Below are 72,089 nucleotides of genomic sequence, written 5' to 3' on the forward strand. Positions count from 1 at the left end.
GATTTTCTAGATGTCCTCCATTTGTCTTTGGAAGTCTGATCTATGAGGGCTTGCTGCTTCCAAAAACTCTCTTTTCTCTTAAATCCACACAAATTATCCTTTGGCACCCACTACCGCACTGAAACCAGTCTTAGCAAGGAAATCTATGAATTTCTCCTTGGTACATCTAAGGATTATTTCTCCAATCTCACTGTATTTGGCTTATCGGAAGATTTTGACATAAACATTCACACTTTCCTTGAAATGCCTAATTATTTGACTTCCAGGATATCATGTTGTTGCAGGGAATTTGACATGAAAAGACAAAGGTGGCTGTAATTCTTTATCACAGAAAATAATTTTCATGTGGACAATTTCAGCACACAAAGCAAACTTTGTTTAAGATATTAAAGATGGAATCTTCATGCTCAGCATCAGTCGGGGAGCTGCAGAAGAGAACAGAACCTTGATGGTGCAAGAGGTGTCTTTTAAGCACAATTTGGGTGAGCAGAATAATGGCTAACAATCAACAAGGGGCAAGGACAAAGCCCATAAGAAGGCCACAACCGTCATCCTGTATAGCTTGTTCTTGATTGAATGGAGAGCCACTTAAAGGGTGTTACTGGTAAATTCTTCCCATTTTTTATAAACTAAAGCATCAGAGGGGTGAGATGGCAACTTCTTCAGGGCAGAGTAAGTATTTTATAAATTTGTAGAAACTCCTTTTCTCATTCTGAGATGACCCCGACTTCCCAGTATTACATCTGTCTCAGTGTTTGTCTTGCTTTCCTTTCACTTTTTTGGGTACTTCACCATATTCTGTCTCTCTCCAATCTCTGGAATGTGTATCTTTTTTCTTTCTGTTGATGCATTTCTTCTAATTAATGGTCTTATAGTGCTGCGGGGCTTGAAATGCCATGGATATACTAATGATATTCCATATTTTATTTTTGTCTGCTATCTAGCTGTTTCCTCTTCAATACCAAATACATCCAAATATTCCATATATGCAAATTGATATTTGGTTTTCCACTTGCCACCTAGTATCATCACACACTTAACATTTTCCAAACAGATTTACCAATTTTCTCTGACCTCCAAAATGTGCTTTTATCACTGTCTTCCATATCATCATTAATAGAAAATTCATCTAGCCATTTGTTCCAGAAAACATCTTGGTGTTATTACTGACCCTTTGCATTCTCCAACATTCTGTATCTGATTAATTACATTTTTGACTAATTATACCTTCAAAATATATCCAAAATTTATCTCATTGTGAGTCACTTGACTGGATTTGTGTAATAGATGCCTAACTGAACTTTCTGCTTCTCATCTTAGCCCTTTGACAATTTTCACTCGATTAGAGATGTTGCAAAATATAACTTTTTTTTCATGTCATTCTCTGCCAGTATATCTCTCTGTCTCCTGGAACGTCCCTAAATTATTGTTCCTATTCTCTTTTTCTGATTTCACTTCCATACAGTATTTATATCATTATCATTCACTCCACTCTGACCACCCTGGTTTTTTTTCTTATTGCTTCAGACACGCAATCATTATTCCACCTTCGGCCCTTTGCAGATTGCCATTTGTTTGTGTGAAAAGTGCTTCTCAGAGACATTCATGAAGCCAGTTCCCCTGCTTCAGTCAGGTTTGTATTCATCTTTTCATTGAAGCCTTGCATATAACCACATCATCTAAATTCAGCCCCTTGTCTCTATCCTAATACTGCTTTCCCTTTTTACTTAATGTATATGTTTTGGAGTAGCTAATGTTCTAAAAAAATTCTTAATTGCTTTGTCTACTGTTTGTCTTCCCTACTAGAGTATAAATTCTATAAAAGTAGGAATATTAGTCTGTTTGATCTTCTGCTATGTATTCTCAGAATTTTGACCCATTTGTAGAAGTTGTTTAAACTGAGAACAAATGATTGAAAATATGAGTTGATATGGATACATTCTGGAATCTGTGAAGCAAATAAAAATAGTAATGCTGTAGATTTTACTTTTATCACATAGATGCAAGTATATTTTCCAAGAAGGCATGAGAAAGCATCCTATGTAAATATAGGTATCATTGTTTGGAGTGTAAGATTATCTGAAGTAAATAAATGTTTTAGTTCAGTAAATAATGGGAAAATAGATTATTATAAAGTAAAGACAGACCATTCTAGGTGTGTTGGAACATTTAAACCAAGTGACAGAGGGAGGAGGAGAATTTGTGAATAAATTGTTTGGACTTGCTTGGCAATAATACATCATGCCGTACATTGACAAGGTCCAGGAATCAGACCTGCAGGTGCTTGGAACAGAAATGAGGCTAGATTTTTTATTTTTCAAATGGAGATATTGGTATCTGTTACATCTTGACTTCCTTAGTGAGTGACTGTAATTCTCACATGATATGAATATAGAAATGTACTCCAGCTTCAGGAATGTTACCAAAATGTAAAGATTTATTTTAGGGCATCATCATTAAGAAATGATTCAGTAGAGATGATGAAGCTGTCAACTGTCAGGAGAAAAAAAATGCAATTTATGTAGAAGCCTATTGTTATGTCTTAGGGAGAATGTGGTTTAACAAACATTTTTTTTATGGATTATTGTGGTCTGTGGTAAGCAAGAGTTTAAGGATACTGGTTTGAAATCTAATGGAAATTCAGTGTGTGGTCTGGAGCCTGCTTACAGTAACTCTTTGGGTCTATATTGTGATCTGAAGTTGGGGAGGTACTGAGGTATAAAGTGGGTTTCAGGAATCTTTGTGCAAAGTAAACAGCATTTGGCCAGTGACTTTGTTGCCCATGAATTCATGAGAAATGTCTTGGTGATGTGATAAATATGAAAGATGAAACATAGTAGAGTAACACACAGCAAAACAAAAGTTTACAGGCTTTGAGGTTGAGTAGATCTTTGTTTTTCCCAGTAAGAGTCGGAGAGCATGGTAAAACTAAAGAAAATATGCCTAATCTTAATGTTTGTGTTAGGCCACTCCAGGATCTCACTGCTTTTGCAGCTACCAAGTTTTTCCTTATTTTGAAACTCTTGCAGCTATTTAAGTCTGTCTCCTCTTTTATAGTGGTCATAAAATTATTCAGCTTCCTTTTAAAATACAGTTACTGCATTTGACTCTCTGATCTCCTGCAGCACTGAATTCCACTGTGTGCAGAAGTATTTTATTTTATTGGTTTTAAAATTTTCTTGCTGCGCCATTCATATGAGTACTTATTCTCATATTGTGCAATGGCATTTTAAGCTTGGAATTGATAACTTTGTTCCCCCTGTACTTTTCCTAATCTTAAATAGCACAATTAAGTTTCTTTCTAACTATGCTCATTGTCAGGCTGGGGAAACCAGGTTTTTATAATCTTTCATTGCATGTCAGTCCTGCCAGACACTTCACCTCCCTCATACACCTAATCTGGACTTTGCACTAAGCACACTGCTTCCTACCCTATAATCATCACCAGGCAGCAATTGTGAGATACTTTGAAAATGGTGAGGTCATTACCTGACAAAATCTTACATTTAGGTAATTCTTTTATCCCCAGAAATACTCATTGCAGTTTGGCTACAATCTCGACTCCCCAGACAGCATTTGCCTTATGAGGTGAAATGTGCATGTCAGTGTGAAACAGCATGCAGATCCTCTAGAGGGGTTTGCCCATCTCTATGGTCCCCACAAGGCCGAATGTATGAGGATTGATGGGAAGATCTCACCAGTTCCATGGAAAGGAGTGGTGTTTACTGTCGCTGCAGGCTAGTCATTTGGGGTGGCCAGCCAAAAGCCAAATAATAAAGCTAAATGAAATAAAACAGAACATTGAGCTGTTGCTGGAGGCAACGAAAAGTATCAGTCTAGCCTTTTGTTATGGTGCTGCTTTCAGCATCAGTGCATGTCAGAAGCCCCGGACTGGCGCTAGGATGATGCTGTGTCATTTGAAACAGGCAAACTAGAGATGCTGATTCTTGTTAAGTATCTGCAGGTTTTGGTAGCTTGACACACCTTCCTTTTAAAAAGAAGAAAAATCTCTCCAAAAGGTTTCACAGTTTTTAGTATTCACTGACTCATAACTCTTTGATATGTCTGTATGGCTCCTATCTCAGGAAGGTTTGACAACTATTGTGAACCTGTCTTATGAAGGTGAGGAAATAGATTTTTGAGGACAACAACAAGAATACTTTGACGTCATTTAGTGCCAGCTCTTCCACAATCCCGCATGGCACAGGTTTTCTCTATTATCATCCAACATTGAGAAGCAAATGAGCATCAACTGGTGTTGCATTTCAGATGGTCTGAGGAAGATCTAGGCTGCAAAGGAGCTTGACAAAGTACCACTAACAGCTAGCATTAGATTCTGACATGCAGGCAAGGGCTAGGATGAGCCCCAAGAGGGTATTTTCTCATATACTTCAATCTCAAGTGCCAAATTTAAGAAGGTACTAATGCACTCAGCACTCAAAATAAATAATATTTAAATGCAACATTAAAAAATAATCGGGACAAAATTCCATAAAAAAAGAAAAGTTAAATAAAGGGAACATTGATTTATCTTTTCCCTTTTTGCCTTAGGCTCAAGCATGATTTGGATAGGTATTCAGCAATGATGCAGACCTTTAAATCTTCCCATCTACTGGTAAATTCTAGCATCTAACTCTCTCTGCTGTGTGGAGTTTACTCCTTGCCTGCCTCTTAGGAATATCTAAGGTTTGGAATGTATGCTAACAAGCAGATAAACAAACACATTCATTCTTACCCTGAGATGTTCTTTGTTGCCTTACTAATCTGCCAGTAAGAACACCATCACCAGGAGTTAAAACCAAGTTTGAATGGTAAGCTTCCAAACCCATAGGCTTCAATAAACTTTTTCCCTTTATAAAATGAAACAAGCAAAACATAAAACCAGAAAGAGTTAGACCCTTGCTTTCTTGGGAATCCCGTTCCTTTTGACATCATTGAAGACATTACTCCATGGATTGAAAATTGTGCTATTATGTGGTACTCAGTTTTAACAACAGAAAATTAATATAACAGTGATGCTTTTGTGTGTTATTTTACACAGTGAATGCCTGCATATCCAGGGCTGAGCCAGACTGCACCCAAGCAGCTCAATTGGAGTCTTCCACATGGGTGTTAGAGAACCAAGTATTCGAGTTAACACCTGCTTCCTCTCAAGGGATGCAGCTGGGACTCAAGGCAGGCTGATAGGAGATTCAGCATCCCAAGTCCTGCCTTAATTGCCCATCCACTGATATATATTTCCAAATCACAGACCCATAGAAGGAAAAGAAAATAATCAACATAAGATTTCCACAGAATTTTATACAAACTCATAATTATTTAAAGTGTATGAATATATGTAAATTGAGAATTTGGGGTATGGTCATTTATGGACGCTACCAGACAGTTTGAACATCAGTATTGTTGTGACTCCATTGTTTACTACTCTCTTCATCAAGATGCTTATAAAAGGCAATGAGACAGAAGGCCAATACGGCTTTGCGGTTATTTCCTTATTTTATCTCAAGGGTAGAATTGGGCTTTTTTTCTTTTCTGAGGCCGTAATTAATCTTCATCTTTTTTTTTTCCCTCAGTTTCTTGAATTACAGAAGCCTAAGTTGACTACCTAAGGTGTGTGAGGTTTGTCTAATTTTTTCTTTCTTTTTTTCAGGGGGACAAAGGAATGAGCTATCAATCAATAGATCTTGTGCCAGCTGCTTCTGATGAATAAAGGTAACTAACTCAAGGTAGGTTCTTTCTGGACTTGGTTACTAAAAGGAAAAGACTAAAAATCCAGGCCATTGGAAATATTTTCTGGAGAAGATAGATGTATTTTTAGAAAAATTGAAAAACCATGCTGGTTTTCCTAAACTAGTACCCTGTTCTTATTTGACATCACCATCCAAATATGGAATTGTCAACATTTTCAAGGATTTTGAATATCAGTGCATTTCAGAAAAGATTAGGTTATCTCTGTGAGGTAAAAGCAAAACAGTGGTGTAGGAAAGATGTAAATACAACTATCTTTGGGTAAAAATCTAGAGATAGTCACTCCAGGACTAATATGGTGCTAGCGCTCAGATTTCTCCTGGCTAGTCATTGTTTGTATCTTCCATTTTTAAGATCAAATTATTGTATATGCTGGTTAGCTCGGCTTTTGTTGTCTCATCAGCATTCCAGAAGCATTAAGGAAGAAATGAAAAAGGAATGAAAGAATAGTGCCAGTTGCCTGTTACTTAAATGGTTTAGAAACTAATTCACGGCTAATGCGTATCTGCCATTAGTCCTCTGATCACACTTAGCCATAGAGGAAGCTGTAAGAATCGAAATATTGTGAGTATCCAGGTACCCAGCAAAAAATTGGAAGAAGAAAGGCAACAGAAGAGACTGGGAGCTGGAGGCATGCAACTAGCAGTCTCGCACGAGAACAAGGTTGACTTAAGAACTTTGGAAAACATTTCAGGCACTTGCAGTGTCAGCTCACAAGTCTTCGTTTTGTGATGGAGACTGACTCATCTCATTTGAAGGGCTGCATTTTTAAGAGCGGTAGCCCAATTATTCAATTATTAGCTAGCTGAAATTTTAAATTATTGATTTTTGTGTCTTGCCCTTTATCATTGTAGGCATGCTTCTATTACCTGATCACTTTATCAGCACATAAATATGCTGCAATTCTTGCTTCATTTATATGTATCTGTAATTGTTAAAATAATTTAAACTATCTGAATGTAAATTTAAGTGTGGTTTGACTAAGTACTATAATCTAGTTTATTGTAACTGATCATTCCCTTCTCTCCTGAGTTTTATAATAGATTAAACTTATCAATCTTCACCTTGCAGATTATTTTTAAAATATTTCAGAACAATGCACAGAGAAATATTATGGATCTATATACACTCATATTATACATGAAGAGTTACACTTAGAGTTTCAATTCAGTGAAAATCGTTAAACTGTACTGAAAACATACTACTAAAAATGTTTACCATAATATTGCTTTAAAATTGAAAGTTGATTTGCTCCCACCAAGAATAGAGAATGTTAAGTTTAGGAAGTGTTTCAATAGTTGGCATTAGTAAATTTAATGTTTATGGTTCTTTCTGTTAAGTTTATTTATTTTTACTTGAACTCTAGGATATAGCATTAGGACATATCAATATGAGCTAGAGTTATGTGACAGTATGGGTTGATAATAAGGTAAGTTCAGTTTGCGGGTGAAGAAACCTAGCAGCTGCATTGCCTCTGCTTCTCATGAACAAAATTCAGTAATTCAACAGGTTTTAAGATTCTAAAATTTTGAGACAGTATCCACCGAGAATACCCAAAGCACATTATTGTATTAACAATATGAAAGTAAAATGACTAGATGAAATTATTTTCCTTATAATTTAAAAATAGGAACATCAGTTTTGTTGGAAGGTACATGATATTTGTGAATGTCTAACTCTGCTAAAAATACAGACCATCTGTTTACTCAGGTGAGCACATCGTAAATTTAACAGTCTTAGAAGGAACAATATTAAGACATGATATAAATACTATTCATATTTGAGATTGTAATGGCTCAATAGTTAATAACATTAACATTAATGATGGCCATTATTGAATCCATTGCAGCAAATTACTCTCTTTGATCCTTGGTTTAACTGATTTTTTTCCCTCACAGTTTGCTAGTGTCTATTCTGTTCAGTTTACTCCTGCATAATTAATGACAGCTAGCAAATTGGTAGGAGATTGGACAGTCAAAGAGAATTAGTTAATATGGGTCAGATAAGCCTGTCACAAGCAGTATTCTGCTTGCTTCCCTCTGCTGTACTCCCATTTTCAAGAGCTCCAAAACCTCTGTCCTTTGTCACTTCATATTTTCTGGATGACAGTCATAAATCTCTTCAAAACCTTGGATCCCAAAACATAAGGGGCCATTTAAAAAAATTGGGTTCTCTTTGAAAAAGCTGGAGTCCGTACTTAGGAAAGTTCTACCTATAGCAGTAAATTGTGTCAGTGCATTCTGTATTAATGAGGTAGGGTCAGGGAGTTTTGGTCCTTCATAAATAAAAAGCAGTTTCAAAGTCAGTTTTTAAGGATAGGGCAGGGAACTTAAATAAACTCCTTACATCTTGTGGATCTTATTAATGTTTGCCCTGGATAATCACTGCTATGTGTGCTGAATTTATCTACCAAAGAGTAAGAATTAAATCAGTACAAGTGTCCATAATAAAGTATATGATGCCCTTAACTGTATAACTCATTGCCCAAGTTGATGATAAGTAAGTAAATAAAACTGAACTACAGCTAACATCACCATGTACTAGGAAGCAAGGAAAAAATTTTGAAAGCCGAACGATGTCAGAAAAAGTTGATGCTACATAGCTTGTTACTTGGATTAGTACTAAACTTGTATTGCTGTCAAAGGACTCGGAAGTTGTGTAACATTTACATTTCCATAGTATTAGTTTTGTGTCTAGTTTTGAACCTGCAGATCTCTTATTTCTCTTTGAGTCAATATTTATAATCCTTTCTAATCACTGCAAAATAAGATTTGTTTTGAGTATTATTGAATAAAGTTAATTTCCGACTTTCTCTTATATTTTTACTTTGCTGACATTTTATTATTGGCAAAAATAAGAAACTTGTATAAGTGCTAGTGGAGTACCATGAATTTCTGTTTTCTTTGAGTAAGAACGCCCAGATAATTTGAGATTGCTTCAAGCACTGTTTCTGTTAAGTCCTTGATACAAGAGGTGTAACAACATCTTCAATGAGAGTCTTTCTTAAAACACCGTAAATATGCAGAGTTGAAAATTTTATTTTTACCTGCTTCAAAATTCAAAAATAAGTCTTTCTGTGCAAACCCTTCTCTGTTGCTTATGGGAATATATGGGGAAGCTTCAGTATTTTTGGACTTACAGAGAGTTCCCTGCTCAAAAGCATCTTGTCCTGGGGGAATGTTTGGAGACCCATGACTGTATCATATAAAGAACTGCTGTGCAGTGGAAATATGATCACTCATCAGCTGGCCATGCTGGAAGAATTCCAAGACATGAACATTCCTCTTTTATTTGACTTAATATGTCTTTGCTAATGGACTAATGAGCAGACACATGTTTAAGCTGCATCCCAAGGACTCTTAAATACACACATAGGCATGCACATGTGAACCAATCTTCACATGCAAAGCTAATTGACAATATGATCATGGTACTAAGTATAATTCGTGATCCTTTCCTAGTGTCTGTTAGTGGTCACTTTGCTAGAGGCTATCATTTTTATTGCCAGTGGGAGTCAGTGATAGACATAGAATTATTACCTGATAATGACACCATTACTGTATGTCACTCCTGTATTTAGACTTGGGGCTGTTTGTAACTTCCTTGATTCCTGGTGCAGAGCAGGAACTGAACAGGCTATTGTAAATGTGCACATTTGTTATCCAGATACCATAGATCAGGGTCAGCTGAGAAGCACCAGACAGTACATTCAGGGCTGTTGTAAACTCATGTTGAGTTATGTCTGTGCACCCAACCCAACACCACTCACTCTGGGCATTTTCAGATAGCACCAGCTTCTGTACTGGTAATTTGTGCATATTTGTGATTGAAAGTAAGTCCAGTAAGGGTAGCCATATGGTTTGCCGTTCAAGTCTGATGCATTTGTATAGTAACAGATGCAAAATTGAGCACACCTGGAATTCAGAGGCAAAAGGCCTGACAGAGCAATCTGTTCTGGAACACTGTATATGCTTGAGGATTTGTGGGAAGCAAGTCCCTGCAGAAATAACCTGCCTTGATATAACCCACATCTTAATACATAACCTACACTGACTGATGGGCATTTATTTTTCATGGCTGGCTACATTTATGCTCTCATTAGTTTTCTCTGATGATTAAATAAATATGGTAGCACAGGGTTTATCTGAGGAAATAAAAAGAATAGGATGTATAATTTGAAAATGTAGATAGTGACTTAGCTATATGGTTTGCAATGTTACATTGCAGTTTTTATGGTGATCTAGTGCATTTGCCCATGGTAGGTTGTACCTGCAGGCATTGTTGAGTTGTGCAGCTGATGGGTGGCTTCCTTTGTATTAATTTGGTGTTTTGCTAGCAGTGAGATCCAACCCTTCTAGGTTAGGGCTGAGTGGTATTGCAGAATATCATGTGAATTATACATCTGGATTATTTATGTAAAATATCATTGTATACAGCTGGGTTCAATGGGATATGCAGTCAAGACACGATCTAATACTAACACATTTAGCAGTTAAAAAAATTCTTCCTGTAACTCTATTGCATGGCAGTGTAGTATTCCTGAATGATTGATAGTTGGGGGTTAGCATTTGGAAATAGAGACATAGATGTTTTATGATCTAAGATTTATGGAAAAACCTCCTTTGATTTGGGTAATCTGGTCACGATCTGAGTTGCCATGTGAGAGATTAAGGATGCATCTTGGAAGTAACTTCCAAATTTTTTGTACATGACAAAAAGAACAAATAAAATAAAGATATCTGCTGTGGTTAAACTGTGTATTCAGTGTCCAGTGACTATACTGGAAGTTTCTGTGTCACAGAGAATATCGCTGTGTAGAGATAAAGAAGAAACTGCAAAGGTTGAAATTTCACATTAGAATTTTTAAAAACCATGAAATTATTGTCAACTAGCAGTATAACTTAGTAGTAATTATAAAGGGCGAAAAAAATCAGCCAAGTATTTTTAAAGATAAAATTCAAAAATAGGATTTATTTTAATGAGGGGATAAAATTCTAAAAACTCTTAAACAGAGATCTGTTGAAGAAGAAATATAGGTCATACAATGAAGTTGTTGGATACAGCTTAGCAATAGGGTGCTGGACTGTCTGCCAGTGTCTGTACCAGCAATGTCAGGATACACTTAAATAGCAGAATCATGAACTTAGGACTGTTCATGAAGATCTATACTATTGTAATAAAATGGGGAAATCAGTTGGGGGAGGGAATTTGGGGATAGGAAAAGGAAATCCCAACACCTATTGAATTGTGTAATAAAATTGTAATAAAATTAAAAATAAAATAAAAGGGAAAAAAGTAATATGGGTCAGAGAGATGTATCTGTAGGTCTTTAAGATCTTGAAAATTAGGAGACTAAGATTCAACAGAATGACTGGATGATGGGGTTATTTGCATTTGGTTGGCCTAAGTGTGAAAGCAGTCAATAATGAGAAATACTAGGACTAAATGGAGTTCCAGTTCTCAAAGTCCCACTCAACTTTGGCAATAGCATCTTACATTATGATAATTGAACAGTTAGGAACAAGTATACAGATTTGTAGAAGAAAGTAAACATTCATTATATTCCTTTTGGAGAAAGTCTGGGAGGGGAGAACTTGGGAGAGTTTTATTTCACAAAAAATACAATCAAATGGAAAGATTATTACTCTCACATAAATATATAAATAAGGTTGTGCACAAGAGGACTTCCAGGGCAATCAATCCATTGCAGCTCATATTTTCTAGGAAAGATTCAGAGGAATCTGTTACTTGTTTCTTGAATTTCTCCTTAATCCTTTTGCCATTGCACCCATCCAAACACTTGCAGCTCCATGTAACTTAGTTCAAGTTCTTTGTTTATATTGTATTATGGGTTTTGGATATAGTTATTCAAACATGTATTTTGCCAAGTAAAATCAGTATTTCAAAACTAGACATTTAATACAGTTTGTATATCAGGCATTTATGTAATATGTTCAAGGCACTGTCCTGAATACTTATCAATATTGGTGTATTTTTATAGATAGTATGAGATGGAGAATTCCTGGTGGATGGTGATTTTGGATTGAATCATTCAGATTATTATTTTAATGTGGTTTATGTTTGGAGAGGAAGAAACCAGTGTTTCTTTTTTAAAATATAATCTTTTTGATGGTGTTTACATAGTTGATCAGGGTGGGGAGGATTGAGGGTCAGGGGAAAGTGAGAGCATTGTTTCCAAAATTTCTTTTTCTTTTCAAATCTGGGGGAAGGAGGAGACAAGTTGTAGAAGCCGCAGACATCCTCCCAACCACACCATATCTCGAGATGGGGAATGGCCACCCAATATCAACCTGGGGTTCCCCATGTGGAGCATGCTCTGAAAGATCTGCTTCAATGGCTTTTATGTTTCTGAGATGCTGTGGATCTTGCCAATCCAATGGCTAGGAAATCTTTCCAAGGTCTGTTGGCTGACGTAGTCAACCTTAAAGTCTCCAATCATCTAGATATTTGCTGTCATCACATAGGGTAATGTCTCAAAATGTTAACATGGAGAAGTCAGACCTAAAGTCCACATTCACTCATAATATTCCATATATTTTGTGTTTCTCAAAGGAGATCCAAGCAAGTTTCAGGGGTCAGTGTTTATGAATGTGCCTAATTAAAAAAAATTTATCTGAAAGACTAACAGAGCAAATGAGAGAGAGAGAGAGGATAGAGCGAAGGAGGGAAGAAGAGATCAAGAGTGAAAACAAGAGAGAATCTTTCATTCACTGATTTACTACCAAGTGGAGGGACAGTAACATCCAGGGGTGCGCCAGACTGAAACCAAGAGCCTGGAATTTGGTAGAGGTCTCCCACATGTGTGACAGTGTTCAAATGCTTGGGTCATACTGCTTAGCTTCTAACACCATCTTCTCATTTAAAGTTCACTTTTAGATAAAGAAGAAAACTAAAAATATTTACTTACAAAATTAACACAGAATTCAAATTGATGATTCTGGTATAGAAGGATTCTAGTGAAAGTTCCTCTTTTAAAATGCATCAAAAATATGATAGCAAAAACAAACAAACAAACAAACAAAAAATAACAACAAAAAATCAGAGGTAAAAATTTTTTTAAATGCTGTGCAGTACAATGAAGACAGAGAAATAACTCTAAACTGCTAAATACACTAAGGTAAATATTAAGCCTTCATCTCAAATTCTTGATGCTTAGCTTGAGACAAGATCATGTGCTGGGATTTGAAAAAAAGCTTTCTGCAATCTGTAACAAAAATCTTCAGATTTTCTTAGAAGTGTCACAGTTCTGAGAGAAGGATTCTAATGCAGGACTTAAGGTGCTGGTTGAAACACCAATATCCGACATCAGAGTACCAGAGTTCGAGTCTGGGCTTCAATACAATCCCATTTTTCGATTGATGTACAGTTTTTTGAGACGAGATAATGGCTCAAATAGTTGGATTTGTGCCACGTATGTGGGAGAATCAGCATAAGTTCTGGACTCCTAGGTTCAGGCTGACTCAGAGCCTGCTGTTGTGAGTCTGTGAGGATGACTAGGGAGTAGAATTCATTCTTCCTTCATTCTCTTTCTTTCTTCACCTCCCACCTCGCATTTCAATATATAAATACATTTATGCAAACATATTTATGTAAATATAGAAATATAAATATATATTAACGAAATGATGTCACAGTTCTAAATAGAAATGAGTAAGTTATTCCTTCTCCCACGGAATTTACATGATAGTGAGCAAAGATATAATGCCTGCCAAGGGCAATTCCGATTGTGACAAAAGCTATGGGAAAAATGACATGGTGACTCATTGAGTATTTGAGGGTCTGGAATTACAGAAGCCTCTTTGAGGGAGTGACATTTGAACTGAGACCTAGAGCACAAGAAAATGCTGGCTTGGTAAATATTTGGATCAGCGTGTACCAGGAAATGAGAGAAATCAATCAATAGTATTTAAAACTGGAATGATCTTTGCATGGCTAAGGAATAACATGAGGGTGATTATGGCTGGCCTGAGCCACTGGGAGCTGTGGTAGGGAAATGCAAATGTTATAAACCATGGTGAAGTAATTGAACGTAATTTTGAAAAATCAGGATTGGAAAGAATTATAAAGGAACTAATTTCATTATCTTTTATATCAGAACATCAATATGTATTTTTTGAAGATTTATTTATTTTTATTGGAAAAGGAGATGTATAGAGAATAGGAGAGAGAGGAAGATCTTTCATCAGATGGTTCACTCCCCAAGTGGCTGCAATGGCTGGAGCTGAGCCAGTCTGAAGCCAGGAACCCAGAGCTTCTTCTGGGTCTCCCACGTGGGTGCAAATTCTAAAGGTTTTGGGCTGTCTTGACTGCTTTCGCAGGCCACAATCAGGGAGCTGGATGGGAGACAGAACCACCAGGATTAAAACTGGTGCTCATATGGGATCCTAGTACATGCAAGGCAAGGACTTTAGCCACTAGGCCATTGTGCCAGGCCCAATATATACTTCAAAAGTTAACATGTGTTGTTAAATTATACAATGATTCCAACCTTTCAGACATTTAGAGCTAACTAATTAATATTTAAAATACCGGTAAGAATTTCATAAAAATTCAGCATATGATTTGCATTTTTTCTATCCTATAGCAAGTAAAAACTATTTTTTTTGGTAAAAGTAATAGTGATATGACTTCATTTTATAAATGTGTATTGCCCAGACCCGGCGGCATGACCTAGTGGCTAAAGTCCTCGCCTTGAACGCGCCGAGATCCTATATGGGCGCCGGTTCTAATCCCAGCAGCTCCACTTTCCATCCAGCTCCCTGCTTGTGGCCTGGGAAAGCAGTGGAGGATGGCCCAAAGCCTTGGGACCCTGCACCCGTGTGGGAGACCCGGAAGAAGTTCCTGGTTCCCAGCTTCGAATCGGCGCAGCACTGTCCATTGTGGTCACTTGGGGAGTGAATCATCGGATGGAAGATCTTTCTCTCTGTCTCTCCTCCTCTCTGTATATCTGACTTTGTAATAAAAATATATAAAAAATTGTATTCCCCTCCCTCTGTCTCTCCTCCATCCTTCCCATTCTCTTCCTCTTTCTACACTCTCCCTCTCTTCCTCCTATCCTTCCTTCTTTTTTCTCTTCCTGCTTTCCTTCCTATAAAAGGGAGAGAGGGAGGGAGAAGAGAAGGGAGGAAGAGAGAGAAAAAGTGGGGGGGAGGGAGAGAGAGACAGAGAGACTACTTGAGCTTTCACAGACTGCCTTACTAGATAAGCATTAGCAGGCAGCTCAAATCAAGAGTGAAACTAGGATTCAAACACAGCCATTCCAATATGGAATATAGGTGTTCCAAGAACCATCTTCACTGCTAGGCCAAGTGCTTACTCCTTTTTCCAATATTCTTGATCAATGCTTCAGGAATTTTAGCTTTCTTATGTTTTAAAAAAATGTTCTTCATTAAGGACGGCTTTATGAAGATATTTTATCGCCCTTTCTGTTTTCTTCCTCCCAGTCCATCATAGTAAATAGAATCTTTAATTCTTAATTATTTTCCATTGATCTTTAATATCTTTCTATAGGTTACTACTTACGAAGTAACACTTTATGATAAATTTTAGTACCTAATGGTTATTGATATGGCAGTTTTAAAAAATCACTCCTGATTTTTTTCTACGGGGATTGGAGTTTTGAAAACTTCATCTATTTTTGATGCTTTCTGTTTTGCAAATAATTGAAGTCGGTTGTATATGCTTATCTTTAACCTTGTAAGTAAGCATATCTCAGCAATTTTATTATTTATAACTATAGTTTTAAAAGTATTGATCTATTCTATTTACTTTATCTTGTGTCAAAGTGACTGGATATAAGATCACTCCTTAACTCAAACAAGAATTATGTGTACTGTAGTAGATTGGATCATTGCTCCTAGTTTTCATTTTCAGATTGTAGTTATGCGTGTATACATTTTACTATGTAAATTGACAGTGTCTCTGAGATATATAAGTGAAATGTGTTTTCTTGCTGAGTTGATATTGGATCTGGCCATGCAACCTGGCTTTGGCCAGTGAAATATGAACTAAGCAGGAACTTTAAATGCATTGCTGCTTGTTGCCATTTGCCTTCTGCCATCTGTCTCAGTTTTTCCTTCAGAATGAGGAAGCAATGGATAGACCTGTATTTGATGTGAAGATGGATTCCAGCCAAAAAGCCCCTGAAGTGTTTGAGATCAGTCAAATTCAGGTTAACTGCACTTGACACTTAGACCCATGAATGAGCAAAAACAAATGATTATTGCTGTGAACCACAGAGATCTTGGAATTGTATTTTTCTGCAGCATTGATGTGTAACAAAAGATGACCAAAATGATCAATTCTAAAATAGGCATTCCTATTAACATTCTGGTTTTACATGTAAAATCATTTGAACACTGAGATCTTTATTAAATTGTCTTATGTTTCACGTATTCTGGGTTCTGCTACTTATAAGCTTTATACCATTGAAAAATTTATTTAATTTTCTCTTTTGTAAAACTTGCATATCAATACATACTGTGTATGTAGGAATAAAGCTATATGCATTTAAGGGAATGTATAGTAACTGTGTAACAGAGACTATCATGTCCGAATATGAAGATAAAATGCAGTTTGCTTTCAATTCAAAATGAACTCCCAACAAAACTGCCCAATATATTTTGACATTAGGATGCTGGACTCTCTGCCACCATCCATACCTAAAATGTCATGATACTCTTAAATAGTAGGGTGATGGACTTATGACTGCTTATGAAGGACTATGCTATTATAATAATATAGGGAAATCAGTTGGGGGGGAGAATTTGGAGATGGGGCAAGGGAAATCCCAGAGCCCTTGGAATTTTATCATTAAAAATATGCAAAATAATTTAGCCTACAGTTGGACACCAAATAAGCATTTAATAGTAATAATCTATTGAATATTTGTAGCAGGTGATTTTATATTTAGCACTTATCAAATGTTGATTTTCTACTTTATTATTTGTCCTTACATTGCTGTTTTTTAAAAAATTGAAAACCTCATTTTACAGAAAATAATTTTGGAGTTGAACATATGCAGACTTTAAGATATATTTTCTTAAGCAAAAGAAATCGGCTGTATTGTAATGTCTATATGGTGTTCATAAGGTCTTTGGTAAGATAGCAGGCTGAAGAAGTGCTAAGATACTCTTGTGGGTTACCTGTCATTCAAGGTAAATCCACATTTCACACCAACCTCTTGCTTTTGGAGAATAAGTCTAAAGATGAAGGAAGGGCCAGTGGAGAGAAGAAATGGGACATTGATTTATTAAATCAAGTCTGAAACAGGAGACCAAAATGATCTATAGATAAGCATCAGTGATTACAAATGAGCCATGTGTCTCTTAGGTAGATAGACACAAGTTTCTGTATAAAATACCAGCTAAAGACCTTGCTATTGAGACAGAGCAAACCAAGCCAGTACTAATCAGTGGTGTCCAGTCTTTTTGAATTTTGTAGGAGGTAAGCATGTGCTACATATTTTCTGAATGTCCATGTCAACTGAGTGCCTAGATGTAGGCACTAGGCTTGGGCTTCCTTAACTGTTGAAGAAAACATATATAACCCTATCTATGTAGTTACAGGAAAACACAATGGTTGTTTCTAAATAATTTTTCTTCCAGGTTCTCAAATACATATAGTTCTGTTTAACCTCAGGTCAAGATACTTCAACTTGCATTTGTTCTTTTCTCTGTCTGAAATGTTCTTTTTTCTCTTGACAGCCAACTCTATGTAATTGTAGACTGTGGATGGCCATAAAGCAATTGAAATGAGCACAGAGCTAGAGAGGAAACATTTCTTCAGGAACCTTAAGGATAGGAAGGAGTCAGCCTTATGATGTCTCAGAGATATGAAGGAGCTTTCTTTGATTCTGGAAATACAAAGAGGTAGTTATGACTGTGCACAGAGCAAGAGAGAGGTTGCACAATGTTGTTGGCAATGTGTTTTACTGAAAATAGTTAAGGGTTTCATTTGAAATGCAGTAAGAAGCCAAAGAAGTATTTTAAGGGAGTACATGAATAGGTGTCTTTAAAATCTTACATGTGCATAGGTTGGTGATAGGGAAGAGAAAGAGAGTATGAGAAAAATTAGAAAGTCAGATAAGTGATCATTGGTAATCTGGAGCAGAGTGCCACTTGTGGAAATAGAAATAGAAATATTTCATACACACACACACACATATATGCTGGAAAGATTGTATCTATATAATGGAAAGATTATACATAGCTACACATACACATATATAGAATATATATAGGATGCAGAAACAATAGGTCTTTATATAGATTGCATGTAAGGGGTAGCATAGTGGGAAGACTTAAAGATGACTTCCTGGGATCTACAAAGTTGAGTAACAATGGTCAAAGAAGGTTACTGACTGGATTTGTAGGCTCCTTGCTGGAGCCATGCCTTGATGAATGCTCAGGAATAACAGTGATTTACAAAGGGCTCTGATCATAAAAACTGAAGAACAGGCAGAGCACAGTGGCATGTGGGACTCAGAGAACAAAGGCACAGACAAGGAAAAGTCTACATGGGTCATGTTCACATGCTATTCTTAGGTTGGAGACCTGGTCCTAACATCACGTTTTAAAACAGTGCTGGGCAAAGAAGACCTGGGGGAGAGATGTAGGGGACCACCTCAAGGGAGACAGAGTGATGGAGTGTAAAGAGGCTTCTGAAATAAGCGTGTGTGAGAAATAATTACTAGCTCCAAAATCGTGTGTGAGTTTCTTGAGTTACTTAAGCTTTCAATGATTCAGATTTCTTATGTTAAAATTAAAATTAAAATTGAAATATGTATTTTGTCTGTTTTGGAGATTAAATTGACCAGTGTTTACATAATACCTTGCTTACTGTATATGCTAAAAATATCATTCTCTTGGCCTTCCCACTGTGTAAATTAATTCATATCATTTAGAACTCTCTCTCATTCTGTTACAAAACGAATCAAATTCTGACACTAATTGGCTTGGTTCTTGTCCAGCTTGCCTCAAGGTCTTGAATAAAAAAAGGGTGGAACTAACAATTATGGTTTTTTTTTTATATAAAAGTAAATCATATTACATTGTATACCCTATTACATGATTTTAAATTCTTAAATTCTTGTATCTTCAGAGTAACATTGTGAAAGCAGTATTATTTTCTTTTTTATATACATATGGACAAATAGGCAAAAAGATCTGAGCAAAGTTTCATAGGACTTGCTAGAGAGCCAGGAATGGAGTGTTTTGGGTCTGATGCTTGTTCATGCTTCCCTCTGACTTTGTAAAAAGAAAAGAGGGCCTAGCACAATAGCATAGTGGCTAAATTCCTTGCCATGCACGTGCTGGGATCCCATATGGGTGCTGGTTCTAATCCTGGCAACCTCCACTTCCCATCCAGCTCTCTGCTTGTGGCCTGAGAAAGCAGTACAGGACAGCCCAAAGCCTTGGCACCTGCACCATGTGGGAGATCAGAAAGAGAATCCAGGATTCTGGCTTTGGATTGGCTAAGCTCCAGCCACTGTGGCTACTTGGGGAGTGAATCATTGGATTGAAGATTCACTCTTTGTCTCTGTCTCTCCTCTCTGTATATCTGATTTTTTCGATTAAAAAAAAATAAGGCTCGGAAGGATAGCGTAGCAGTTAAAGTCGTCTCCTTGAACGTGCCGGGATCCCATATGGGCACTGGTTCTAATCCTGGCAGCTCCAATTTCCATCCAGCCCCTGCTTGTGGCCTGGGAAAGCAGTCGAAGTTGGACCAAAGAATTGGGACCCTGCACCTGCAAGGGAGACATGGAGTAAGTTCCTGGCTCCTGGCTTTGGATTGGCTCAACTCCAGCCATTGCTGCCACTTGGTGAGTGAAACATCGGATGGAAGATCTTCCTCTCTGTCTCTCCTCTTTGCATATCTGCCTTTCCAATAAAAACAAATAACTCTTTAAAAAAATAAATCTTAAAAAAGCAGGACTTTATAAAATGAAGCTCTGCATGCTAAAATGAGTATTTTCTGAAGACTTTATTATCACTGCAATAACTTATTTATTTGGCTGGAGTGTGCATAGGGGCTTTATTTTGTAGGGAATGATTTGTGAAGGGTTCAGACTCTGTAATTGGAGGAGATGAGTATTTCAGTCGTTAGTGGAATATAGTCATACTTAGAGAATGCAGAATACTGAGCTTCTAAAAGTTGTTTGGTACACCGAGATCATATCACTACTGGCATTTTAAATATTTTAGTTCTCCTTCTCTAGGGAAATAGATGTCCAGATTGCCAGCTGCATCTTTATCTTGTCACACTCTTTACGGCCCCTTCCAACAATACCTTTTACTCCAGCTACTTCAATAGCTTCCCCATTCTCTACCCTATCTCATTCCCAGCTTGTTCAGAGGAGCTGGGTCAATCTGATTACACTTTAAGGTTCAACATCTATGCAATACCCTCCCATTTCTGTTTGACTTAATTTCTGAAATCATGGTCTAGTTTGTATTCCAGACCTTTGCTTTAGCCACCCTGACCCAATTTTAGCTCCTTAAGGTTTTGTACTTATTCTTCCTTCTGCATAGAACATTCTTCTACCTTTTCCTACTCTTTGAATGTCCTTCCTAAAATATCTCCTTGTCAGAAAGACTTTTTTATCACCTGTTGCCAATAAGAACCACCCTTCCCAAACTGAATCTCTTTCCCCTTCTTCTGTTTTGGTTTTCTTCCACAGCTTTCATCACTTTGTAACTTAGTCTGCTTACTGCCTTATCTAACAGCACCCTTTATGCTGCCCTTATGTACAACCAACAGAAGCTTCTTGTCAAATTTGCTTACAATTAGAATATGCCTCTTTGAACTTTGAAGTCCATTCCTATTTTTTGAATGACTACATTTTTAGTATTTTTATTATGTCTTGTCATTCTTGTAGATTGGGTTAAAGTTTTTAAGCATATTAGTACTAATTGTTTTTTTCTTTGATCATATAATACTGGCCCCTGGAGTCATAATCAAGTATGATTTTGGAGAGAAATATTCCCTTTACACTGAGGTTGGGGGATAGAAATGTCTACACTAAATTCATCCTTCTGAATGGATATTATTTCAACCCAGAATTGTGACACAAAATAGATGCAGTTGGAGCACATTTTTTGGTGATTTTTCTGTGTTCCATGTAAAGTTAGATTCTGTTCCATCTGTTTTGTTTGCTTTAAAATTTAATACTTCTTATATATGAGCAACTAGAACTGAATGAAATGAAAAAAAATCTTTTCTAATGCTATAAAAAGACATATGACAAGCATTTTATCTCTCTCTCTCTCTCTTTTTTTTTTTTTTTTTTTTTTTTTGGTAAATTTTAACATGCAGCAGGGTAAGTTAGGATTCTTTTGTCCCAGCTTAATTCCTATTGACCACTATTTGTGCTGCAAAGATGAATGTCTGCATTTTAGCTTGTCTTTCAGACAAACTGAGCCTGCTGTATTGAATTTCGAAACATGTGCACTTGAAATTGGAGGTACACTGTCAGTGAGGAGAACTTGCAGCGGACACATCTTGCCATCTCTGCTCTGATGTGATCCAGCTAACACTACTTGAGATGCTTGTTGCCGCTGCAGTCTCAATGAATTTAGAGTGGTAATCAATTAACAGTAAATAGGTTTCTTTGTCAATTTGGAAGCATCCCAATGAAGGTAAAGAGAAAGGAATAAAGTGATAAATAATTTATGGCTTGGAAGGCTCCCTAATTCTTCCTACCCACTTATAGGTGCAAGGTGTTTTTTAGGGGAAATGTGAGACCAATAACCAGACACCTGGGAGATAAATTAACTCAGTTTAAAAAAAAAGAGGCATTTCAACATAAAGATGTGCTGATTTTACTGCTTACACTTGCATTTTATAAAATGTTGTAGTTGCATGATACCATTTGCTTCTGACTCTCCTTGAGGAACTTGTTGCCATTTCTCTCTCTTGTAATTTTTTTTTGTCTTTTTCATGTTTATTTTCTGCCTTGCTTACATTTCAGTTTGTACCAGTGCAATGCAGCATGCCAGGATCTACACTTACAGTTTTTATCCTGTTTTAGTATTTCAGTGTGTCTCAGGGTCTCACCTTGGGCAGACTTTTGGTTTGTTAGTACCTTAACAGCTTGGATATGGTGATTAGGTTATTTAGAGCTCTGAGGCTTGGAGGCCCTTTTGAGATGCTAGCCCAGCATGGATGTAATTCCCCATTAATTGCCTGTCTAGCGTACCCTGCTCTGTCCAGGTGTAGGTGATAAAAACCTGTCTTCCCTAGTTCAATCTATGATGCAGTGGGGATCTCATGGTAGTACTTTAGCAGCTTGTGTGTCACCAGTGACACCTGAGGACAGTGAAGTCACAGTCTTATTTGTCTTGTACACCATGCACCTAAATCAATCTGCTGACTGGGTCAGGTCGCCTTTCTGCTATCCCTCTCAACCCTCCACTATCTGTCTTCAGTTTAGGGGCTTGTCCTATCACCTGGGCTGTTGATCAGTATTTGGGATCTTTTAGATCTCTACAGCCCCTAACCCAATTTGGATCACACTTCTGATTTTTTGTAGCATATGAACTTCTCTATTTGTATTTCCCATATGAACACAATAGGTATTGTCCTCATCTTGAATTTCTTTGTGCCATATGTACCTTTCTCTTTTGAATTGCACTCCTAGGAGACTGACTGTACTCTAGCTTGAACAATGAAAACTCCCTGGTCCCATTTAACATGGAGACTTTTATTTTTATTCTAGAAAGGTGAGTGAAGCTCTGATTTGCTAGGATTGGGCTGTTATCAGAGAAGACATCAAAACACTCACTGTATTTCTCTGTCATGCGAGGAGACAGTAAAAACGCAGACATCTGCAGGCATGTAGGATTGGCCTCACCAGAAAACTCCCTACTGGGACTTCATCCTGGACTTTTCACTCTCCACAATTGTGACAAATACAGTCCTGTTGTTTTAGATATGAAAGTCTATTATTTTATTATGACATAACAAACATAAGATACTACCTTTTCTTCTAAGCTGTGCTTGTTAACTGGATGTGATATTCCCTCCTTTTCCCAGCCATGAGCTATTTGGCAAAGACTGGAGACATTTTTGATGCTCTTTATGTTGGGGATGCCCCTGACGTCTGGGAGGTGGAAGCTGGAGATGCTGCTATTGCTCCTGCAATGAACAGAACAGGATTTTCATTCCTTCTGCTCCTTGCAAAAGTTACTGGCTCAAAATGGCGATGATGCCAATGTTCTAAAGGCTGATAAACCTGCTATAGAGAATGTTATAAGCACTTAGATTATGAAGAAGTGATCCAAAAGTCTAAGTATTTATTTGTGCAAAATATAATAGGAAGATATTAAGCACATGATATTTTCTTAAAAATGTGTTTTTGTAATTTGTAAATAAAAATTCTTATATTATCTATTTTTCATTTTTTGTAAGTTAAACTGATTTTTATGTGTAATTTTGATTTTTTAAAAAAGATACCTCTCGGGCCCGGCGCGGTGGCGCAAGTGGTTAAGTCCTCGCCTTGCACGCCCGGGATCCCATATGGGCGCCGGTTCTAATCCCGGCAGCCCCGCTTCCCTTCCAGCTCCCTGCCTGTGGCCTGGGAAAGCAGTTGAGGACGGCCCAAAGCTTTGGGACCCTGCACCCGCGTGGGAGACCCGGAAGAGGCTCCTGGCTTCGGATCGGCATAGTATCGACCCGTTGCGGCTCACTTGGGGAGTGAATCATCGGATGGAAGATCTTCCTCTCTGTATCTCCTCTCTGTATATCCGCCTTTCCAATAAAAAATAATAAAAATAAATCTTAAAAAAAAAAAAAAGATACCTCTCAAAGTTATATATTTGTCACTTCTCAAAATGGTGAATTTTTCTTGCTTTAGAAATATGTTTAAAATTTATAAACAGTACATGTTGACGTTAAACAATAAATCTTGGCTAACCTTCAAGTTAACTGGGTTGATCTGCAGGTGGGTTGTCTAAGGTGGGGAAGCTCATCCATCCCCGGGTGCCTACCTAGAACAGTCCCAGCTTCACTTATTTTCCCATTGTGATTGATCATAACTTTGTCCTTCATTTGAAAATGGATCCTCATTTAAAGGATAAATTGGCATAGTGATTCAAAATACCAAGAAGTTTTTAGAAAGGTGCCTAGGGCCCCTGAAAGGTTAGAGGTGAGAGATCGTCTCAAGAGAAGAGACTCTGGGCTGGGCCCCCCTGATTCCATCACATTTGTGTTTTACATTTAACCCCTGCTGCTACTCTGATCTGGAGGGAAGAGTTCCAATCATTACAAAGGAAATGGGAACATCACAGATTGCTTTCAACATGCACTTTATATGGCCAGATGAATAGTTGAGATAGATTACAATGAGAGATGAAACAGGAGTGGACAATCTAAATAGGATATTGCTAAGCTGTCCATGAGAAGAAGAGGATGGCCCTAAATAAGATGATGAAAGAGCAGAAAATACTTAAGAAATAAGGTGAGCTTTGCATCACTTGGTAATTCAATTTATGGAAGCAAGGTGAATAATACAGCTGAGTTGTGAATGACATGTGAATATACATTGCTAAAGAAAAAAACCCCAGGACACATGATATGAATGCTCTATTATTTAATAGCTTAGCAAAATCTTCTGCAAAGGGCAAAGAGGATTTAGTGAGAAAGGCCAAATCTCTTGCCTACATATACTTATAAAAATGTTCTGTTTTATTAGACTTTACTAAGCATTCCTAGATTCTCAGGCAACAACCTAAAAACTAAAACTACAATTCTGAGATCTAGAGTAATCATGAAGTCAAAATTTGTTAAATTTTGTTGTTTGGTGTGGCTAAGTATGTTGGGATAATATATGAAAGTGCAGCTTTTCTAGGAATCCTGGGATGTATGACCATCTCTGATATTATTTGAGTGTAAATTACATAAGCTATCTGTAAGTCAACTCAATTAATTTGGCTTGAAGTTTCCTTGAGTACACCTCATATCTAGAGAATCATAAACTTGGTCATGAGGGAGGAAGACACTCAGGAACCATAGTTCTACTGGTGTATGGTATCCTCCAACTGTATCCCTGAGTCTTGCTGACTTTGCTCTGAACCATGTAAATAGTTGTCTAAGAACTAGAACCTTTTATAAACACCATGCTGATATTTGAGGTTGTGTTTTTATATATAAGGCTTCCTCTTTCTGGACAACTTTTAGTTTCTACTGCAGGGATTGTCCACCCCTTTGGAATTGATTCCTGTACTTTGAGTGGGATTGAGTGCCTTCATCTTGTGCGCAACAGAATTTAACATATTTTGTTGTTGATCTTTTTATAACAGATTATTGTTATGTTGTTTTAGGCTTTATTTTATTTGTTAAGTTGTGATTTCCTAGGGATTTGAGACCATGTCTTATTGATTTTGGAAAATAATGCAATGTCTGGCACATAGCAGTTGCTCCATTAGGAGTTGAACAAATTTTTGATGCGTAGATAAGCAAAGATAATGTCCATTTCTTCTTGTAAGTCTATTTTCTCTAACATTCTACATTTAATATTAAGCTACCAACAATGTAGTGTTTACTAATGTTTGTATTAATGCATTATATAAAAAAATCTAAATCACTATGGTAGAATCCTTGAGTTTAACATATATGTTTTTAGGTTTTATGAGATATTTCAGAACCAAAAACAAGAGATTAGAAATCCTTTAGATCAACATTTTCATTTCACAGTTGAGAAGATGAGATTTACAGCAATGCATCAGAAAAATAAGAGTTCAACTCAGTTTTGTAGCCCTGATTTTATACTAAGTCATGCTCACCACAGTTTGGCTTCTATAGAAAGCAGGTCCTGAGGTGAAATTTACCTTGTAGCCTGTTGATTACTTATCACCCTTATGTTGGGAACTTTTGCAATGGAAGCTACAAACCAGAATGGGAAAGGGGGTGAGGTTGAGTTGCAAGGCTGTTTTACTAGCTGTTTGTGTCAGTGGATCCCAAAGACATCCCTGGGACTAAAGTGGCCTTTCTTAGTTTTTTGAAGTTGGATCAAGACAGCCATCGATTTACTCAGTTTGTGGATAAATAACTATTGTTAAATATTTTGTATTTTCAGTTATTTGATGTCAGCAGTTTCTTAATAGAAAATAAACTTTTCCTGCATTAGAAGACTAAATCTTGCAATTATGATCATTTTTATAATGTATTACTATAGTATTTTTTTTATCAGACTACTTGTACTTTTCAAATCTTTATATTTTTGTGAAATTGGCTGGAATTCCCTATGTTTTAATTCTATTTTTATTTTGCGGTATCAAGATTATGCAAAAATTGTTAAATAAACTGGATAGCTCATCATGTGTTTTTCATGTTTTATAGGAGTTTATATAACACAATGCCTTGTTTTAGATTGTCACGTTTGTTTTGGCTGGGTGATTCACTAGTTTACTCATACATTCCTTTCATGGTTTCTACTTCTTTTGAGTCAATTTTGTTCATTACATATCAAGTGGGAAAATATATGTTTCATTGCTATTTTCATTTCAAATCAGTAGCAGAATCTACTACAAGATATTTTTAATCATTTCTGTACTTTGACATTCCTGTCTTCATTCTAAATTTGTGCATTAGAATTTTATTTTAAAGTTCTTTTATAAAGGATAATTATATTAATGAGCTTAGTTTGTTTTCAAAGGTATGCATTTTCTTTGGTTAGCTCTACCTCTTAATTTTTAATTTCAATGTGGATTTTTGCACTTTCTCTTATTTTGTTGTTTTTGTTTTTCCTTTCATGCTTATGAAATTCAGGTTAAGTTTTTTTTCTTTTCTAGATCTTTTATTCGTATATTTTGCTCATCTTTTTATCTTGAGATTTGCGTAGCACTTCATTAAGTTATAAGTAGTGAATAATTTAATTTTGTTGCAATTTTATGTCATTATAGTTTTCCCCTCCTTTTATTAATACATCTCTCTGATTTTATGGTTGTTTGATCTAGTCAGTGCACGGTCTTTTAATCTAAATATGAACAATATATTATTTCATATATTTCATCTTATCTTGAATTTCATGTGAATAAAAATAATTTTTTGTTTCCTGAAAAAAAAAAACCCTACTATTTTATCATTTCCAGCAGGAGATTTTACCCAAAATTTTTTCCCCATCTTTTTGCATCTTCTGTTCTTAAGTCCTATCTCTTCTCAGTTCTGACTGTGTTCAGGTGTACCTGGCTTGTTTTGGTTCAGATTTGTTGTCCTAACAGCACTGGTGATTTCCCTTGGTTTATTTTCATATCAATTTGGTATATTTTGGAGCTTTTCCAGCAATAATTGTTATCGATGCTGAGAATCTTTGAAGTTATTGGTTGGTAGACATCATTTATAGAATGCGGTTGAGCTAGCTTTGCAGAAATCTATTTCCTGGTCCGACTATGTAATATTGCTGTGAGTTGGAAAGTAAATTTCCAGGTAATTGAAGCAATCTTTAGTTCTTTCCTTGAATAAGTCATGGGTTACATAACTGATAATCTCCCCCAGTGGTCCCATATCTCTCAAGTTTAAACTTCTCTGTAGCATCACTGTCCCTTGAGGTTTAACAACACATTTTGATAAAAGTCCTATGCCAACTACTTTTTTGTTTTTCACATTTCTTTGCATTATAATTTTGCAGTGGATGGAAAAAGAGCTACTATATTCACGTGGGCATTGATCACAGTAGCAGAGGTGAATATTGCAACAGGATTCTGGCAAAAATAGCAAATGGGAAACACATGGGTGGTGCTTTTTCTGACAATAATCTGTCCAAGGAGGCAGAGACAGAGGTGAAGTATTAGGCAGATTGGTACTGATACTAACACTGAAACATGAGCATGCATGCATTAATACTTTATTTTCCCATTCATAAAGAGATCTTAATGTTTCTAAGAGAGGACCACAAAGAAATAGAATCAGTTGTTCCAACAACTCGGAAGTGTTTCAACAATTTTCCAACTGTTACATCCATATGAATGTCGCCCCTGCCTCAAACTAGTGAGTTTCATCAGAAAGGAAAAAAATGGTTGTTTACATATAATCCCTCTTTAAGTTATTGCCCATTGCTAGTTTCTAACGGGAATAAAATTTCGCATCTCAAGAGTATGCTGTTGTGAAACACTACAAGGGAGATTGGTTATGATACTGCAACTATTTGCTTTCTATATAGAGGAAATAAAACTCAAGATTGTTGTCTAAATTAACATAGATTGGGAATATAATCCTTAGTTAATTTAGTCTTTAGCCCTCTGTCATATTTTAACATTGTGTCTTATACTTTCCTGTGCATAACCTATCATAAGAAATAAAATTATTGCCAAAAAGTTTAATTAGAGACTGTGGGTTTGAACACAAATTATGTCATTACCTTTGCTATGGTGTTAGCCAGTTCAGGGTCATGAGCTTAGAAGCCCTGCCTCCCCCACCTACATAATCATCTCTACTCACCTGTGAGTCAAGTGATGCTCACCTGTCATCATCTGAAACCTGAAGGGGGGCAGTATTGCGCTGAGTAACCACTCCCTGCTTAAGCCACTTTAAAGGCCCATGATAGGAAGAGGGACTCACGCTCTGGGTCAAGTGCTTCTGTCACTCTTGCATTCCTACTCTTGGCCTCCCCCCTCCCCAATACCTGCTTGCTCTCTGGCTTGCCACAGTCAGATGCCAAGGACAGGTAGCTCCTGAACATGGCACCTGTATCTCTGTATTCCTCACCCTGTTCACTGCTTTTGCAAGTGAGGATGTGAATGCTAAGATGCTTTTTTTTTTTTTTTTTTTCTAATTTGTGTACTTTCAAGAATTCCAGGGAAGGTGAGACCTAGCAGTAATGGAATGTGGGCAGAGCCAGGGAAAGGTGTGTCCAGGTTGTTTGCTGCATATCTGTTAGGTTAATTTATGTTACCAGGGAAGCTGGAACATAGGCCTCCAGTGTAACAAATGGACTTCACAGCAATGACAATTTGTTCCTCTCAGGATTTCAATTCAGACCTAATTACCATGGTGACTTTGTCATTTGCTAATTCCTAGTGGGTACTGGCATCACCAAGCTTGGTTAATAAAGACTCCTTAATACATCTTAGGTAGTCTGGTTATTCCTGTCTATTCTTAAATGACTCACTGAATGTCTCTGAGTTTGGTTTTGTTCACCTGTAAAAATATATTGTATGGAGGTCAAAGTGAAATAAAGGATGTGAGAAATTGACACTTCATAACATTGAAATGCTGTTTTTTGGTGCATGGAAGTTTTATATATATTTTTTAAAGATTTATTTTTTTTATTTTCTTTATTGGAAAGGCAGATATACAGAGAGGAGAGACAGAGAGGAAGATCTTCCGTCCGATGATTCACTCCCCAAGTGAGCACAACGGCCGATGCTATGCTGATCCGAAGCCAGGAGCCTCTTCCGGGTCTCCCACGCAGGTGCAGGGTCCCAAAGCTTTGGGCCGTCCTCGACTGCTTTCCCAGGCCACAGGCAGGGAGCTGGAAGGGAAGCGGGGCTGCCGGGATAGAACCAGCGCCCATATGGGATCCCGGGCGTGCAAGTCGAGGACCTTAACCACTGCACCACCGCGCCGGGCCCCCGGAAGTTTTATATTTACCATGAAAAGAGATTTATATGTCTCTGATACTGTATGTTTGCTATTTAAATAACACTGCACATGCCCAAACATGCTTAGCATCTTCAGCCTGCAGACTCACTTTTGGCAGGCGTGTTTTCTGATTTTGTTAATGAAACCAACCCAGCGGTTATGAGGCTGGCAGCTGAGGGAGAGCACTCATGGTGCGTGAGCCGCAGGAGCTCAGCTGACCTTTGTTCCCTCCTCTTTCCCTGGGCTTTGTTGCTGCTGAAGCCTTGGATTTGAGATTTTTTTCCTTTTTATCCTTTAGGCAGTGATCAGTGGTTTAATTCTGCATAATATAACCAAAGGCACTCTCAGCATTTAACTTGACTGTATACAATAAAAACGGATTACCCTAGGAGCTACAGTACAGTGGCTTCTGACTTCCAGTGGGCTCAGAGTGTGCACTCCTGTGTGAGCCCTATGCTGGGTTCCATGCCTTGCCCTGACACTTGAGGTCTGAGGAGCCCCTGACCTCCCAACCTGATGCACTGGCTGTGTGCACAACAGAACGTGGCAGTCTTCCCTAAGGAGGAAGATAATGACATTTCTCTTTCAAGCCAGGACATTTATGAGAGTACAAAGAGATCTTTTTAATAACCCCATCATGATAACAAGAATAAGTGACTGTCCTCAACAAACTGGCAATTCTCAAATGGAGGAGCATCACCTACAGAGATTCAAAAAAGGAGAATAGTTAAGCAGAATGTCGTATCCTTACAGAGTAGGTAGAGTTTTAATAAAATCACTTCTGTGAAAATCAAGTAATCATTTTTAGATTTGTATTTAGAAATAATCATTTTATCTTCCTATAAGAACGTGAATCTACAAATGGTATTTAGTTTGGCTGCTATTACTATTGGTGTTATTATACAGATAGGACATAAACACAAATTCAAGAAATTTATGTTACATTTTTATCTTCCATTTGCAAAGGAAGATAAAACAAAGCCTTTGTACTCAGATTTCTAATTCATAAAGTTCTTTTTTGCCTTCTTCCTCTCCCTTTCGCTCTCTCTGCTAGATAGAAGCAATATTACCCCCTGAAGATTGTCTCCTGACAAGCAGGTCTCTTTTCTGGTTTATCCTTTATTTTCCAGATGCTTTGACTGTTTAAATCGTGTATGGTACATTTGAAGGAAACTGTCTGAAACTAAGCAAAGCATTTGACTTCATTCACCTCTGTTTTTTATCAAGTACTGACCAGTCCTTACATCTTCTTTCCTCTCTACTCCACACAGGCTTTTTCTTGGCAGTAGAAAGAAACCTGCATCTTAGGAAAGGTTCCGAAAAGGATTCAGTTCCCTGCATCAGAGCCCCACCTCTCCTGGGACCTCATTATTTTTTTGAGGTACTTGCCCAGCAAATCAGGTCTGTCCTCCTGCCTCTCCCTCCTGGTTTTTTCAGGTCTTTTCTCCCCAACAGATTCATATAAATAGATAGGATGTTCTGTTTTTCCAGCTCTGGGCAATTCCCCAATAATGGAATTGTATTTCTAATATTTAAAGCAACACATTAAAAACACTAGGATGGATATATATAAACAAACACCTAGGAAGATCAGGAGGCCCAGAGCTTAAAGAATTTCTTCACAGTCAAAGATCAAGGGTGCACATGGATTTGGAAAAGTTTGATTTTCTGTGAAGTTCAAAACAAATAAGGCAGGAAAAAAGGGTATTCTGACAAATGTTGCCAGCAGCCTGAAACCAAAGAACACATTTAAAAATCCTGACTGCTCAGGTGAAGACTTGACAGGTGGCGCCCTAAAGGTAGCTTGGATTGTTCAGTGTGCCTTACCCTGTGGTTTCTAATATTTGTTTCTTGAATCCTCCTCGACATCTCAGCCAGTGAGGTGGTATCTCAGTGTAGCATGGTACAACCTGATCACTGTACCCAGGGCATCAGTGCCTGGAGGTGGTTGGGAGGTGCATTCTCCATGAAGGATGCATTTTGCCCTTTCCCTGTTCATCACTGATGGTGCAGAACTACTCCTGCTCATCATTCTCCTTGAATCTGGCCCAGTGATGAAAAGACCTACTGGGGCTCGCCTGGCAGGTGAAGCATCCAGATGCTAAGCTCCAGGATTAATTTTGCTGGCAGCAGCATCTGGGAGTCAGCTCCTTTCCCCTGGCTTGGCTGACAGATTTGTTTAACCCTTCTCAGTCTGAACGGTGTAGGGATGTGGTAAATTAACAGTGCAACTAATTTCTTGGCACAAAGAACTGTACTGCTGCTAGTGAAATGCAGAAATCTGTTCTTAAACATCAGAGCCTTGAGGTTCAAATCTGAACCTTTGTCTTCTGAGGGACAAAGAACAATCCCTGGACACCCAGCCCTGTGCATGGGTCTAAGTAACCCCTTCAAACGGTGTTCCAAACTGGAGAGGCTTGTGTTTGTGTCCATCAAAGGAAAGCAGAGGCAGATCTCAGGAAGAGAATTTCTGCACTGAATGAGAATGATTTGTGGATGTAAAAATCACTGCAGAAATTGCTCCTGCCCTATCAGTGCTCCTGTCTCCCAGTTCTAGCACCACACCCCTCCCCACACTAGGACATTCCCCCACACTCACTTCCCAGCATCTGTACATTTGAATTTTGCTTTTCTTTGGTGAAACTGTCTTTTCTTGTTCCGAAAGTCAAGAACAAAATTTACGATCTGACTCTGCCTTCGTGAAATCCTGCCTCTACCGTGGTGTATTTTGTTGTTATTGTTGGGAAGTTTACGACTGAGTGTCTGCAAGCAACAGTACTTTTGAAAGGGGCTCTAAATATTAAACTCATTTCAAGTGTGACTTGAGACTCAGGCACACTGCAGGAGTGGCGACAATTTATTACTCTTCAGAAGCCCTAAAGCAGAGTAAATATAGATTTACCAGTGATAATATGAGAACAACAGATCAATTTGATTTTAAGTAAATCCTTCCCCCCAAAAGCCAGAATTTGATTAATCCATCGACGCTTGCTGGAATCACTGGAACTAATTGAAACATAGATTAGTTCTTCTTCTCCTCACTTTGTTAAAGATACCAGGCTGAAGAAGGGTATATTCTGAACTTTTCTTGTTGATGCAGATTGTCATTTTTCAGTAATTGCTTACCCTAAGTTTATGTGTCATATGTCTAGTTTCAAAGCAGTTGGGAAGGCTAAGATAATTTATTCATTATGTAGGCAGCAAAAACAGCCTCACCCAACAGTCTCATAATAGAATTCTGAGGCTCTGTGTCCAGCTTTGGCCTCAGTCTGCATGCAAAGATGCCTGTTTGGAACAGCTCACAAGGACCCAGTAACCCTCATCCAATTTATTCTGCTTGTGTCCTAAGGATAGGAAAGCCCTATAAATTCCAGAGAGATGCAGTAATATGTTAATGTCATGAAAGTCTTACTAGCATTTTGAATAAGCAGGCTGCTTTTTTGCTCACAATGTCTTAAAGAACTTTGGAAACATTTATGTGTTTCACAAATATTTGGGACTAGTGAAGACCAGCTCTGTTGTAGAGGTAGGAAGAGTAGAATAAGAGGGAGGGAGCAAGGGAGTAGGCTGAGTGACAGAGAGAGAGAGAGAGTTATCTAGAGAATTATCTAGCAGTAGTAGGAAAGTTAATACCACGTAGCCTTTGTTCTGCTATGAATTGCATCCTGACTGCAGGAGATATCCCTGAATCATGTTGCTGCCCACTCTTGTAGGTGAGATATAGAGCGAAAGATTTGCTTTGCTTTTAGCCCTTCATCTTGGAATTTTTCAAGCGAGAAAACTAATTGTAGGAAAAGGCTGTAGAACTGGGCTTGGAGTGTTACTAGGGAGGGAGTGTCCGTGAAAATGTTGACTAATGAAATGTTCCTAGTGAATTATGGGGCCTATAATCAAGCCTTATCAGCCGGCTGCCTCATCAAATCTAGTTAACTAACAATTTTCACCACTATTAATCCCTGGCTGGGGTTCAGTGCTTTGGATTAAAGCTCTGACCCAAAAAGAAGAAATAAAATACAGAGGATAGTCTACTTTCAGAAAGATTCTGACTCAAGATATTGACAAGGCTAGCACTTCCCAGGTCAGCAGTTCAGAAAGATGTATAGATCCTGAATTAATTTCCAATGACCTGTATACTTTGAAATCTCTGCCTCACCATAGTCAAATGAAACAGTTAGGTTAAATTATGCTGCTTAAGTGAATGATTAAAACTGAAGAACAGATTCTAAGTAAAATATAACTCCACTCTTACCTTCCTGCCAAATCTCAAAGTATATTGATGATACATATCAGGAAAATGGCAAGTCATGGTTTTGGCAGAATAACTCCATCATGCTTATTGAAGAAAACATCAAAGCAATTAGTGAGAAAAACCCCCTTGCCTTTGAGGATGACAGCCAGGTTCACGGTGGGTCTCCTACCTGCTTTTCAAGACCTGGTTTAAATGTGTCCTATAAACTTTCTTTTTTCCTCATTTGTGACTTGTTGTCCCTTAGATCTTTTATGTCATTTTTTTTCTCTTTGATACCATTTCTGAGGCTCCTATTTTATGGTGATTATATATTAAATATCCTCTTTTTATCTTTAGACTTGTAAACAAGTTCTGTGTCTTTGTTTTGGAACATTCACATTTACTCCTGTATTTTGCATATAGTATTTTCTCCCAGATTCTATACTTCATATATGACATTTTTCCAATGTATGGTTGTCAAATTGTACAATTAGTTCTCTTTTGAAAAATTAATATGTATTGTTTCTTCTGGAAATGCAGATTTATAGAGACAAAGAAAGAAAGAAATCTCTGCCAAATGCTGGTTCCCTCCTCCAGTGGCTGCAGTGGCTGGAGCTGAGCCGATCTGAAGCCAGGAGCTTATTCCAGGTCTCCCACATGAGTGCAGGATCCCAGGGCTTTGGGCCATCTTCTACTGCTTACCCAGACCACAAGCCTAGAGCTAGATGGGAAGTGGAGAAGCTGGAACCTGAACCAGCGTCTGTAGAGGATGCTGTACATGTAAAGCAAGGATTTAGCCACTGAGCCATCACGCTGGGTCCTATAATGGATTTTCTTAACTGAATTGTTTCATTATCTGACTTTCACAATGAGTTTCATGAGATACATTCAAATAATAAAATATAATACAAATATATAAAATGAGATAATTATAAGTATACTATGCAGGCCTGGCAGCGTGGCCTAGAGGCTAAAGTCCTCACCTTGAACGTGTCGAGATCCCATATGGGTGCCAGTTCTAATCCCGGCAGCTCCACTTCTCATCCAGCTCCCTGCTTGTGGCCTGGGAAAGAAGAAGTTCCTGGCTCCTGGCTTCGGATCAGCATAGCATCGGCTGTTGCACTCGCTTGCAGATTGAATCATTGGACGGAAGATCTTCCTCACTGTCTCTCCTCCTCTCTAAATATCTGACTTTCCAAGAAATAAATAAATCTTTAAAAAAATAAGTAGACTATGCGACTTTGAGATAGATACAATCTAGCAAACTTTAACGTATTTTAAAGATAAATTTGGCTTTACTGTTTGTTTTCACTGTAAAATTGGATGTAGATTCCTATGAAGGTTTTCTTTCAAAACTGAAATTTGTGGATTATCATGTGGCTTATAATGTATTTTGTAGTATGTCATTATTTCTGTTGCCCCATTTTTATAGTGTATTGCATTTTACCCATGTTAATACTCTTTAGGTAAAAAGGCGAAATCTTAGAGCAGGGTGTTGTGGCATGGCACAATAAGTTCTTGTCTGCAATTATGGTACTCTCTATGGGCTCTGGGTTCAAGTCGGGTTTGCTCTACTTGTGGTCCAGCTCCATGCTAACACACTTGGGAAAACAGTGGAAAATAGTATAAGTCCTCATGTGGAACACCTGGATGAAGCTACTTACTCTGGGTTTTGACCTGGCCTGGCACTGTCTCCCTACTCTGCCATTCATATAAAATAAATACTTTTTAAAAAAGGATAAACTGTTGAAAATCACTTATTTAACAACTTTTTCTAATGAAACAATAAGCTGAAACCTTTGAATGAATACTGTGTGGGAAGTTGAAAACTGAATCATTATATAAATGAAGGAAGAGGGATCTGATCCTGATCTGATCCTCAGCTTTTATGGAGTTTACGAGATAGGACAGACATTATAGCTGCATATTTTCTTTGTGTATTTCTTGTAGTTCTAACATAGATTATTAGTTTTTGTTTGTTTTAAAGATTCAGTTATTTTTATTGGAAAAGAAGATTTGCAGAAAGAAGGAGAGGCAAAGAGAAACATCTTCCATCTACTTGTTTACTCCCCAAATAAGTAAATACTGCTTTCCCAGGCCACAAGCAGGGAGCTGGATGAGAAGTGGAGCTGCTGGGATTAGAACTGGCACCCATATGGGATCTCGACACGTTCAAGGTGAGGACTTTAGCCTTTAGGCCACGCCGCCAGGCCTGCATAGTATACTTATAATTATCTCATTTCATATGTTTGTATTATATTTTATTATTTGAATGTATCTCATGAAACTCATTGTGAAAGTCAGACAATGGGTGAAAGTGGGGGCTGATCTGAAGCCAGGAGCTTCTTCTGGGTCTCCCACGTGGGTGCAGGGTCCCAAAGCTTTGGGCCATACTCTACTGCTTTCCTAGGCTACAGGCAGGGAGCTGGAAAGGAAGTGGAGCCTCTGTGACACTGGTCTTTTGAGATTCTGGCATTTGCAATTGGAGGATTATCATCGGCTCTTACTTCTAGCTTTTATAATTGAGTCTAAGCTAAGTTATTCCATGCTATCAAACTGTCCCCAAATCTCCATGACTTACACAACACATATTTTTCACTAATCTTAAAGATTTGTTATGTATCAACCATTGCTGTACTCCACATGTGTATCTGTTCCTGGAATTCAAACTGATCGAATGGCTTCCATGTGGTCATTTTCTTACTATGTATCAAAAGACAAGACTCATGTTCACTTAATATCTGAAACAAAAGCTTAGGGCTGATTTTATTCCTTAGAATATGCTTTTTTTAGAGGGCTTTTAGAAAAGTGGAGGTTGGAACTTGGCAGACTGAAAGGAGAGGGGTATATGAATGAGTTCTAGAAATATGGTTGCTGTGGTGCGACTACTGTTGATTCATTGACATTCACAGAATATTTCTTTTGTAAGTCCATGTCCTAAAGGATAGCTTTTGGAAGAGGCTGTCAGTCATTGGCTGATGTTTCTGAAGCAATTCTAGTGATGATTATTACCATGGCAATAAAGCTATTGGTGATTGATTAAATTGGTTTAAAGAATCCTGGTATTTACTTGTTACTATGGCTTTTTTGGTTTGTTTTGGAGTAAGTAAATTTTTATTATTTCATTCTTCCATGCAAGTAAAAAAAAAAGATGGTGATGGTAGAACCAAGTAAAGGCTTTTCCAGCTTTTTTTGATCAATGAAAAGAATAATACCCAGATTATTAGTAATGTGGAGAAGTGAAATCAACCCAATAGTTGCAAGAAATGTTTGGAGCAATAACAGAATCTATTGTGTGGGTAAAATTATGGCAGGTGAAAATGCACCTATATTGGCAGAAAAAGTGTAATGTTTCTTTTGAAATATCCAAGCAACTATTACATAGAAAAAAAAAAAAACCTTTCTATTAAGTTTCATAAGATCATCCTGTAGGTGCCTTCATTTGCAGTTGTAATGTATATTTTCCATAGATTTTTTTTTTTTTAAAGACAAAGCTATTCTTTGCTATTCTGACTTTTCCTGAAAATTGGGGAGGGAAAGAGAAGGGAGGGGAGAGAAAGAAAGAGGGAGAGGGAGAGAGAGAGAAAGAGCAAGCTGTTTCATCCATTGGTTTATTTCCAGATGCCCACTATAGCTGAGGCTGTGTCATAGAGAATAGGTCTCTCAAGTGCAGTGTGTTTTATGTTACAATCTGTAGAGCCAGACAAGTTAACCTAGTTGCTTGTTTGCTTTTAATCATATTATTTAATCTTTTTTAGTGTAACTCAAATGGTCCATCACTGAATAGATTGGATCCAGGTTGACTATCTGACAGAAATTATCAATGCTGAACAAACTTGATTAATTAAATATCTACTTGATTAAGTTTGGATTCTGACATTTTTATGACTTGCATTTAAAAAAATATTTTTAAAGGCTAAATTAATATTAATTCTCCAAATTTCAAACTTGTTAGTCCATACAGCTAAATATATTGATAACCAAGCATGTGCATGTGTATAATAGTGAGAATGATGATATAGAACATATATGACAATTTATTCCATGCTTTAGGTTTCATTTCTTCATTCATTATCCTCTTCAATGCATTAGAGTAGTATATGTGAGATGTAAACTACGTGATTTCTATTTTACAGGTATGCTTGCAGAATAGTAAATGGTAAAGTTGGGATTCAAACTCATGTACCTTGCTCCAGAGACAACGTTTTAACAGCAAAGTACTCTGATTTCCATAGTAATATGTATGCACAGGTGTACATATACATATATGTCCCTTCACCTGCTGTTTGTTCTAGGAGTGATAAGGATAAAAGGAAGAATAAATCCAGCAGATGCTCTGCGATCATCAGTGCTGCTGTCTGTGGTGGAATCATTGTTTCCTTCTCATTTCCCACAACTCTGAATTATGAACTTGTATTTAACAAGCTAGGTGACAGGTTGTATCAGTTATTGATCAGTGTCATATTCATCTAATACAATGCACCATCTCCACACATTTTGCCCTTGTCTGTCTCCTGAATTATTTTGATGTGTTCTCTCTGGTACACAAATTACTAAACAATCCAGTTCTTGCGTGAAATGCTGGCGATATACTTCAGTCACTACTCTGTGAGTTTAAATTATCCAATGCCAATGAAATACTCACATTCTACAGCAAATAATGTGTAGAATAATTATGCTTCACTTCCACTTATCGGTGGACATGATGTATTGGCTCTATAAACACAATACTTAGCATAAGAAAACATAGTTTTCAGATAAACGGACTTTTTTATTATATTCGTTTTTCTTCCCTGCATATTCTTTCGAAAAATGTAATGAAATATACTTGTTATTGCCTGGTTTAGCACTTTCTGGTTGGCTTCTTTTAGGATGAACAAATTTCAGATTCCCAAGCAGAATCATGTGAGAACTGCTTTTTGCAGTAGCCCGGGGGATGGAAGAAAGTCAGTTGCTGGTTGAGGTGGTCTTTAACTAAAGGTCAAACGAAATTGTTCTGGAACTTTGAGATTAGCTTCAAGTGACTCTTTCAGGTAGAGGAGGCCTGAAACTGTGAGCATTCGAGAAAAAAAAATGATAATATTACCAACCCAGGCTCTTGATTTCCGCTGACATCTCCCTTATTTATTTTAGGAAATGCAAATGTTTACTTGTCTGTCAACATTTTTTCTATTTCATTAGATTATACAGATGTATGGACTAGTGCATTTATTGTCAAGAAGTTTGTGATAAATGGTGACAGATATTCCCTGTAAAATATGCCACTTTGATATGAAGATTAGTTTGCAATAAAGGTGCTTGAAAGGAGAAGCGGGCCAAGCACAGTAGCCTAGCAGTTTAAGTCCCTACCTTGCACATGCTATGGATCCCATATGGGCACCGGTTTGTGTTGCAGAAGCCCCTCTTCCCATTCAGCTTCCAGTTTGTGGCCTTGGAAAGCAGCAGAGGGTGGCCTAAAACCTTGGGGCCCTAAACCCATGTGGGAGACTTGAAAGAAGTTCCTGGCTCTTGGCTTCAAATTGGAGCAGCTCCAGCATTGCAGCCACTTGGGGAATGAATCAGTGGACGGAGGATCTTTCTCTCTGTCTCTCCTTTCTGTAAATCTGACTTTCCAATGAAAAAATAAATAAATCAAAAAAAAAAAAAGGAAGAAAAGAGCAGAAGCATGAAGGGCCTCTTAAACCCATCATTCTTCCTGGAAATGGGAGATAACAACTCCCATTGTGCCCTCTCGGTACCAGAAGTTCAGCAACACTGCTAGGATGAGCAGTCATAGCCAGATAATTCTTTACAAATGGATCTTATTTAAATAATCTTCCTTCAGCTTCTCCATATAACTTTCTCTGCCACAATAACCTCTCTTTGTTCAGCCTAATATGAAAGCATTTGAGTTTGGCCCTTGTGATTTTTTGTTTCCGCATCAGGGCTCTTGTGCCATATAAACCTTGATTAATTTTCTTGTTAATAAATCTTATGTCACTTTAATTCTCAGGTCCAGCAAGAACCCAAAGAGGGTAGAGGTGAGAAGTCTGTCTTCCGTACAGGAAGTATGGGAAAGAAGTTGTAAGGCTGCTGTTAATACCCTGTTACCGACTGGATTAAATACATTTATTTTCTCATAGTTCCAGAATCTGCATGCCTGAAATGAAGGTATTGACAGTGCTATGCTGCCTCTGAATGTTCTGGAAGATAAACATTTCTACCATGTTTCTAGATTCTAGCAGTTGCTGACAGTCTTTGAAGCATCTGTGTGTAAGGATATCGTCCAATCTCTGCTTCCATTGTCATGAACCATCTTCCCCTGTGCATGTATCTTTCTGTGTGGGTTCAGCTTTATTTTCCTCACAAGAAAAGCAGATTAATGTCTACCCTATCTAAGATAGGATCTTGTTTTAATGAATTACTCATATGAAGAATCTATTTCCACCTAAGGTCACATTCTCAGATAGTGAGGAATCGGTCTTCAAAAAAATTTTCAGGGAATAGAGTACCACCTGGTACAAGAGGGAAGACAACATATTGGAAAAGCTCAGAAGCAGAACAAAGAGATACCAAGTACTAGTGTGGTGTGAGAGAGTGTTGGTGACAGAAAATTCTGTTAGTTCATCCCCTAGTTTGCCAATCCTTAACCCTTCCGCTGTAGAATTTTTGAATCTGCTGACTTGACACCTTAAGACTTAGGTGTTAACCCAGTTATCTTCTGATTGTGTGCCCTAGAGGAATATCTGGTAAAATTCAGCCCTATGGATCCAGCTATACCATAGAAGTTGGAATAATTATCCATTTGCAGAATTGGTAACATAATTCTATGAAATCTTGTCAACCATATGATGTCCCATGAATTGTCACCATCCTGGCCTCCCCAATAACTTGTAAGAAGGGCACAAGCAGGGGAGGATTTGTAGAATTGTGCACATCTGTGTCTTTAGCCTGGCAGCAGGTGTTGTTACATTTCCATTTTTTTCTGTCCTGTGATATTCCATGCCTGGCAAGGAGATTGCAAAATAATACGTCCCATTTGTATGCATAGACTTTGCGATGTGACTCTTCAGGGCCTTTTAACAATGAATAGAATCTTTTCTCCTTGTTTTGTATGTGATTTCCTTTTGTGGATTGTTTTGGACAAGACAATGCAGCTGAAGGGAGTAAATTCTAAATCTAGGCCCAGGTAGCATTGCATATGTCCACTATCCTATAGTTCAGCCCAAACTATAAGATTGATCCCAAGCTAGCCTATCAATGAACAGAAAGGAAGTGTAGATTGGAGGATTGAGGTGTTTGCGAGAGCCAAAGCAATGTTTCCAGCTTGGCTTATCATCTGATCGCAGCTGTTCTGATTTGAGATCATTTCAGCTAAGTCTTGACCAGCCACCACGTGAAACTTTCGGAAAAAAATATTCCTGTTTCTTAAATCCTGTTTTTGGGTGTTTTCTTGGATAGCAATATCTGGTTGAATCAGCATTTGGAACTTATAAATAGAATGTTGCTGTAACAAAATTCCAAAATATGTTGCATTGGTTTTGCAACAAGATGGTAGGTAGAGGTTGAAAACAGTCTTGATCCTGTTATGTAGGAACAAAAACCTCGACTAATGTGGCCTGTGGCAATTGCGAAGTTACAGTTTGTTCCATCAAGCTTCCTAGGGTGATGAAGGTGTTTCAAGCATATGTTGAAAAGTGTCAACTGTTGCTCTTGGCTGCATATGGCAGGCTGTTTCCAGAAAAGACATGAACTAAAGGAAGAACTTACTAGACATGCACATGGTACATAGAGTTATAGAGGACCGTTTTAGATGAAAAATGAAAGTACTTCTTTTCTGCCATTGTTTATTCCAGTTAAGGTCTCAAAATAAAATTAAATCTCAAAAATAAAATTAAATCTCAAAATTGAAGTGAAATCAAAGACCACATTAGAGTGAGGAATATGAGACCCTTTGTCAAGACATGAAATATAGAAGCTTAATTTCTTTAGCTACTGCCACTGCATCCTCAGGTATATTAGAATGAAGATGAAGTCGGCACTTGGAGCCAGGGATCTAATCCAAGGACTGGAGTCTGTGGTACACAGGTGTGTTAACTGCTAGTCTAAATGCCTGCACCCGCTCCCCCAAAACAGAATGCTTTTAGTTGGATTGTATTGGCAGAACAGCCAAATTGAACTAAAAGGGATTAACACTGTTCCCATGGCAGAAGGGACTGTGGACTTTCCATTTCATGTGGTCAGAAATCAATTTGAGAAACTTAGCTGCAGCACAGACCCTTTCTTCAAAAATAACATGTAATGGAGAAAGGATATTTAAGACCCGAACAGACAGGAGAGTGGTGGTAAGAACTGACGGTTACCCTGGACTCTCAGGTAGTAGAATGAGAATCTAATAAAGACATTGTCCACGCCAGGATTCCGGGAACTGGTAACATCAGCTCAGCATGATTTCAGAATGAATATTGTGTAGTGACTTTTTTTTTTAGATGGAAGTATTATTTTCAAATGAGAGGGATTATGATGTCCTGGGTTCCTTATGGTGTATGAATTGTGAAAGACTTGTCTTTTTAGTTGAAAAATGTCTTAATCAGCAAGAACTAAAAGATTTGATGTAGATTAGGTGAATAAAAATGGCTTTTAAGAAACTTAAGTTTCACAGGTATCTATGAGACTACATCTAGAAAGTGATACTGAAACAATAATTTGGGATGTCACTTTTCGAACCAAGGTGGATAGTTGTTATGTACATAGAAAAGCTGTGTTTGTGTGAGAATCTGGGCGTGGGGGGTGCTCTTGAGAGATATTAACTGTTTTTGCCTGTAAGATGAATATAAATAGTTGAGGCTCCATGGTAATTTGATTGCAAAACAGAGGGTCCCATTGGTAATTTGATCACAAAAGTCACCTAAATTTTCTATTATTTCCTTTATTCTATTTATGATGTAATGTTTTATTTTCTATCATCAGAAAGTTTTAAAGTCACTGCTCATTTCCCCTAAAATAAGATAAATATTCCACAAACAGATTATTTTATCTTCTCTAAAACCTGCAAATATAGAATATCAACTGTACCTTGAAAGGTCTGCTCTTTGCTGTTTAAGAATAAATCATTTGCTTTAAGGAAAAAAAAAAGAATGGTGTCTGGGATAGGTATTTGGTCCAGGTGCTAAGACATTGCTTGGAGTGCCCACATCACATATTAGAGTGCCTGATTGGAATCTCAGAACTACTGCTAACTCCAGCTTCTACTAATGTGGAAGACTCTGAAAGATGCTGGTGAAAAGTTCGAGTTCTTGGGACCCTGTCACCTGTGCGGGAGACTGGTGTTGAGTTTTCAGTACCTTGCTTTCGCTTCACTCAACCCTAGATATTGTGCGCCTTGGGTAATGAACAAATGCATGGGAAGTCCGTCTTCTTCTCAACTGAAATCTCCCTCCATTTTGTATCCCTCTGTCTCTTAGGCCTTCAGATTAAACAAATTAAAAAAAATGAAGTCCAGGACAAGCACATGTCATAGCAACTGAAATGCATTTAAGACAATAATCCTATGTTAGAATACCTAGGTGTGAGTCCTAGCTTAGGCTTCTGATTCCAGCATCCTGCTAGTGCACAACATTAGGCATTAGAAGGTGAGTTTCTGCCGCTCTTGTGGCAGTTCTGGATTGATTTCATGGCTCTTGGCTTCAGGCTGACCCAGCCTCTTCTGTTAATGCATTTGGAGAATAAACTACTGGATAAGAATGGTTTCTTTCTGTGTCATTTGTCTCTCACTCTGGGTGTGTTTCTACTTCTCAAAAAAAAAGGAGCTAGAATGTATTTCCCTTCTTAAATCTGGGATGACTTATATATAAATAGGTAGATGATTCATGAGAATTGGGAATATATGAATTGACGTGCGTAAAAGCTGCAGGGTAGGCTGGTTTGCTGAAGATTCACGGAAGAACAATGTTGCAGTTCAAGTCCAAAGATAATCTGCTGACCTGTGGTCTCTTTTCCTGGTGGGTGATCAGATTCCTGTTTTATTCAGGTCTTTAATTGGATGAGGGTCATGTTGTAGAGAGAAATTACTTTTGCACAAAAGCCACTGGTTTCAATGTTAAGCTTGTCCAAAACCACCCTCATGGAAACATAAAGAAAGTGTTTGAACAAATATCTAGCACCAATGCTTGCTCAGCGAAGTTGATTCAGAAGTTATCATTCACACATTTTGTTTGCGCATTTAATTCCAGTTTGAGTGTTGGATATCCTAGAAGTCTTGTAGTCCAGTCAATCAACATCTTGTCGAAGTTTTGGGGATTGATTGTAAGGCTTCATTTTCTTTCTCCCCTTGAATCAAGGATGTAGCAATGTTTAAGCAATGATTTTCAAGCTGATGGAGTAAAATGTTGATATCCTAGTATTGCTAATTGTTTTTGCATGGATTCCTTCTCTCTAATTGTACATTAATTTATATGAATACATCTTACATATTTAGGTCTAATAGCATGGATATTGGTTCAATAATGTATGTGTAAATTCAAAGGTCGTTTGAAATTAATGAAAAATGAAATGAAAGATACATTTATTTTGCCTCAACGAACTCAAAATGCACTCACAATTTTTTCATAGTGTGTATCTCCATAAACTCTTTGAAATGTTACTATCTATTATTTTTCAAGCGGCAACTGCCTTATAGTTAATCTGTACTATGGATTTCTCTCTAATCTATTGTAAATAGTTGGATTTATTTTCTTGCAGGTTTGATTTGCTGTAGGTTGCTGGTTACATGAAATACTAGTATTTGTTATAAGAACTTTTATCTTTTTTTTAAAAAAAAAAGATTTATTTATTTTTATGGGAAAGTCAGGTATACAGAAAGGAGGAGAGACAGAGAGAAAGATCTACTGTCCATTGGTTTATTCCCCAAGTGACCACAACAGCCTCTTTATCCAGGTCTCCCACGCGGGTGCAGGGTCCCAAGGCTTTGGGTCATCTGGACTGCTTTCCTAGGCCACGAGCAGGGAACAGGAAGAGAAGTGGAGCTGCCGGGATTAGAACTGGCACCCATGTGGGATCCTGGCACATTCAAATGAGGACTTCAGCCACTAGGCTACTGAGTCAAGCCCTAGTATTTTTATTTCTAAGTGATGTTTGTGTCTAAAAGCTCTTCATCGCTAATCTTCTTTTTTTTTTTTTTTGAGAATTCATGGATATCTCCAATGTGTATGTTTTCTTGGTTTTTCTCATTTGATCCTCACAACAATTAAAGTAGAAGATAAGACAGACATCGATGTTGTCTGAAAATGAGAATATTATTCAGAGACCAGGAGACAAAGAGATCACAAAATAACCTTAGATCTGGTGATTTGTGAAGACAGAATGCTGACTCAGTATCGTGCTCCTACAAGACTTGAGAGTACTGTATGCATAAAAGAAATGGAGGATGGACATGAGAGCATTTTATAATCTGATTAGAATTTTGAATATAAGACTTTAAAATTTTTATTTTATATGTTCTCTGTTCCAGGAACAGGAAATACAGTTTCTATTTCCATATTCATTGTTAAACGCACAGTTATTTTGAATTCATTATATATTCTGTTTTTAAGAGTGAGAGAGAGAGAAAGAGAGAGAGGAAGAGAGAGAGAGGAGAGAGACAGAAAAAAGTTTGTTGTCAATTTGCTGGTTTATTCCTCAAATGGTCCAGTGGCCGGAGCTGCACTAATCTGAAGCCAGTAGCTTCTTCTGGGTCTCCTACATGGGTGCAAGGTCCCAAGGACTTGAACCATCTTCTGCTGTTTTCCCAGGTCAAAACCAGGGAGCTGGATCAGGAAGTGGAGTAGCTGAAACATAAACCAGCCCCCACCTGGGGGCAATTGGAGGACTAGCCAGTTACGCCACTGTACTGGCCCCTATGTATTCTAAGTATGGTAAGATCTGAGGATGTAAGCATGAAAATATATCTTTCCTTACAGAAGTAATGATCAAGAGGTATGACAGACAAGGAAAACATAAACACAAGGTTACTGCAAAAAGTTGATAAGAAAATGGAATCGGGGTGAACATTGAGCTTAGATTAGATGCTGGTGAACACACTCATGTCATATATCGGGGTACCTGGATTTGATAACTGGCTATGCATCCTCACTTTTGCTGACCATGGGAGGCAAAAGTAACTCCAATAATTCGTTTCTGCCATCCTTTTGGAAGTCCAGATTGATTTCCTGGCTCCTGGGCTCAGCCTGACCCGACACTTGCTATTGCAGTGTCTGAGGATTGGACTGGCAAGTAAGAGCTCTTTCTGTCTCATTCTCCTCTCTGTCTCTCTGATACAAAAACAAAGAAGTTTCAGTGATGGAAAAAAAGTGACGTTTACTTTGGTGTAAAACACCTTTTACTCTGGGAATAGTTCTTTTACAATTGACATTTTTCATGAACTTTTTGAAGCCACTATGGATGTATGAATCCAAACTATTTTGACCCATAATTGGAAACACATAATATTACTTGTAATGAAGGAATGATTGAAAATGGTATAATGGGAGAAATGGGACATACCTATATTTTTCTATTAACTCTTTTGCCTTGCTGCATGTCTGTAAGCCATATTGTCAGGAAGGAATAACAGAAAAAATAACAATGTGATTTAAGGTAGGCAAAGAAGGAATAAAGGAAATGTTTGTTCAAAACAGAAGAAATAGTATGAGGAATATCTGGTTTGTATCAGGAACTGCACTAGGCTCTCTGACATATGCTCATTACAAAGTGCCACTGTCACTGCAGGTGCAAGCCAGGGAAGTTAAAGATCCTCCCCAAGGTCACAGAAATCATATTGAATTAATCCTAATCATAATAGAAGATGTTGTTGAATCAAACACTCGCTGGTAGGTTGTTGCTTATAAAGAATTTTTCAAAAATAAAATCCCTAAATTTTTCCTCTCAGCCTTTTAAAATTTCTAAACATAACAGGTTAGCACCCCTGAAATACTAGAGGCCCTAAAGTTCATTTTGGGAACAATAGCATCTTAATTACATTGAGTGAGAAAAAGATAGACATGCCTTAATAATTAAAAAACAGTTCTAAATACTTTATGTTGTGATAGTACTATTATGGAGCATTTTGAGAATATCTGCATACTATCAAAGCCATGCTCAGTCTATATTGAGAGTTCAACCAGCCACTGATAATTGAATAATGAGCTCTTTGCTGATTACCTCTTTGCTGTGCTGAAGTGTTTGGCTGCCACCAATAGCAGTGTGATGTGGCAAAAGGAGTACTGTACCATGGATCTGAAAGCCGAAGATTTCCAGAGTAGTATTCATTGGGTGGTGATGTTCCTGCAAAATGTTACATGTTACATGTTAGATCTCTGTACCCTGGCAAATATTTTAGTAACAAATCAAGCACAAGAGCCTTTGTTAGTCTCTTATTTGGAAGCAGATGTTCTCTAGACTTTGTTATCATCTATTTATTTAACCATAGACATGAAAATATCATATTCATTATAAATGCCCCAATGATTACATCTGATTCTTCAGGACATGAAATGTTGAGTATATCTTAGAGTGCAGGAGGTATGTTTCTTGGTGGAGCTATAATGTTCATGGCAAACTGGACAATTTATTTATAACTTACCCTGAGTGAAATTTATTTCATCAAGGAGGTATGCAGATACTTCAATCATTAGAGAAATCAGAGTTCCTTTTGTTGTAGCAATTTTTCTTTTCATAATACAATTTTTTCTTATGGAAGAAAAATGACTTTGCTGTAATTGGTTTCTACTATACTTTATTCTTTTGTGCATACACCTGTCTACTTATCTACATGTCTCTCAGATTTAATGCTGAAGCATTGGCTCTAGTTCCTGGTGGTATTTGTGATGCACTGTGGATTGAATTGAAATCCTTTGAACTCATTTGGGCTGTGACATTTTATGGCAGATTAATTAAAATGATTCGTAGTTGCGTTAGCCACAGTGGGAGAAGTGAGCAGGCTTCTGATGTGAAGTTCTGTCTTTGGCTTCTCTTTCTTTCTGATTGCTTTAGTAATCTCCACATTACTACTTTTTCTTCCAGGTTATTTAACCATGGTATTTGGATTGAATACATAAATAATTTAGTGTTTGTGAAAATAGTCAGAACCCTTGCTGTACTTAGTTACTTAGTGCTTTTAACCCAATACCTATCTTTGCATCAAAGAATGTATTAGCATACTTTTCAAAGATTTATTTTATTTTTCTTGGGAAATCAGATATACAGAGAGGAGGAGAGACAGAGAGGAAGATCCTCGTCCATTGATTCACTCCCCAACTGGCTGCAACGGTCGGAGCTGAGCCAATCTGAAGCCAGAAGCCCTGAACCTCCTCCAGCTCTCCCATGTGGGTGCAGGGTCCCAGGGCACTGGGCCATGCTCGACTGCTTTCCCAGGCACAAGCAGGGAGCTGGATGGGAACTGGGGCCACCAGGATTAGAACAGGTGTCCATATAGGATCCTGGGTATGCAAGGCAAAGACTTTAGCTGCTAGGCTACCGTGCAGGGCTCCATTAACTTATTTTTAATGATCACAAATGTGTGATTGGAGTTTACTTCTTATAACTTATTCCAACAATGCTGTGACCAATTTGCTTGAAAAGTAACAGGCAGAGAATGACCTGTACCGTGACTCCAGAACACTGACTCTTGTGAGTTTCTTCTGTTTAAATGGTTCAATTGCATGACAGGTATCATGAAGTTGTTCAACTATTTTATCTCAGAATGGTGATTCCTTTAAATATTCAGATCGCTAAGTGTTAGTCTCCTATTTCAACATCAAAACTCACTCCAACTTCAATTAGAATCGCTTTAGAAAGGTCTGTTGGTTTTAGGCAATTCAATAAGTTTACAAAATATAAAGACTAGAATACTGTATTAAATACAGCTGAAAGTAAATTCTTGGTGACTTCCTCAACTGAATTTTTAGTCAGCTTTTTCCTTTCAAAATGTTTTCTGCTTATTTTTTTCTAGAATTCTCCAATTTGGTTATTTTGCTGATTATTAGCTCTGGTAGAAAGCTGAAATTAAATGATTTTCATGCTTATTAATAGCTCTAAGAAAAAGTGTGCTGAGAATGAAGGGAAAGAAAACTATAGTATCTTAGAAGTAAAGCAAAATGCAGAAAAAAGTTAGACATAGAGTTTTAAGTATCTTAAAATATTTTGGAAGAGAGCAACCTGGCAAAATCATTTATAAAACAGTGAATACTTGGGGCCAGCATGATAGCATAATGGTTAAGGTCCTTGCCTAGAACACGCTGGGATCCCCTATGGGTAGCAGTTCTAATCCCGGCAGCTCCACTTCCCATGCAGCTCCCTGCTTGTGGCCTGGGAAAGCAGTCCAGGATGACCCAAAATCTTGGGACCCTGAACCCACGTGGGAGACCTGGAAAGAAGTTCCTGGTTCCTGGCTTCAGATCGGCGCAGCACCAGGCATTGCGGCCACTTGGGGAGTGAATCATTGGACGGAAGATCTTCCTCTTTGTCTCTCCTCCTCTCTGTACATCTGCCTTTCCAATAAATTAAATCTTTAAAAAACCACAGTGAATACTTTAGCATTTGTGGTTATATGGAATTTTCATTTTTATTTTCTTCATGGAATACTGAGTTGGATAGTGATTTTGGAAAGCCTCCTAATAATGTGGCTGCTAAAAGGATACGATCCCAGGTGCTGTTGTTTGATACGAGAGAACGTGACTCACTCTTGTTCTTGTGATTGTCGCACAGTGGGTCACTGGACTGCAGGCCTCCAAAGGCTAGGTGTTTCATGGGTTTCATTTAGGGGTTCTCTGGTGATTTCCACTATTCACAATCGCTTTTTTTTCCTTTTTCTTTTTCTGTTGCCTCTGCTCAAAAGTAGTCTCTTCCTTCCATTGTGTCCACAGATGGCTACTGATAAAAGAAAAATTATAAATCACTCTAAATGTGAGCAAAGAGGGATACATAAATTGGGCAACGCAGAGGTTTAGACAGCTCTGTTGTAGCAACACAAGCAGGGAAACTTGAACATAAAAATAAAAGAGCACTTATTTCCCTACAGATTAGCACTTGACATATTTGAATACATGTGGTGGGATAACTCAAGTATGTAACCAATGGGCTAGCTGGCTTTCTGTGATTGGCTAATTCACAATTCAACGTTAAATAGTTTCTTGAAATCTAAAGATGCAGTCAACGCCCAACTTACAAATGGTAGGAAATATTGGCAAATCATGTACCCGATAATGGATTAATATAAAAATATATGTAAATTTAATTCAATAGCAAGAAAATAAGCAACCCAATTTAAAAACGAACAAAAGGTTTGAATACACGTTTGTCATATACAGTAAGCATATGAAAAAATGGTGAAAGCCATCAGATAAATGAAAATTAATTTTATTGCCTCATGTTATAATGAATAACACCAAAAAGATGAATGAGAAATTATTCATAAGGATTTGGAGAAAATGGGACCCTTTTACATTGTTTGGAATGCAAGTCCGTAGAGTCATTATGGAAAACTGTATGGAGTTTCCCCTGCAAAAAAACTCAAAGACTAAAAATAGGACTGCTGTATGATTCAGCATTGCCACTACTGGGCATATAACCAAAGGAAATGAAATCAGGCTGCCAAAGAAATACCTGAACTTCCATGTTTCCTGCAGGGCCATTCACAGTAGCCAAGTCATGGAATCAAAATAAGTCTGTATTAATTGCTGAACTAATTCATTGAAGAATGAATCAATTGGTGAATGAACTTCAAAAAATAGGCTTTATTGGGCCTGGCACGATGGCGCAGTGGTTAAAGGTCCTCGCCTTGTACGCCCGGGATCCCATATGGGCGCTGGTTCTAATACTGGCAGCCCCGCTTCCCATCCAGCTCCCTGCCTGTGGCCTGAGAAAGCAGTCGAGGACGGCCCAAGGCTTTGGACCCTGCACCCGTGTGGGAGACCTGGAGGAGGTTCCTCGCTCCTGGCTTTGGACTGGCACAACACCGGCCTTTGCGCTCACCTGGGGAGTGAATCACCAGACTGAAGATCTTCCTCTCTGTCTCTCCTCTCTGTATATCCACCTTTCCAATAAAAATAAACTAAATCTTAAAAAAAATATATGCCTTATTACACAATGAATTATTATTCTCCCTTTTTAAAGTCAAAAAAATCTTCTTACTTGTGACAGTGTGAATGAACAAGGAGGACCTTATGTTTTTGGAATAAAAAAAAATAGGCATAGAAAGATAAATATCACAAATCTCACTTAGAATCTGAAAGGGAATGTGAAGTAGAACATAGAATGCCAGCAAAGGAGGGCTTGGGAAATGGTGGTTGGTGGCTACAAAATTTCAGTTAGGAGAAATAAGTTTCAGAGTTTTAGTTTATAACATGCTGTGTATAGTTAAGAGTATGTTGACATTTAAAGATAGTTAAAAGCAGATTTTTAAGTATTCTCATAAAAATAATTATATGAAATAGTACAAATGTTAATTAGTGCAATTGAGCTGTTCTATGTATATGTTTCAAAGGAACTTGTTATAAATGATAAAACATATTCATCTTTTATTTGTCAATTAAAAAATATTCAGCTACAAGGTATGCCCTATATTAAGTTTTCATTTGTTTGTATAAGAGATTTGGGTACAGAAATAACTCTAGATTACTGGCTTCCTGATTTGGTTATTACTGTATATCCTGTAACCGCATGCCTCTGAGCTCTTCTGATTCTGATTGCTGAACGGAATGTTGTCTTGAGTTCCAGCCACGTAATATGACGTCTTTTTGCCCTTCTATTTTATTTTTAACTTTATGATACAATTCCACAGGCTTTGGGATTTTTCTTATTTCCTCCGGAAATCCCAACTTCAACCCCCAACCGACTTCCCTGATATTACAATAGCATAAACTTCATAAACTGTCTTAAGTCCATCATTCTGCTATTCAAGTGTATCCTGACATTGCTGGTATAGACACTGGCAGACAGTCCAGCATCCTGTTAAGTTATATCTAACAGTTTCATTGGGAGTCCATCTTTGATTTGGGAGGAGAGATGCATATTGCGTTCTGTCTTCACATCTGGATATGCTAGTCTTGATTTCGGAGTTACTATACATTCCCTTAAATAAAAAAAAAAGTAAAAAAAAAAACAAAACCCAAAATCAATAACAGGAATAAAGTTAAAAAACTTTACAGCACCATGGAGTTAAATAACATGCTACTGAATAAGCGATGTGTTGATGAAGAAATGAAAAAGAAAACAAAAAACCTTCTTAGTGATCTGTGAGTCCATGAAAAATTTAATAAAAAACTATTTTAAAGACACAAAAATAAAGATGAAAATATCAAAACCCTTGAGTTGCAGAAAAACAGTATTGAAGAAAGTGATATTAATCTTATAATTTGCATGAAGGTTGTCTTATATCAGAGAAAACATATGGTATTTGTCTTTTAGGATAGAGTTATTTCACTGTGCATAATGTTCTTTAGCTGGGACCATTTGGTTACAAATGGTAGAATTTTATTCCCTGTAATGGCTGAGTAGTGTTCCATGGTGTAAATGTAGCATAGTTTATTTATCCACTCTTTTTTGGACTGGCATTGGGGTTGTTTCCATGTCTTTGCTATTGTAGATTGTGATGTTGTAAATATAGGATTCCAGATCCCTTTTTCATATGCAGATTCCATATCCTTTGGATATATTACTGGTAGTGGGATTTCTGGGTCACATAGCAGATTTATTTTCAGTTCTTTAAGCACTCTTCATGGTGGTTGTACTAACCTACACTTTCACCAGTAGGGGAGGAGGGTATCTTTTTCCCCGTATCTGTGCCAGCAGTTGTTGTTAGTAAAGTTCTGAATATAGGCCAACCTCACTGGAATTAGGTGGAATCTCAATGTGGTTTTTGTTTGTATCTCCCTGATGGCTAGGGAACCTTAGCATCTTTTCATAAGTCTATTAGCCATTTGGAGTTCTTTGCCCATTTCTTCACAGGGTTGTTTTGCTGTCACTGGGTTTCTGAAGCTCTTGTTAATCCTGGATATCAGCTATATCCAGCTATAGGAATTGTGTAGTGTGCAAAGATTTTCTCCATTTCATTGGTTACTTCCTCACTTTGTTGACCATTTTATTTTGCTGTACAAAAGCTTTTTAGTTTGATGCAGCCCTATTTGTTTATTTTGGCTTTGAATTCTTGTGCTTTGGGCATCTTTTTCAAGAAGTCTTTCTGCATTCTTGTATCTTGGAGAGTGCTTGCAATGTTTCCCCCTAATAATTAGATGGTTTCTGGGTGAAGTTCTAGGTGCTTGATCTATTTTGGACTGATTTTTGTATAAGGTGATGGGTTGGGCTCTTGCTTGTTCTGCAGGCTGCTTTCTAGTTGTCCCAACAGCATTTATTGAAGAGACCAGGCTTTTTTCCTATATTTTTTTGGTTTTCTTTTGAAAGATTAGTTAGCTGTATATGTGTGGGCTAGTATATGGTTGGCTCCTGTTGGCTAGTATTTTGTTGAGGATCTTTATGTTCATCGAGGATAACTGTCTGTAGCTTTATTTTTTTATTGTGTCTCTATCTGGCTTTGATATTAAAGTCTATTGGAAGGATTGTGTCCCTTTTTACTGTTTGGTTTGGGTTATGTTCCTCTTGAAACCTTTGGTAGAATTCAGCAGTGAAGCCAACTGTTTTTCTTGATTGGGAGGGTTTTAATTACTGATCCAGTTTCAGTCCATGTTACAGATCTATTTAAATGATTAATTGCTTCATGATTTAATTTTGGTAGATTGTGTGTGTCCAAAAACCTGTCTATTTCTTCTGGTCTTCTGATTTGTTGACGTATGGTTGCTTGTTCCTAATATCTCTTTGTATATCCAAGGTATTTGTTGTTCTATTTCCTTTCTCGCCTCTGATTCTATACATATGTGTCTACTCCTTTGTTTTTTTGGTTAGGCTAGTGGGGTGTCTAGTTTGTTGATTTTCTCAAATAACCAGCTGTTTGATTCATTGATCTTATGTATGTTTTTCTGATCTCTATTTGGTTCATTTCCTCCCTTACTTCGGTTATTTCTTTTTTTTTCCTGCTAATCTTGGGATTGCTTTGCTGTTGTTTTACTAGCTCCTTCTACTGTAAGGTTAGCTCGTTTACTTGGTGCTTTTCTAAGTTCTTAACAAAGGCACTGATTGAGATGAAATTTTCTCTTAACACGGTCCTGATCATGTCCCATAAGGTTTGATATGTTGTGTTTATGCCTTCATTTGTTTCAAGCAATTTAAAATTTCCCCTTGATTTCCTTTATCACTCATTGCTCATTTAGTAGCATATTATTCAGTCTCCATAAGTTTGCAAGTCTTCTTGGGTATTTTGACTTATTGATTTCTAGTTTCACTCCATGATGGTCTAAAAAGACTCATGATGTAATTTTAAAAATGTTTTAAATTTTCCTGAGGCTTGTTTTGTGGCCTATAACATCGTCAGTCTTGGAGAAAGTTTCATGTACTGATGAAAAAAAAAGTGTATTCTCTGTAGTGTGAATGGTTCACTAGAAATCAACTAAGTTCATTTGCTGTAGAGTCTTGGTGATTTATTTTGTTTACTTGCTTAGTTGCAGTCTAGACCATCTGTTCCATTTATGTAAATGGAGTACTAAGGTCCCTACCAATTATCGTATTCAAGGCAATTTCTCCCTTTAAATCCATTGATATTTGTTTCACATAACTATTCCCGGCATTTGGTGTGTAAATATTAATTGTGATGATCTCTTCTTGCTGGATGGATCCTTTGATCCTTTGATCATTATGTGGTGTCCTTCTTCATTTCATATCAAAGTCTATATTATCTGAGAAAAGTGTGGTTACATCAGCTCGATTTTCCTTACCTTTAGCTTGGAATATCTTTTTCCAGTCTTTCACTTTCTTTTTTTTTTAAGATTTTTAAAATTTATTTTGATTACAAAGTCAGATATACAGAGAGAAAGATCTTCCGTCCAATGATTCACTGCCCAAGTGAGCGCAATGTCCAGTGCTGCGCAGATCCGAAGCCAGGATCCAGGTACCTCCTCCCGGTTTCCCACACAGGTGCAGCGTCCCAAGGCTTTGGGCCATCCTCAACTGCTTTCCCAGGCCACGAGCAGAGAGCTGGATGGGAAGTGGAGCTGCCGGGATTAGAACCAGTGCCCATATGGGATCCCGATGTGTTCAAGGAGAGGACTTCAGCTGCTAGGCCATGCTGCCAGTCCCCATTCTTTCATTTTCATTTTCCACTGATTTCTTAGTGAAATGTATCTCCTGTAGACAACAGATAGATGATTTTTTATCTACTCCACTAATCTACAACACTTGATTGGTGCATTTAATCTGTTTACATTTGTGGTTAATAGGTGGTAGTTTTGTCATTTTAGCAATGGGCTGTTCATTGATTTAGTCTTTTGTTGTTATGTTTCTGGGATTTTCTTCACGTTTGCCTTTGGTTTTGGTGGGTTCTATCCTTCTTCTCTGTCAAGAGAACATATTCAAGTCTCATTTCTAGGGCAAGTTTCAAAGAGGTTAATTGTTTGAGCTTCACTGTGGAAGAATTTTTATTTCATTTTCAAGCAAAGGAAAGCTTTGCTGAGCATGTTATTCTGGATTGACAATTTTTTTTTTCTTTTAAATTTCAGAGTCTGGAATATATCAGTCCATTCTCTTCTGGTCTGCAGAGCTTCCTCTGAGAGGTCAGCTATGAGTCTGGTTGAAACTCCTTTCTATGTCAATTGATTTTTTTTCATTTGCATATTTCCTTAAATCTTATCATTTGCTTATATTCAACTGAAGAGAGCTTAATTATTATGTGTCATGGAGATCACTTTTGGTCAACTCTGTTGAGATTTCTGTGCTCCTCCTGGATATTGTTTCTGCATTCTTTCTTCATATTAAGGACGTTTTCATTTATTGTTTCATTGAATACAACCTTAAACCCTTAAACTCTTTCTGTGCTTTCTGGAACTCCAATTATTCTTATATTTGGCCTTTTAATAGTGTCTCTTAATTATTGAATGTTTTTTTAAGCTTGACCCAGCTCTGCTTCCAACTTTTGATTGTTTCCCGATTTTGACAAGAAGTATTTTCCAATTATGAGATTCTTTCTTCTGCTTCATTCATTCTAGTGTTGAGACTTTCTGCTGAATTTTTAATGTGCTGTATTATGTGCTTCATTTCCAATAATTTGGCTTGATTTGATTCAATGTTGCTGTTTCCTGTGTGACATATTCCTTAAGTTCCTTGAACTCCTGAATATTCTTCTCATTGTCGATATGAAGCTTTATAATGAGTTTTCTGAATTCTGTATCCTCCATTTTCTTTATGTCTTCCTCAGTTAACTAAGGTTGACAGAAGCTTTTGGAGAGTCTTCAGTAATATTCATTAGGCCTTTGTCTCTTCTTTTGCTCTTGGTCATTGTACTTCTGGTTGTTAGATTCCTTTTGTGGCTGGTTTCTAAGCTTTGTTACCTATAGATCTACAGTTTGATTTTACTGATTGCAGTTGGTACCCAATTCTTTGTTTGTAGTCACTTATGCCACTTACTCTAGTGGATTTCAGGCCTGGGCTCTCTGAAAGCCATTAGGCTTTCAGCACAGAATCCTTCCATAGTTCCAGCTCCTGGCTTACCACTCTCCACCTGCTGTGATCCCATGCTGTGGCAACACTGTTTTCAATATAGCTTTTCTCCCACTTCTGGTTCAGGGATTACCTAGGATTAGGGAGACACCAGCTGTCCTATATGACATTATTGTTGGTGAATCTGATCTTGCTGAAACATGCTGGCCATTAGGTCTGGGTGCTTCCTGGACCTATTTTGGTTGGAATCTGGGGGAACAGTATATTTCATTGGGCCTGAAATGATTTCACTCCCAGTTTAACACATGTGCAGCTCACTTTTGTCCCTCTAGTTTCATAGCCTTTATCACATTACACAAAATGGTACCTGCCATGGCACTGGTGCAGTTCTAGGTCTGCTGTTCATTAGATCTAGAGGTCACCTGGACCTGTTTTGGATGGAACCTGTAGAATGATATACTGGAACTGTTTTGTCTCAGAGACCAATGCAATGCATCAAACTGGAAATGATTTTGCTCTTAGCCTAGTACTTGCACAGCTCGCTGCTGTCCCTCTAGTCCCACAACCTTTGACCCTGTGCACAAAATGGTTCCTGATGGCTCACAGTTTAGTGTGTGTGAAGCTTACTGTTGTCCTTCAGTTCCATAGCATTTGCCCCACTACACAAAATGGCACCTGATATAGCACTAGTGGGGACCTTAGCTGTGGGATCCACCTTGTACCTGCACCACCCCTTGGAGTCCGCTGCTCCTTTTCTGCTTATGGTTACATCAAACAAATCAGCAGGATGGACAGTTCTTTGCCTGTGTTCACCTCCTGAACTCGCAATGAAATCCCTTTCCCACCAGGGAGTTCTGGCTTTTCGTGAAGCTCAGATCACCACTTGCCAACTGCTTTGGTTTATCTGGTCTCTGCAATGCCACACTGCTCTGTTATCATTGCTGCTTCCCTGTGTCTAAGTGTCTCCAGGTACCCCTCTGCAATTGATGTGTCCTCTCTCATTTCCTGGGATCTGCCCTCTTTGCTTCACACGATCTAATGATTGCTTGCCACTTTAAATCTGTCTACACCTATACCACTATCTTCACTTCCACGGTATTTCTTTTACATCACATGGAGTTCATGAGTTCATGGCTGTTCTACTCTAGAAATATGAGCTCCTACAATGTAACATGGCTTTCTTTTGCCATCTTTATCCTGACCGTTTCCTGGAAACATTAGGCATATCTGCTATTTGTTCTTTTCACCATTTTCAGACCAAAGGCAGGTGCCAGTCTTCAGCTACAGGAGTGGTGGATTGTGTACTGTAACTGAAGGGAATAGTGAAATGTCCTTCTACTGGAAACTTCATCCCAGGAAGGAAAAGGGAAACAAATAGTTATTATCTCATGACTTGACTTCCTGAGGAAGAAAAATGTTCCTCTCTTGTCAGGAAAAGATACCTTTTCGAGACTTAATTAAACTGTGAGATTACAGGACCATGAATCAAGCTTCTTTTGAACAGACACAGACTTTAGCATTTTTTTCTCTTTTACTGTGAGACATTTTAACAGATTTCTTTGAACTAGTAACCCCTTGGAGACCAGAAACTTATCTCAGCTGATATTTTGTCAACATAACCCTGGATGTCTATACAGATAATTCGATAATAGATAATATGTAATGGGCACACATCGGTTGTGTATTATATCCCTAGTTTGATTAGCATGCCTAAGTGGTATGCTTATGGGATTCTAAGAAGAAACGGGGAAATGGAAGTTAAAATTCAAGCACAACTTTCAAAAAGAGCTAGTCTCTGTTGACAGAAATGTGCTAAAAACAGTTAGTAGTAAGGCTTTTAATAATTCTTTTGTTTGTTTAAAATGAAGATCTAGGATACTACCCTCACTGAATTAAAGGGGAGGGGGGACATCCTGGAATCTCCATCTTCTCAATGATCAGATCAGCATCATTTCTGTGCAGATGAAGTGTGATTCACTGAAATTAGTGATGGGCATGTGTTAAGGATGAGCTTTGAATAAGAATACAAGTTAAAAGCCTCATTTTTCTATGCTGAATCTGTACAGAGGAGTGAGGCATCTCAATACAGACTCCAGGTAGGATGGTTTGAATTCTCCATTGAAGAGGTTTATTTGTTGGTGCCAACATAAAAAGAAATAAAAAGATGAAAATTAGAAACATGACAACTTACTAGGAAATCAAACATGGAAGGAAGGAGGCTAATGGTGATTTCAAACTTTTGGACTAGGATGATGGGTGTGGTATACCACTCTCTGCCTGGGGAACGTAATTGAAGAGGAGGCAGGGGGCAGCTGCTGCCTGTGAATCCATGCTGGTTTGTAGGAGGCTTCACCTCCTACTTGTGTGAGTCAGTCTCTTGGGAGAACATATTTCTGGGTCTGTGCAGTGTGTGGTATCTCCCACCCTCCTCATGTCTCAGAAACAGGATTAGAGGACTTGGTAAACGTTTACAATGCTAACACTGCCACGAGTGGGCTGAAGGTAGGCCGTTGTGTTTAAGTCTAACCTAGATCTTAGCTCACTAGGAAATTTTCACTTTAAACTAATCATAGTGTTATTAAAATCTTCGGTATGTATTGTTATTTGAGTCATTCCATTTGCTCCTAAAAACAAACACTCTGAGTTTAACCGAGCAGGATTTATTTTTCTCATGTATCCTTGAGGGAAGTTTCTTATCTGCTGTCTCTAGTGCCCATCTCTTCTCTCCTTGTTCTTCAAGACAAGATTTTGTCTCTTTTTTGAAAGTTAACTCCCTTTCCTGTGATACTTTCTTATTTCTTTGTGTTTCCTTAGAACTTACCACCCACCTGTATTATTATTATTTTTTTCATTTCTTTGAACTTATGTATTGACTCATCTCTTGCAGACAATGGATTGGAAAAGAATCCTTGAACCAAATCTATGATAATTCATATCTAAGAGCAAGGGATGCCACAATTGAGAAGGGACCTAGAGACTAACCAAATTGTAGTCAAACAGCCAAGGTGTTCAACTGGCATGAATTACTTCCTGCCATAACTTGTTGAATACTATTGTCAGAGTTTGGCTGTAAATCCCAAAAGGTTAAATTACTCATGAAATACCACCTCTGGGGAAGGTGGGTGCAAAACATATTCTAAGATTCCCTGGTTCTTTGTCTAGAGCACTTCTCATTAGCTCAGTCTGTTTTATTTTTAGGTAGCTGATAGTTGTCAAAAGGATCTTGTCTAGAATCCTTTTAGATTATTCATTATATTCTAAAAGCAACCTAATTTTCTTCTGTGAAATGCTCTATTCAGTAAGCACGTTATCCATAATTCTGATACATTTTTCCCTTTCATCAGTTTGGGAAATGCAGTGAATGAGCTTTATTAACTCCAGCACCCTACAATGACCTGCATTGTCATTATCTGTGACATTTCATGTTATTTTCAAACCTTTTTACAAGGCATTCATGTCTGAATCAGTGCTAGCTGGAGTTGAACATAAAATTTGTGGGGACCATTTTAAACACATTGTGATAATACAAACAGGCAACATTTACCTGGTCTCCTTCACTCTCTGATTTTGTCGTTCTGCTGTAAAGAGCTATTGATTGTGTCAGGTGTGATTTGCTCTTTATAGAGGCATGCTGCTTACTGCTTAGAATTCCATCACCTCCAGATTTTGATAAATTCCATCTTGTTGGCCTGTTTTATTATTTTACTGTTGAAATTACATTTGCCAGGCTTTCATTTTCAGGTTCACTTCTCTTGCCATGTGTAGTTTGTATACTTTCTCCCATATACTTCAAGATTATCTCTGATACACACAAATTTTTAAATTTACAAAAAGAAAAAACTTTAAACATTATGGTTACAGATGGACCTCACTTGAAGTGCAGACATTTGAGTGGGAATTGTAGTACAGCAAAGTAAAGTACTCCTGAAGACATCCACATCCCTTACGGGAGTCCCGATTTGAGTCCTGGTCAGTCAACGCTTCTGACCCAGTTTCCTGCTAATGTGTCTGGGAGGTAGCAGATGATCATCCAATTACATGACTTCCCATCATCCATATGGAAGACGTAGATCGTGTTTTTCAGTAGCCAGCAGGAAGGGGAAACATTGTAGTGAGAGGAGGAATGGCTAAAAGAAGTAGAAAACAAATCAAAGAAAGCTCCTTGTTGTCTGGAATAAATGACTCCTTTCTCTCAAGGATAAGATCCCCAATGGATACTATTTCTCTACCTGCAGTCCCCATAAACATGATTATAATAATACTAGAAGAAGAACTAAATTGATAATTATAAAAGTGTGGAATTTAGAAAGGGATAATCCTTAATTTGCAAATCAACTTCAAGTATGGAAAATGTATGCATTAAAAATGTTTCCTGTTGCCTAGAGTCTGAATTACATGCAATGACAATAATAGGTTACATTGTTGGACATTTATGAAGTGCTGGGATTTTTTATGCCTATAGTTATTCAGTACTTACTAGGAAAATGCTATTACTGACATCTTGCCAATGAGGGGAAAAAAGAAAAAGACTACACAGGGGAACTACTTGCCCTGTAAACATAGTTCAAACGAGTGTTGGGGTCATACTCTGCAGCATATCTTTCTGCACTCAAAGCTGTGTCTGTTGGGGTTCACTCTCTCTGGACTCTGGGTTTTTCTGTGGACCCTCTGAGAGATGCAGGCTGTGATGATCGCATAAACTGCTGACAGTTGCTTGTTTTCTGTTTGGTTTATTTATTGTCATATATTAAACACAGCCTTTCAGGTTATAGTATGTAAAATGGATTTATGGCATAATGGAGGTGATGTTTATGAAAACTTGCAGGAGAAATGCAAAATCTACAATAAGGTTGTTCTTCATGTAAAAAAATAAAGAATGTAGTAGAGCTTTACTAATTTAAAAAGTGCCATACAGATGCTTGATGGCAGTTTTTGGAGGGGAGGCAATGTTAACTATGTCGTTTCAATAAAAACAAATTCTTATTTAGTACCTGGGAGTTTGAAAATCACCATGCTGGTTACAGTAAAGTAGAGATGCTAATGTAACATAGCACTCAGTTCATCAACAGATATAGTTATATTTGTATTTCATTCATACAGTTCTATTTTATTCAATAAATGTTCACAAAACCCTTTGGGTGACAATTACCTACAGAATAGCTACACTCAAATGATAAAAATATAATAAGATAATGCTTCAATTTTATTTAGAAATAGCAGTAAAATATCTACCCCGATAAGCAAAAGAAAACTATCATATGATCAATGAACATTACTTGGTTCTTATAAATAACTTTTAAACATTTGTTGTTAATTCAAATATTTGTTTTCACAGAACATACATATCATATCATGAAGAACTTCCCACCACAAAAAAGAATGTGATAATTAATGGTCAATTATTGCTGAAACATGTTGACATTGATTTGATGGTGGGAATGGTTGTATTTCTTTCCCTCTTTAAAACTCTTGTAATGGTTTCAAAATGTTGGTGTATGCATAAAAATGCAAAGATCACCATGTAAATATATTGGAAAATTTTCTCAGATATGGTAGGATCTAACACTTAGTATACCATTTACTATCTGGCAAAGAAGCATGCTTTTCTTCAAAATGTGTGTAATTTTAATTACTGAGGACTCAGAATATGAGCTTCATAAAATTTTTCAGCAATCTTATTTGTCTTTTGTTTGCCAAGGCACTTTAGAAATAGACTGGGACACTACAAAAACTTGCTAGAATTATGCATTTATTTATCAACCTGATCCTTTGAAATTGTGCTTAGAACCTTCATTAGAAAGATAAGTATGATTTCCTATCATGTGGGATTTTAGAACATTAGTGTTATTTATTTTCATTTCTTTTCTCCAGAGAAGTATACAGAATCCATTGGTATAATTACAGTAGGGAAGATAGTAAATTATTTTTTCATGGTTTTTATCATCCAAACTATTTTGTTTACATGAATAAGCTTATTAAGATGTTGAATTTGTAAGTAAAAAGACCCTCACAAACCACTCTTTTACAGCCTCCAACTTTTATTCCCTTTGTGAAAATGTAAAGTCCTCACAGCTGCTTTGGAGATATACAAAGCTCCGATTTGTTTGAAAAAGGTTCAGTGCGCATAGGCAATGTTTAAAGAGGCTTTGGCAAAATAAAAAGTAAAAGCCTTGTAAGGAAGCTGTATGGATTCCCTCAAGTGACAGGGTACATTGGAAAACCATCCAATGTGGGTCATGATTGCTTCTTGAGGTTGATCTCTTGAAGTTGACCTAACAGCTAAGACAGTTTTGTTATTGACCAAACCTACTTACTGACCAAGAAGAGGATACAGCCTTATCTCTAGGGTCCTCTAAAATGCTTTACTGAATGACTCAAGTGGTCCAAGTTTAGGAAAAATAAACGTTAGCTGTTAGGGGTTAGTTGAATGTGTTTGGCTGAGGCAATCAAAACTAGTATCTAAGATATTGTGAGGTTTACAATCATGAAAGAAATTAAAAATTGTGTAGTCTAATTTTATACTTGTAATATTTATTTCACCTCAAAGTACCATTTTATTCTTTTCTAAAGCATATTATATAAGCATTCAAAGTAACAAAAAGAGAACCGATGCTAGTTTATTTTATATTTACTGAATATGGGTTTAGATCTTGTGCAAGACACTGTAGAGAAAATGGCAAAATCAGCAGGCAAATTCACCTGCCTCATACTGTGACCTCTTCAGGGAGAAAACAAATGCACAAATGAATAAATAACAATGGAAGAAATGATTTAAAAATTCACTGTGTTATTCTGTGCTAAAAATGCAGATAACTATGTACTGAAATAATACACAGGTGCAACAATCTTAGTCTGTTGCAGTAGTAAATACAAGTGATGTAGACATTTAGAGTCTGAAAAAAAATTAACTATCTGATTCTGTTTCTCAGAATTTTGCTCACTTAGATTTTCCTGAGATAATTCCTACTTTGCAAGATCTTCTCACTATTGAGAAAGTAAAGAACAAGGGTCAAGACTAATAAATTTGGTCCTGCAATTTTGCTTTAAGTGAGACAACATATATGTGAGGGGGAATGATATAAACTTGGGGTCTTTGAGTCTTTTTTTTGCCAAAAGCAGCACTTGAGAAAAGAAAGTGGCCATGTAAAGGTGAATATTGAAGAAGATTATAGAAGTGAGAAAGGAACTGCGAGATGATGGAATGACCCAAGTTCATTGCCATTCAGAGTGGTTGGTAGACTCATGCTGGCTCACAAGCTGATTATTCAAAAATTGTGTAGGAATTGAAAGTTCAATATTTAAAAATGTCATTAGAAATTTGATAGAGTATTTCAATTAATTTAATTGACTTAATTTAAGTTTTTGCATTATTTTCTAATGAGTTCATATTCTTTTTTAATAATTTTATCTGAATTTGAAAATTATCTCACCTACAGTTGGTTCTTTGCCTCAAGTATGTTTGAAAAGCTCTGTTTTCCTAGATGATTCGAATTCTGTTCATTGTAATTTGAATTACTTTTTGTTTATTTTTTTCATCCATCAGTTTCTCCTGTTTTTCTACTGTTGCAAATACAGTTTGGTCTTATCAGGGTGATGTTGGTGTTCTGGGCTTCATGGATTTCATTGTACAAACTTGTCTGTGACTGTTTGAAGGAAGGAGTTCTGGGAAGCAGGGGAAACACATACTAAGAATTTGAAATTATCATGTATTTTTATTTGAAAGGAAGATTTCAAAGAGAGACAAAGAAAAGATCTCCCATCTACGACTTCATTCCCCAATTGGTAGCAACAGCTAGAGCTGAACTGATCTAAAGCTAGAAGCTAGAAGACTCTTCCTGGTGAACTTACATGTGTACAGGGTCCCCAGGACTTGGGCCATTCTCCAGTGCTTTCCCAGATCATAAGCAGAGAGCTGGATCAGAAGTGAAGCATCTGGGATTCTAACCAGGCTCTGTTTGGGATGCTGGCAATAGACCGGAGGAATAGCCTGTTGTGCCACCATACCGGCTCCATTCTGAGAATTTCTACCAGCATCCTAGACCAAGGTAGAAAAGGTGCAAACAAGTCGGTTAACGTTTGCTAATGTAGACCGTAAAAGCAGCGAGGGAACAACAATCAACAACATTGAGGTAAATGCCAGGCCCTCCAGAACACAGGCAGGATCACAGACACGTTGACTCAGGCTGGCTAAGGCTGCCCAGGTAAATACCAACAGTCAGCATCTCCTTCCCTGGTGACTCACAAGCTGGTCTCAAGCTCTGGTAAACATCTTGGGGGAAGCACAGGCCAAAGCAGCAATTTCTGGCTCGGTAAGCAGAGTAGGTGGGAAAGACGGGAGGGGTATTTACAATGAGGATTTGCTTCTTGTGTTCCTTTCCTCCTCACTTCTACCTGCCTGTCCTTTGAGCATGTGTATAAAATTCCTGGGACAATTAAATTCAGTCTCTGAAGCTGTACATGTCAGGAGTCCAAGACGACTTATTTTTGGATTTGGTGACCTCAATTCAGGAATATCATCTCAAACAAATTACGAAGTACTTAGATGGCAGGAACTGTCATCTAAATTGTCAAGGAATGTTCAGTTGACTTGCTTTTGGAAGCAAAACATAATGGGACAAAGTAATCACCTATTGCCTGTCAATTCTTTTTTTTAGTTATATGTATTTATTTATTTTTAAAAAAGAGTTACAGAAAGAGGGAGACACAGACAGAGAGATCCTTCCTTCCTTCATGGCTGCAGTGGCCTGGGGTAAAGGCAGGAGTCTGTAACTCCATCCACATCTCCCTTATGGGTGCATGCGCCCACTGTCCTGGGCCGTCTTCTGCTGCTTTCCCAGGGGTACTAATATTTGGAACTCAAGCCAAAATCCTAGTGGAATCCCATTGTAGTAGCCAGCTGCTGAATACACTGTGCCACAGTAACACCCACAGCATGACCCACAGCTTTATTCTTTTCTTTTCTTTTCTTTTCTTTTCTTTTCTTTTCTTTTCTTTTCTTTTCTTTTCTTTTCTTTTCTTTTCTTTTCTTTTCTTTTCTTTTCCTTTCCTTTCCCTTTCTTTTCTTTTCTTTTCTTTTCTTTTCTTTTCCTTTTCTTTTCTTTTCTTTTCTTTTCTTTTCTTTTCTTTTCTTTTCTTTCTTATTTTTAGTTCTCAAGCAGGATTTATTAGAAAGGCTGAGCAAGGAGGCTCACGTCCTAGTGACGGGAGGAGCACAGCTTTATTCTTAAAGAGTTTTTCAATCATTTCAAAATATTATCTACAGATACATTTTTATTCGGGGATTTTTTAAGATATCTAGTTGGAGCAAAAAAACAACAAAAACAAAAAAGCAGAGTGACTTAATCATGTAAACCCTGAAAATTATTTTTGTGATTGTTATTTCATTAATATTTGTTTGAAGATATTTAATGTTTATGTGTAGTTGTAAGAAATAACAGAGGTAATTTCTTTTCCTTGTATAAGTAGAATACAATATAACTTGTGTAACTTGTACAATTAGAATACAGTAGCACAGCCTGGAAATCATTACTGTTAAAATTTACATAATTTATTCGGCATGTACCAGTTTGCATGCATTCATTGTTATGCACATGTGTTGATTATATGCAGTTTTGCCACATCTATGGATTTGTGTGATCACCTCCACAGACAAGATGTAGGACACTTCCATTATAAGGATCCCTTGAGCTATCTTTGTTTTTTAAATATTAGTTTTATTTTATTTATTGGAAAGCCAAATATACAGAGAGGAGGAGAGACAGAGAGGAAGCTCTTCTGTCCATTATTTTACTCCCCTAGTAGCCACAATGGCTGGCGCTGAACCAATCCGAAGCCAGGAGCCAGAAGCCTCCTCAGGGGTCTCCCATGTGGGTGCATGATCCCAAGGCCTTGGGCTTTCCTGACTGCTTTCCCAGGCCACAAGCAGGGAAATGGATGGAAAGCACGTATGTGGGATTAGAACTGGCACCTGTAAGAGATCCCAGGCATGTATGGAGAGGACTTTAGCTGCTAGGCTACCTCACTGGGCTCCTTTGAGCTATCGTAATAGGGCCAAAACCAGTTTACCATATCTCCCCTCCCTTAAGCCTTGGCAAGTACTAATCTGTCTTTATTATATTGTCATTTCAATAACACATAAACGCGATAATATAATATGCAAACTATGCAATTGGCTTTTCCTATCAATATTAATCCATCAAGAGCCATTCAAGCTGTAACAATAGTTTATTCCTTCTTATTCTTGAGTAGTATTCCACAATATGGGTAATTTACTGCTTTTTATACTAAGTGCTCATTTAAGGATATTTGATTTGTTTCCTTAGAGTATTTCATTTATTATTTTGATATTCTCTTCTATTATCTTCTTTTAGACAGGCAGCATATTTTACTAAGCACATGTCGTAGGTGATGGTGTGCTAAACATTTTCCATGTTATCTAGTATTCATGCAATGATTCTGTGCAGTGGATTCTATTATTCCATTCACTTCACACATGGGCCCAACAAGATTCAGGAGATTAAATACCTGGCCAGGTCACAGAGCTAGCTATCTGTGGAAATAGAGTTTGAACTTAGAAAATTTGATTTTATCACCTAAGATTTGATGTCCTCCATTTTTATGTAGTAGCAAATCCTAGCTTTCTCAATGTACAGTTTTGTGTATTTGTGCAAAATTTCTGCATATGTAAGTAAATAATGAAGAGAGACATCAAAACATATCTGACATATATGTGGAAAAATATTTACTTGAAATTGCTATTTGTCATTTCCAAATGCCAATATAGTATCATTTCCCTTTGGAGGAGTTAGTCATGCAAAAGTGGTTGTCAGTGTCTTCCAACAGACTCTGCTTTAGGCTTCAAGTCGGAGTGGAAAATGGAGTGAGGAGGTTGAAATGTGTATTGGGGCTGAAGAATTGAGTATGAAAATCCTGAGTTGACGAGTTCATGGTCCTTGCTTGGTTCTCGCTTGTTTTTCTCTTCTGTGTTGGGTGATGTCTCTTACATCAGCAACAAAGTCCTGGACTTGGACCTGGAGATTAATTTCCCTCGGGACTCCAAATTACCAGAAACGGTCTTGATTTCTGGATACAACAGATATATCGAAGTAACAGACACAGAGAATTCCTATTCCGTAATTGTCATTCTTGAAATTTTTCCAGAACGTGGCCCACAAAGCCCAGGAAAGTTCAAATTTGCAGGAATGGCCATGGTGCCATTACTGGGAAGCTGATGTTTGTCTTTTCTCTGTGGAAACCTGACTCTTATTGGGTTGGAGTAATAAATTGTGTATTATTGGATGATTTATAATTGAAGGAAATTTACTGTTTATTGTTTTCAGTGGCTAGCAAGCCTAAGATCAAAGGGCCAGTAGGTCTTATATTTGTAAGGGCTTGATCTCTGTCTGCTTCAGAGATGGCATCATCAGGACCCTTCCAGGGAGAGAGGACCGAACAAGTCGTTAGGGCATCTTTGAAAAGAAAACCATTCCTATTTAGGAGGGCAGTGTCTTCATGATCTAATCTCATCTCAAAGACTATCTTGGGGATGAAGAATCAACATATGAATTTTGGTGAGGATGAGTGGAAATACACAGAGACCAGAGCAGAGCAAATTATAAAGATCAAGGCCTATAAGCTCAGTTAAAATTTGAAGGCAGGTGGGTAACGGCAGTAAGTGAATCAGTGAAGACACCCACTAATTACTGCCGCAAGTGGAGGCAGTGTGCCAGCCACTTCATGGTTCATGTCAGTGTATAAGTGATGAATCATGCAGGCGTGAAGGGATAGTGATTGATGCCACTAGAAATGATTTGAGGAATGTAAGATCAGGGGGAATATAGGCATCCTGTCAATTCCTTGGTTCTTTGTTTACCCTTTTTGATGTTTTAAGGAAGTTATAATGGCCCAAAGTAGGTTAGGAGGCTGATAGTTTCAATGACACTTTTCCAATGAGAGTATATGAAACTGGAGAGGTGTGTGATTGTGTGTGGCATTGTACCTACACATTTGATGCAACAGATATTTAAAGGAATTCTTTTCTGTGAGTTTGCGAAGTCTTTTAGACAAAAGTCATGACAAAATCCAGGATCCTCATCTGCTATATGTGATGGTATTTTTCAATGGTGTTTTAACATTAAATTGATACAGTTGTATGAAAAAAAAAACCGTTATAAATATTTTCATTTTCTGCTGAACTGTCCCTCTGCCATTACTAACACTATTATGATTTAAGTCAAACAGGCTTATTATTCATGTTTATTGGTTAGGAAATCATGCATAATGTTCTTTTTTGGAGATATTCCTTCAGCAGCTTTAAATATTTGCTTTCCTTAAGATGACTTGCATAAATATGCTGTTTAGGATGTTCTTACTCAGATTTCAGCTGTGAAAAGGATGGGATGGGATGATGCTGTGTGACTGAACACTGCTAAATAAGGTAGAACCAGCTTCTCATTAAGATAGCTTGCAGGGCAGGGAGAGAAAAGGGGGGGAAGAGGGAGTTGGGGGCAGAGTGAGATTTAAATGTCAAGAAGCTCCAGAAGTCTCTCTTGCTCAAAAAAATGTCCCCCTCTGTGATTAGAATGTTTGTATCCCCATGGCCCTTCTTCCCATCCAGCTCCTTGCTTGTGGTCTGGGAAAGCAGTTGAGGATGGCCCAAAGCCTTGGGACCCTGCACCCTTGTGGGAGACCTGGAGGAGGCTCCTGGCTTTGGATTGGTTCAGCTCTGGCCGTTGCAGCCACTTGGGGAGTGAATCATCAGGCAGAAGATCTTCCTCTCTTTCTCTCCTCCTCTGTATATCTGACTTTCCAATAAAAGTAAATACATCTTTAGAAAAAAAAGATACCTTTAGAGAGAAGGCTCTGCCTTAGGAAAGAATTAAATGCTGTGAAGTTTATTGTATTTCTGCTTACACTTGTATCTAGAGGTGACCTATTTGAGGACTGAATGGGTTGCGTTGGAGATAGAGAAAGAGACGGGAAAGATACAGAGATGCAGTCTGTAGATTTACCAGCTTTGGGGACATTCAAGGATTCCAGACTCAGGGAAGCACCTCACGAAAAACGTAGAACAAAGTGCCTCTACTGTCATTCCATTCTAACATTAGATATAAATTTCCATGGATAAAAATAACAATACAGGGAAATTACTCCTGAGGAGGAAATTCATTGTCTGACTAAAGCAAACAGTTTGATCTGAGCCTGAATAAAAGCCATAATCTTCAACAAAAAGATTCTTTTAACAGTAAACTCACTTCACTATTTTTTAAAAGCATATAGCAATTGGTATGTCTTTTGTGCTCATTAAAAACTTTGACACGCTTTTGTTTCTAGACACTTTATATCTCTTTATTAATTTCAGTCAAAAAATCTCACAAAAGCTGTTTCTTCTCATAAGCCTGACTAAGCAAGTTGTTACTGTACATTTTTCCTTAGGTATTTACTTCTGATCATTTCATTACATGGAAGACCAAAACAATCTGTATGCTTCAGAAAAAAACAAATGCATACTAAATATCTCTATTAATAAAATACGGTTTTGATCTAAAAGTTCAATTTGCAGTTAGGGCTCCTGTATTACACCAAGATCTGATTCCTCGTTCCGGTTCCCGACTCCGACTTCAGATTTGCGTAAATAGACCCTAGTGTGGTAGGGTCAGGTAATTGGGTCCTTGCCAGTTACATGGGAGACATGGATTGAGTTTCTTTTCTCACCTTGGGCTTGGTCGTGTCCTGACCATTGTTAGCATTTGGGGCGTAAATTATATGCAGGAGGCTCTCTGTCTCTCTCTGTTCTACTCAAATACGTGGTTTTTTTAAAAAGCCAAAATAAATCCTGTATGAAAATTCAATTATTATAATATTGCTAATATATGTTGGTGTTGATAAAAATAGTCATATAACATCTAGAATAATAAAACTGCTATTGTTAGTTTTATTATTTAAAAAGAAACAGAGGCTCAAAGAACTTAAGGACAATGAGGCAGACATATAATTACTAGGTAATCAAAAGGGAACTAATACGTTTTTTAAATTTCATTTCATTTTATGACACAGTTTCATAGGCTCTGGGATTCCTCCAACCCCTCCCCAAGCCCTCCCCCATGGTGGATTCCTCCACCGTATTGCAGTATTACAGTTCAAATCCAGTCATGATTTTTTCATTGAAAGCATGTACCATGCATAGAGTCCAGCCTCTTATTGTCCAGATAGATTCAGCAATTTCTTGGGGAGACCATCTCTGGTCTGAAAGCAGAGCTGGCAGAATATCATCCTGTCCAATGAAAAGTCACAATGTAACATCCACAACAATTTACAACATTATGGAGTTAATTGACATGGTATTGAGTGACCAATGTTAGAAAATGCAAGTTCTTAACCACATCCTGTGACTACTTCATTGACATTTCAATTTTGGTTTATACACAACCGGCTGCTATTCACCATAAAATGGCTGTCTCATGTCTATTTTCACTTTTATATTTAACAGTTTATAGTGTTAAAGCATAATTTTTACTGAACTTGGTGAATTTTAGGATAGTCCAAACTGGGTTATAACTCTAACAAGGCATATGTCAACACGAATGCAGAACAGTTTTAGGAGGGATGTGCAGAGAAATCGATACCTTAGTGAGAAGTAACTAATCTTTGTGTCCTACCTAGTAAGGTATATGGGACTCCAAGCTGACTTTTTCCTGTCTGTTCTAAGCTTTCCTTATTGGTCTCTGTCTATCTAATCTTATTTTTGGGGGTGTGGGGGAATGGCTCCAGAGCGAACCTGATGGTCATTGCAAGAGAGGGTGGGGAACCAAAGTTGGAAAGACCAGTAGAACCAAGTAAGGACCAGAAAAAGCTCCTTTCTCAAGTCCCGAAGGAAGTTTACTGTTCTTCTATTTCTGAGGTCCGCTCAGGGCTCCAAGGTATTGTTCCGATGACATTAGATCCTGTGAGGAAGGATCTGGGCATATTCCATACCACGTGGTAAATCCGAAAGGGAGTGGATGACCTGAGAGTTCTTGGCCTACAAGGGCAGTCCAATTCCATGTCGTCTCCTTGGCATTTGGGATATAGCCCTTGGTGCCCGTACTGATAGTCCTTGGTGAGGATCCGGGAGTCTCCAGGATTTGTATACAAGCCTCTTGTCTGCCTGCTCAACTCTGGGATCCCTGTCTGCTCTGTGCATATGACCTCCTGTTAAGAAGTTGTCAGGATCACTTTTGATTCCCCCGTATGTCTTTATAGTTTTGCTAATGTCTAATGCTTATTCGTGTCTGTTATCAATAAGTTACCTGTTATATTCTTGATAGGTTATACTTCACGTCTTCCTCACACATTCTAAGGAGGTGAAAGATTTCGCTGCTCTCCTGCCCCATTATGGAATAATATATGGTATTAAAAGTATATTAGCTGTTACAACTCTTTAATGTAGATCATAAGCAGTCTGACTCTCATTGATTGTTGGTTCATTGATTACATCACACTATCTTATTGCATATGATACAGGCTGTTTGAGGTTGAAATAACATTACAACTTACAGGTAGCATATTTTGGATTGACATAATTTCTCTTAAATGAAGGCAAACATGTGATATCTAACCTTTTACTTTTACTCCTGATTGGGTTACCTGTATTTTTATTATTTACGTATTTCTTTTAGTCATTAAAACAAATTGTAAATAGCAAGTGACCACTTGGGACTGTTGGTGTTTTCTGTGGTGTTTCTGTTTTGCAATTCTTGTTAAAATGCAAGCACTGCTGAGCCCTAAGAGAAATCTTCAGAGAGGTAGCTGAGAATCCCATCGTAGTTCTTAAACCAGGTGCGAATTTCAGGAGTGTAAAAGGTTAGGTATTATTTCATATGGCATTGCTATAATAAAAAACCTGAAGCTGGATTACTTTATAAAGTAAAAATGGTTTAGTTATCGCATAGTTCCAAAAGACTTTTTCTTGGCGATGGGTTTT

Source organism: Ochotona curzoniae, unplaced genomic scaffold (genome assembly GCF_017591425.1).
Source record: "Ochotona curzoniae isolate NIBS_2020 unplaced genomic scaffold, NIBS_Ocur_1.0 contig_64, whole genome shotgun sequence".
In the NCBI taxonomy this organism is placed as follows: domain Eukaryota; kingdom Metazoa; phylum Chordata; class Mammalia; order Lagomorpha; family Ochotonidae; genus Ochotona; species Ochotona curzoniae.